This window comes from Hoplias malabaricus, chromosome X2 (assembly GCF_029633855.1).
Source record: "Hoplias malabaricus isolate fHopMal1 chromosome X2, fHopMal1.hap1, whole genome shotgun sequence".
Taxonomy (NCBI): domain Eukaryota; kingdom Metazoa; phylum Chordata; class Actinopteri; order Characiformes; family Erythrinidae; genus Hoplias; species Hoplias malabaricus.
In genome coordinates this window covers 46,286,688-46,358,776 of record NC_089819.1, presented here as the reverse complement: position 1 = coordinate 46,358,776, position 72,089 = coordinate 46,286,688, and the positions used below count along the sequence as shown (strand labels likewise).

At 37.8% G+C, this 72,089-nt stretch overlaps 1 protein-coding gene across 1 annotated transcript; it reads right to left on the bottom strand.

Annotated features, from left to right (window-relative positions):
- Positions 1-12,315: 12,315 nt before the first annotated feature.
- LOC136676748 (11-beta-hydroxysteroid dehydrogenase type 2-like) lies at positions 12,316-32,846 on the bottom strand. Its single transcript, XM_066653952.1, has 5 exons — positions 32,321-32,846; positions 22,943-23,155; positions 18,024-18,209; positions 15,633-15,770; positions 12,316-14,079 (listed from the first exon to the last, which is right to left on the bottom strand). The coding sequence occupies exons 1-5, from the start codon at positions 32,592-32,594 to the stop codon at positions 13,667-13,669; spliced, it is 1,224 nt and encodes a 407-aa protein (XP_066510049.1). The 5' UTR covers positions 32,595-32,846; the 3' UTR covers positions 12,316-13,666.
- Positions 32,847-72,089: the final 39,243 nt, after the last annotated feature.

The following is a 72,089-nucleotide window of genomic DNA, read 5'->3' as shown; positions in this document are numbered from 1 at the left end:
GAGCAATAATAATAAACCAGGACATAGGACACAGAGCAGAACATTGTTTCCCAGTGCTTCTCTATACCAACTGTAATCAGCTCACTGTGAGAGCTTTGATATCTTTAGGTAGAAGAACAATTTGTTCCAGTTCTGCACTCCGCTAGCTAATTTTGCTAATTGCTAAAGACTTGTTAAAGGGCTATGTAGTCAAAATGAAGACTTTAAACTTGTGGTGGTGATGAGACGAGACTTAGAGGTGAAAATATTGAAACATATACGTTAAGAAATTTGATCCCAATGTTAATCCATCCACATTTTTCCAAGCGCAATCATGGTACAGAGGTAAGCAAATGCAGCATTGGAAGTCTTCTCAAGCATGTAGAATTATGTGTTTGCTTAGTAGAGTACAGCCATGTATGTAATGTATATAATGGAGTACATCCATTATGCTATACAAGCTACAGTCCATTTTATACCATTAATATTTAATATACACTAATGTGTTTTATTTAGCAATGTATACCTAGGCAGCTGTGTAATTAGTCAACATTCCAACAGACACCATTGGACAGAAGATTACATAGGCCCTAAAATGCTGTCACTGCATGTTCACCTCACTTCATGAGACTGGAATTCGCTCCCCTCAGCTCTCAGATTCACCTTGGAATATAGCACCATAGATTCTGTATCTGCATTATTTATGGTGATTTTAATCATCTTTAGCTCTGGAGGAACAGAGAAATAGACAGGTGTTTCACCTAGCTGCTGTCAGCTGTTGAAATAAAAAAATAAAATAAAAAAAAGAGAGAGATGAACAATGCTTGCAGTTCCTATAACAGTATCTCTGAAGTAAACTTGTCATTAAATACTGAGGGGGAAAAACAACAGTAAACACACAGACATCTTCAGAAAAATTTAATGCACAGTATGGAGCCTGTATGGAAGCCTGTTTCTGCCACTTAAAAAAAGAGGCCATATGCTAAGTCATAACTAGATACTACGTCATAATTATGAGATGTTAAGTTATAATAATGAGATACTAAGTAATAATTATGAGGTTCTAAGTTATAATAATGAGATACTAAGTCGTAATTATGAGATGCTAAGTCATAATTATGAGATACTATGTGATATTATTAAGATACTATGTCATAATATTTAGATATTAAGTCATAATTATGAGATAGTAAGTCATCAGAAACTTTGAAATAAATTTCTATATTTAATTATTTTTAATCACAAAATCAGAAGAGATTGCCTGTTAAATGGATTATAAACACATTGAAGAATAAATGATAAAATCCTAGTTTTGTTGCTGGATTGCATGGGATTTTTTTAAGCAAACGCACCCTTGAAAGTCTTTTAAGCAAGAAGCAGCTTTGGCATGGGAAGAACAAAACTGATGTGGCTGAGATGGCAGCATTCATTCAACAGCAACTGCAAACCTTTGTTCAGTGCCATGGAGGGATGCACCAAAAATGTTGGCTCAGTGGTACTGTAACTGACAGGAAAAGAGTTCGACTTCTGCTGCGGCTACTAGATGGTGAAGGAGTTGATCTGAGATGATCTGTCAAGTATTTGGTTGTGGAGGCAAGTTTATCATAGCCATGGTCTTAAGTACCTTTGGCGTATTGATGGGAATGGGAATAAGTAGTATGTTTTTTATGACTTTTCCAGGAGCATTATATGGCTTGAAGCATACAAAACAAATGACCCAATGGTAATTGCTGGCTGTTTTATGAATGAAGTAATCAAAGCTGGGGGTTGCCCTGAATGACTGAAGTTGGATTTAGGAATAGAAAATGTTCATGTTGATGAAATGCAAAGATTTTTGCACTTTCAAGAGGATCAACCTGAAACAGATAGGATATCTCTTCACAGGGGTCATCAGGTAGGCACCTCCTCTCATTGGTGTTTCACTGAATTAAGGCCACAACACCTCCAGATGGCTCAACAGTGGAGTCTGACGTCCCAGACCCTCCCCCCTCCAAGCCAGCTTTACAGTCCTACCGTTTCCTTTACCATCAACAACCGTAAATCCGCACTGGCCTCCCTGGTGATTAAGGTTGTACCTAGCCACAGTTGCACCATTAATGCATGCTTAGTGCCACCAGTTCCATGTGAACTTTACCTGCTACATCTCCAACAACCACAATAGCATCTCTACAGTGCATGTTCCCAAATAATCTGTGCTCATCTTATTCATAACAAATGACTAGACCTTTCAACCCCTGATGCCGAACTGCACAAGCAGGGATTTGGCCAAATTGGCTTCAAATCCCCTAACACCTATCTCCACCGGTCTTACATGTGCCTGCCACCCACGTTCCTTCACCTTAGCGGCCAAGTCCGCGTACTTCAGCTTCTTCCTTTCAAATGCTTCATCCTCAAATGGAACGGTTAACTCTATGAAATTCCTTCCTTCCTTCCTGCTTTTGTGACTGGCTCTGTTGCTTTTACTACTTCATGTTTTGATCCAGACAAAATCTCACGACTCACCATTGCACATTTTAATTCCTCAACTAAACTTACCCCTCTCCCATACCTGAATCAGCTTCTGGTGCGCAAAATCCTCCAAGAGTTTTTCAATACTATCAGTTGTAGGAACTCTTCGACAGCTATGAAGATCCATTACTTCCAGCAATTCAACCTAGTCCACAGCTTCAAAATCTAAACGACATGATTCAAAGATATCACGATCTGACTCTGTACTTATCTTTCTGCCAGCCAAATGCAATTATTCCACCTATACTCTCCCACTGCTGTTGACCAAAATCATGGTGTAAGTAAGGCACCTTAAAATCATTCCTCAAAGTGGGAAAAAACACTACCTTCATCAGCTGTCCTTTGCAACCTTCTAAAAGTAAGTATCACTTGGATAGATATATCTGCCAGCATGATACTTTCATTACAAAAAAGTGATATTAGTTCTTTAAGGATCTGCCCACAATAAAGAATGAGAGTCTTTCACTCTTTCTATGTGAACAATGGATTCCTGTAAGATAACTATGAGAAGAAGAGACAAGATGACTGTTGAGACAGAGGTAAAGTATCAATCAATTGCAGTCATTCCTATTACAAGCTCACTAACTTATACTCCGATACATTCCAAGACCTTAAAAAATCACACAGCTCATCCATCCTGTGACAGTTCAACACAAATATGTGACTAATCCAATATAATAATAGATATTTAAAATATAATTTGCTAATAAACTACTAATAAGTTGCAATCAAAACTTCATTCTTCAGTATATCAAAAACATTTGAAAATCTATGTTAACATCTATTCTGACTTTGAATACTTTTGGTGTTTGTAAGTGAACAAAAGCTTGTGAAGAACATTCATTGTCTGCTTATCCAGTTCAGGGTTGTGGTGGGTCTGGAGCCTACCCAGAATCCCTGGACACAAGACAGGAACACATCCTGGAGGGGGTGCCAATCCTTCACAGGGTGACACACACATACCTTTGGGCACATTTTGAATCACCAATCCACCTAACGTGTGTTTTTGGACTGTGGGAGGTAATCCGGAGCACCTGGACGACACAGGGATAACACAGTAAGCTCCTCATAGGCAGTCACCTGGAGTGGGACTTGAACCCACAACCTCCAGGTCCCTGGAGCTGTGTGACTGCGACACGACCTGCTGCGCCACCGCGCTGCCCTTGTGAAGAACATATTAAATAACAGATTAAATGTTTTTTCACATTTACTGCCAATAAATACATTTACTGTTTCTGTGCATGCTATGCCAAGTAGTGTGATAACCATAATTCAGGGTGGTTAGACTAACATTTTGACCCACAAAACTCAATTCTTGTTCTGAATTCTTTATTCATTCATTATCTGTAACCGCTTATCCAATTCAGGGTCGCGGTGGGTCCAGAGCCTACCTGGAATCATTGGGCACAAGGCAGGAATACACCCTGGAGAGGGCGCCAGTCCTTCACAGGGCAACACAGACACACACACTCACACCTACGGACACTTTTGAGTCACCAAACCACCTACCAACGTGTGTTTTTGAACTGTGGGAGGAAACCAGAGCACCCAGAGGAAACCCACACAGACACAGGGAGAACACACCAACTCCTCACAGACAGTCACCCGGAGCAGGAATCGAACACACAACTTCCAGGTCCCTAGAGCTGTGTGACACTCCCTGCTGCGCCACTGTGCCGCCCCTGAATTCTTTATTACGCTTGAATATTTTGACTTTGTTGGTTTATGAAGAATAAACCATATTGATTATCTCAACCAAAATTCTTAATCAAAGAGATTTAGGTATAATTTAGCTCATTTTGAAATGGAATCACTAAACTGGAATAACATGTGAATTGTGGCGACATGCATTTTATTTAAAAATAAATGCTAGATGATCTACCACAAAAAAAAAAAAAGAAGACCAAGAACATTTTGTTGATTTTAAGAATTACAGTTGCCTATTTATTCAATGTAACAGGATAAAGCATGTGAAGTCAACGGAGGCTGTGCGCAGCTATATGGAGCTTTATAAACACACTAATGCCACAAAATGTCTCCCCTCCACTTCCCTTTACCATATTTCAGACAAAAACACACTCACATAAAATAAGACAAATTCAGCAGTCCTCTTCTGTCTGTGAGATATAATACGTGTGTAAATGTTGCCGATTTCTGAGCCGTCCTGCTGACCTTGTGAAATAACTAACGCCACGCCGAAGCTGTTTCTCAACTTGTCTGTACTTGTGTTCTTGAGTTCTTGGGAAATGTCATCAATCTCAGCCCAAGTATTGTTCTATTTTTTTCAAATTTAGTTCACAAACTGCAATGTGAAATATGGCTGAACTAACAACAGAATTATTATTATTATTAGCGCCACCTTAAGTTCTCTCTGTGAAATAAATATGATCTAAAAGTTCCTACTCGTGTGTTCTCCCTGTGTCCGTGTGGGTTTCTTCCAGGTGCTCCAGTTTCCTCCCACAGTCCAAAAACACACGTTGGTAGCTGGATTGGTGCCTCAAAAGTGTCCGTAGGTGTGAGAGTGTGAGTGTGTGTGTGTGTTGCCCTGTGAAGGACTGGCGCCCCCTCCAGGGTGTATTCCCGCCTTGTTCCCAATGATTCCAGGTAGGCTCTAGACCCACCGCGACCCTGAACTGGATAAGGGTTACAGATAATGAATGAATGAATGAATGAATGAGTTCCTACTCGTGCATTTCAACATTAGGAATCAGTCAGCGAAAATGCCTGTTCTAGGCCGGCCCGGTAGGCGGTCTGGCAAAAATACATGTTTAAGTTTAGTGATAGAGTTTACTGGATAAACTTTATTAATCAGAGAGTCAATAACAAAATTCATGATACAAGTACTTCACAACACTCAGTGACAATAAAAAAGAGCTTAACGTCTATAGCTAATGTTGCAGTAGTAAGACTGCATCTAGCCTCTACAAAAGGAACCGGTTTAAAATTACATATTTGAAACTAAAAACCACCCATTATTAATGCATATAATAACATAACATTTATTAAATGTTTAGTAAAATTAATTAGTACATTTGAAATATTTTGTGTAACTTAAATATACTGCTTTGAAACTGGATCCATCTTTTTGAAACATACTGGTATAATGTCATTGATGAAAATATCAAACATTAAAAACTTGTATTGGAGGCCATCTAGGGCAAAATACACTGTAACACTTGCACAACACACTGAAACACTTGCACACTCTTTGAAACATTAGCGCACATTAGACTGAAACACTTGCACAACACACTGAGTATTGTATGCTGACTCAGTAGCACAGAGGAAAATTATATTTGCTAATAACTAGATTTTAGATATGTGGGCTTTGAGATTTGTTTTTTAAGAAATGAATAAACGTTTACTCCCCTTGGTTTTACAGGAGACCGCAGTAAACTCACAGCAGCCTGCGGCGACAGCACTCACTTGGTCGCAGTTCACAGTCATGTGCACTGCTGTGTGTTTACTGTAGGGTGACCAGACGTCCTTTTTTCGCTGGACATGACCCCTTTTCTGGACCTAAAAAAAATGCGTCCGGCCGGGGATTCCAAAGCTGTCCGGGATTTTGAAGTCCACAGTCTTCCCCCTGTCCCAATTCTTACAAAAAGCCCTAATACCTTTCTTGACGTGTGCACTTCGATGACATATGATGACGTTGTTGTAGGTGAGTAAAAGGTGCGTATAGGGTGTCCCTATAACGACACAAATACATGGACACACCTGAACGCTACTGACTTTTTTTTACATCTGCGCAGTTTTTCTGTTTAATATTAACTTTAGAAGAAAACAGACCAACTCAATAAAGCTGAAACAGGAGAGAGACTGAATTAAAGCTATCACATAAAGCACGTTTTATCAGCCAGACCTTATGAAATATGAAATGTGTATTTTTACATAATGTCTGGATCCCAGCAATGTTCTGATCATTTATCAAGTCTGTATTACTTCTGGCTGATAAAATGTGGTGCTTGTTTTTAGTGACTTTTAAAAAACGCAATTAAAAATTAAAATCTGGTAAAAAATAAAAATTTCTGGTGTAAACACGTCACTTTAAAACAGGGCTTCAGTTTTGTAGATTGTTATGAACAAAATTTAACAGGTTTCAATGATAACAGACTGTCAAGAAATGACTAAAATATTATTTTATTATTTTAGCTTAGGGCCAAATGTTAAATGGAAAGGAGTCTGTCCGAAAAGGCATTTGTTTTTTATCTTGTTAACCAGTATCTGTTTATGTATTACATTTCAGCAGCAGAGTTGCATAGTTATGGAAGCATTTGTGCTGCCAACCTGCCCCATGTGTCCTCTTTTTTTAAAACAAAATGGTCACCCTAGTTTACTGGGTCTCCTGTATTCATAGATTCAGTCTCTAATTCACTTTAGATCAGTGTTTCAGCACCCGCTCTGTCACCTGCAAAGACCAATAAAACCTGAGAGGGGGAAATCTTTGTTCGTTTCTTAAAAAAGTCAAAGCTCAGGAATTTATCAAACATCATTTCCCTCTGTGCTACTGAGCATGCTCACTTCTTCAGAAACCACCTTCCTGTTACAGTGAGATATACAGGCGTAGTGTGCAAGTGTTTCAGTGTAGTGTGTGCAAGTGTTTCATTGTTGTGTACAAATGTTTCAGTGTAAAAGTATCCATTTACCTTGCTATTCCTTGAACAACATTTTAAAAACATTGAGAATGCTTGCTGCATGATCTGTCACTTAAATACATCAACAAAGACTACAGTATTAAAAGGTTTTAGTGATAGTGTTTTATTTACAGTATATTATTCAGTTGTGTATAATGCAATGTGGAACACTCACATACTGAATTTGCATTTTGGTGTGATAGGTTAGATTTTAAATGACCTGTTCTGGCAGGTAAGAGAAAGGTTGTGTGTTACAGTTATAACCTTCAACTTGACCCTGAATTTTTACTGTTTAAAAGACAAATGACATGCCAAGTTAGTTTGAAAGTAAGTTGTCAATTGAATCACTGAGGCTGAAAAAGAGATTGGTGTCCCATTTACAGCAGACTGGAACATATTTTTTCAGGTCATCTCACTCACGTGTACTTTTATCCAACCCACAGCAAAGTGATGCATGTTTGCAAGAAGAAGCAATAAAAAGCAAGAAACATCAAAGATAATGTAAATCACTAGGAACTGAGAATTTTAATTTCAGTCGCTCAAAGGTTTCTGCTACGTTTGCAAGATCAAAGAAATAAAGCACGTAAATCACTGGGACATGCTGTACTTGGTGATGTGCTGTTCCTGGAAAACCTTCCTTTTTGCGGTCTTGGATCAGTCCCACTGAAGTGAGTATGACAGATGCTTGGGTAACTATTTTTCCATCAACTCCAGGGCTCCTTGGTGTTTAGAAACGTCACAGGTTTAGATTACTCCTGAGTGTGTTGCTGTAGCAGAAGGCCCAGTGTTGGGTTCCCAAAATTTGCTACACTGTGACAATGTGCAGGACCTCATGCCTTAAATCGCTGTAGAAGCCCCAGGAGAGCCACACCTGCAAGTGTTTGGACACCCTTAGGCACCTCAGCAGACAACTGCACACACAGGCACGTACACAGATAGACCTCTACTAGTTCTCAAGCACCTGCCCTTTTGCCCTGAATGAGAAAAGTACCCTTTCTGCTGAGCCCAATTTTTTACTTAATTCATCAATATTTAAAAATAAAAAATTACCCTCTCTGTCATCAATTCCTCCCAAAAGAGTTTTGAGATCTGACAGTCATTTATTTGAGATATTCTGAGAATTCTGCCCCAATCTGATCCGCGGTGCTCACAAGTTCCCGTCTTGCCCCTCTTTCCTCCTCCTCCTCCTCTGGTTAGCACTCATGCAGTGCTGAGCACCAGGCCAAACCGCTGCCACACACTTCTCCTCTGACCTGCATCATCAGGCAGACAGGTACTGACAGTGTTTGTGCATTTCCTGACGTTGTTTGGTGCAAAATTAACCACAACATTTAACATTATAGCAGAGCTGAAAAATTAAAGCCCTGACGTTTGTAATGTTTAATGAAGGGGAGGGAAACAAACTGCATGAGACAGACTGCTATATAATTTAAAGGCAGTTTTACAAACTAGACATGTTCACTAGTTTTGTTTAATTTACAATCTTACTTATTACTTAAATGTACAATATGGCCTTGTTTTCACCTGTTTTTCTATTATTTATGTTATTTAATATTTTGAGATATTTGATTAGATTTGTATTGATTGTGTTAACAAAAATAAATATATACATTAAATATACTACTGTGTGTGGTTAAAAGAAAAAAAATAAAATAAAATTATATATATATATATATATATATATATATATATATATATATATATATATATATGAGAATAATTGTACCCTTTATTTGGCTTGAGCACTTGCCCTCAAAAATGAAATCACCCAGCTTGTCAGAATGCTGTTTTTGGCCTAGACCCTACACTTGGTGACTCATGCTGATTATACAGGGTGGGCCATTTATATGGATACAACTTAATAAAATGGGAATGGTTGGTGATATTAACTTCCTGTTTGTGGCACATTAGTATATGGGAGGGGGAAACTTTTCAAGATGGGTGGTGACCATGGTGGCCATTTTGAAGTTGGCCATATTGGATCCAACTTTTGTTCGTTCAAGGGGAAGAGGGTCATGTGACACATCAACTTCAACTTCAACACATCAACTACGGATACTGGACGCCTGTGCTAGCATTTCTCCTACGGTGTTGCTATCAGTGTGTGAAGAGAGGGAGAAGAGTGTTGCATTGACAATCCAAAACAATGGGCAGCACTTTGAACACATTTTATAAGTGGTCAGAAACTTGTAAATAGCTCATGAAAGAATAAAGATATGTTAAAACCAAGTGCACCATTGCTTTTCTTGTGAAATTCCCAAAAAGTTTGAAAAAACAAAAGTTGGATCCAAAATGTCTGACTTCAAAATGGCCGCCATGGTCACCACCCATCTTGAAAAGTTTCCCCCCTCCCATATACTAATGTGCCACAAACAGGAAGTTAATATCACAAACCATTCCCATTTTATGAAGGTGTATCCATATAAATTCCCCACCCTGTAGTTATGTTACAGTTATGTTAAGTATATTAATGAGGTATGCTAACTCATACATGAGTATGGATTTCTTCCAGGGATTGTGAATAATGCAATGACTTGGTCAAATTAAACCTGAGGTATAGAGTTGTTATCCACTATGCCATAAAACAGTCAAAGGTCCTTTTGCCATTTGTTCTAAAGTTATTACTGTTGAAACAAAGCCTCGATATTTTTTATTTTCATATAATATAGAAACATCAACTTACAGTCAATATTAAAAAAAAAAAACATTTAGACCTGCATTTGTATTAATATATCCTGCTAAAGTCTAGAACTTAAGGCTGCAATGTATGAGAACCTGTAATAACCCTGCCAGGTTTTGGACACAAAAATATTCCACCAGACAACTGCTCTCACTTCTGAAACCACCCACCTGGTCAGTTCATCACTCATCATTATTTTTCAGACTTTCCCACAGAGACTGAGCTTTCTGGAGCAGCTCTAAGGGGGCTAAGACCCCTGGTGATGGGCGTGACATTTGAATGAAGTGTTTTAGGCTAGAAATCAGAGCTAGCAGCTGGATTGTTTTCAGCTTGGTGACCCTTCCTATGAGGTGAAGTTGGACCACACTGTTCTGTTTACTTTTTTTTAAGCTGTATGTTACTGGTCTATTGCTAAATGGTGAAATAACTTGCCCTTTACTCCACATCTTTTTTTTGTTACGCCTCCTTGTGGTTTGGCTAAGATTGGCTAAATATTTACCTCAGTTGACCAAGTGCATCATTAATTTTGCCTCTTTCTCAGAATCAACCTCGCACTGCCCGTTTGTTCCTTGTTCCTCCTCCTGTGCAGCTGGGCCTAAATTACACATTTTTGGACCTCTATTGGAAACATTTGTACTCAGCAAGTGGGTTGGATTGGAATGCAGCTAAAGCAACATGTCCTCTAGTATCCCTGACCCTAAGCTAGGGCTAATTTTGGATTGTTAGTGACATTGTTGTTGAAACTGTTACTCAATGCTTGGGAACAGTTGGGTTATTTATTTATTTATTATTTTTATAGCTCCACCAGGCATAAGAGGGGAGAGAATCCTGATTGATATTTGCTTTGCGAAGGCCTGCAGGTCAATGGATCTCGCTGTTAAGGTGCCACAGTTAGAGGTCAGGTCATGTGGATGATTACATTCTCAGAGACACTCTCAAAGACTATGGGCCTTTGTAATTGTAAACAGTAAATTGCTTGTCCCCTTGGCTCATGCTAATGTTGGTGCACTGGTACAGCTTTGGCCAGCTATTGATTGACTTAAGGTAGAAGAAATCATATACAATAGAATATATCAACAAATGATTGCAGGCTTGACAATCAGACACATGCCCCTTGTCCAGAACAGTCAGGCTTAGACCAAAACTTTCCACAAGGCTAATCCAGTCAGTAGCGTGCCAAAGCCTTTCTTAATGTTAAAGCCATTAACCTGAAATATACCCTGGTTTAAATTAGCAGATTCTTAGAAATGTCACATTTTTCCAAGGCATGTCACAATATGAAAAAGAGTGATGGCGAAATGTTGATTGACTGATATGAAAGACGGCAACATATGGAAAAGTCTTAGTGAAATTTCAAATTCATAACTCTAACTTAAGTGTTTTTACTGGGTTTGTTGTATTATTAATGCTTACATAATATAATTAATAGATTTGTAATATAATATATATTATAAATACATCATTACATATATAATTGCCTTTATATTTGATATATATATTTTATATTTAGCTTTAGAAAAAATGTGTTTGCACAATTAAACATCATTAAACATCTTATCTACTTGCATAACTGTGCAGAAGTCAGAGAACACATGCTTATTGCTGCAGAAAACTGTGCCTTCTGACTGTTAATGAAAATATACTAATGTGTAAATATTTTAACTGCTTACAGCTTTCCAGTTGTTGTTATTTGTCTGCATGACACTGACATGGACAATGACATTGTGTTAGGAAATCAGAGAAGAGATGTGTATAGCTCTATGTTATTTTCACTCTGTTTACCAACCAGGACTTTTCATATTGTGTATTAAGTGCTCATCAGTGATTGACCTGAGGTTCTGATTCACTCAACGCAATGCAAAGGCTAGGGCAGTGTGACGTGTGACCGTTTCGGCCTTGGTGCGAACAAAAGTCCTGGCTATCTAAGAAGCTGCACACAGGCCTAAAGCATGATATGTAATTAATGGGCTAAACATGCTTCACAGTAAAATGCACTGGCAACGAAACCCCAAATCTGAGGCCAAATTCCCATCTGAGAAGGAAAGCCAGGTCCTCCATGTTTCCATTCTGGTCATTCATTCCAGGTAATCTAAGGCCATTTCTAAGAACCCTGGATACTGTTTGCTCCAGTCAGGACTTAAGAAATGGGATAGGGTGCTATTATCTGACCAGGCAAGGGGGTGTAAGGGATGTGTCCATGTAAATGTTTGTGGTTTCTGAATGTTCTAATTGCTGCATCTGAGCTGAGGGAAATATCATTGCACATTCTGGCTCGTTTGTACTCTGGATAGCTCCAACTCTGGGCTTTGTTAGAGCCATGGAACCATGGAACAAAGTGCATACAGACAATTTCTAATTGACTTTTCATGCTTGTCCTACAAATGTGTTCCTCCAAATGTATTCCTTTGGGGGTTAATCATTTTTTTACAGAACCTTAGCAAACTTTTTTTATCCTAATGAGATAACTGTAGCTCAAACTATGCAAGTACAAAACATTTAGATTGTTTACTTTTATTTGTGAAAAAGGTTAGTTTGCAGTTAATTATAATAATACAGACCTGTTTAGTGTCTGTCATTTTCAACTGGAAGCTAAACAAAGTATGCATCGGTTTCTCTTTAGGGTGAATCAGAATGAAAAAAGAAAGAAAATAATATTTACAAAATGAAAATGCCTTTGTGGATCATGCATTAATTAACAAGGTTTAGAACTTGCTTGTAACTCAGTCACTCAAACATTCATGCACTCACTCCACTATATGGACAAAAGAACAATGTTCATTTCATTCCCAAATTACAAAAATAAATAAATAAAAATAAAAATACATGACTGTAAATCATTTACTTAAAAATAAAATTTTATTGTCTAAGAATGAGCAAGTGAACAATTTACAAGATTTTTTTTCTGCGTCTTTTTATTAATACTTTTGTACAAAATTCACAGTTTAAGTGGTTCATATTTAAACTGGGAAAAATACTCCAATTTATAACAACAACAACAGCAATAATAATAATAATAATAATAACAATAATAATAATAATAATAATAATAATATGGAAAAACAACAACTAACCACAAAAAGAACAAACAAAAAATACTTCTAAGGTCCTAGATTCCTGTTAGGAATCTGAACATATTTATTGGTCTCTTCACAAAAATGTGGCCATTGTGAGTGTTGATGGGAGGGAGTGACATATTGCTTATTGGTTGATTTTCACATGACTGTCACATGACAGGACTCATGCAAATATATTTAATATAAAAAAAACTAATTACAGATGCATGAATGTAGTTAAGTTATTTGGAAGTGGTAAGGCAAGAAAATCCAAATTTGTCATTCTGTTGAAAGGAACTGGAACCTGACATCTAAATCAACTTGGGCCAGTCTCTAGGGCATTTTAGAATGGCTCTCACACTAGCAGCAAGCAGGGAATGGTGAGCTTTGTGAATGTAGCTCAGATCAGGGGAACATAAACCCTGGCCATGGTGTTTGAATTTGTGGCCAAAGTCCATAAAGTGTGATATAGGGAGTGTACTTATTACCAAGGCACATCAAGAAAATAATCTAGAAAAAAAAAGAAATCTGTACAAATTTAATTTTTTTGTTTGTTTGTTTGTTTTTTGTGAACCATAGCAAAATGTTTGTAGTGCACTGGCCCAGTTGAAAATGGGACTGCCAAACTAATGATTTCTCAAAAAATATACAAAGCATCACTGCAAAAACGATCCCTTCAAAAAAACATGTACAGTATATAAAACAAAAAATCAATACAAGAACAACTACACACATTGCCATCATGTCACTATGAGTGGATTACATCAGTGGTCCTATAGCATTTCTATGTACAGTGAGCTCTACTGAAGTTACTCTGGCTTGGTGATGTTGTTGTTGTTGCTGCTGATGTTGTTGTTGTTGTGGTTGAGTAGGCTCATGTTGCTCTGTTTCCTGAGTGCAAAAGGAATCACCTTCTTTTTCAAGAAGAGTTTCTGGAGGAACCTGTCGCTAATGCTCATGGGAAAGTAGCTGTGAATGAAGTACATGAGGCCCACCCCTGGTCCCGCATAGTAGCGGACACTAGGCTTTGGAGATAGCAGAGCCTCAACAATAGTGTTGATGACTGGGCTCAAGTCCTCGTTGGCCATCTTGGCATGGCACTGGAAGAGGTCCTTGGTCTCTTGTATGTATTCCTCACCATAATCTTCTAAAAGGGATGGGGACAAGTTCTGGAGCAGTTGCTGGTGCTGCTTCTCCCAGTACTCAGTGTTACTGCTCTGACCTGGGAACGGCAAAAGTTGTTTTTTCAGTACAGGCTTTTCATGCTGTGTTGCGGCAAAAGGTCAGAGTTTAATATCGTGAACTATTTTTAAGCTTTAAATACCTATTGGATATTAAATGTCTAAACGGATATTTTTAAAGTCATCAATTTTATGAAACATTGTGTACTGTTTTACAGGAAAAAGTAAAACATTTTAAACTAATAATGGTATTTCATTTAAAAATAAATCCAAATATTCTATAATCCTGTCATTGTGATAGTTTCACTGAATGTAAATATAAAAATTAAGTAAAATACAAAAACACACACAAAACTGGAGATATACGAATTTGATCTGGCAGTAACTATATGTTGTGACATTATTACAAACATAAACAGTTACTTAATTGCAAAATTTGACATGATTATTCCAATTAGTTATTGTATTCACTTTCAATTAGCATTTTCTATTCATACTAAACAGGCAGGAATGATAGGCATGCAGATAAGCATTACTATGTTTCAAGCTCAACTATAATTTAATATCTCTCCATCTACTCAAAATGAAAACACCTAGAACAGTTATTGTTTCAAACTGATGTGAGTGGCAGACAGTTAATGTATTTGAAGGTTACATGCACTTGGCCATGTCTGTTTCTCTCATAAGAATAAATTTTGCTTCCTCAACGTCAGGCAGAACATCTGCTATTGTGCCATGTTTTAGATGAACTGGCAAGGACTAGTGGACTGTGTGCCAGCCTAATGGTGGGAAGGTGATTGAGTGGAAGGATCTGAGATGCATCAGAGGAATGTAAACAGGTTGTGAATACACTTTATCCTGTCATTTCTCTAGTAAACCTCCAGAACTTCAATTGACAGCAAAGCCAACTAAATTAGTGCTTCAATAATGCCTAACATTTTTAGTAACAACCGTATGCAACAGCCATGAGACAATGGAATGCTTGTGAGCATCGCAATTAACAGAGCAGAACTGAAATGTCTGTTTTATTTTAAGACGTAATCCAAATGTAATGCATCATACTGGAACCACAAAAACAGTATTTGTACTTGGCAGTGAATGGGACTTTTTAAAGGAGTATCAGGCATTACTGAAATGAGCACAGAGGCAGTTCACTGAAGGCTTCCATAACTATATGTACTTTAACCTGTATATCATGAAACTACATGGGCATTTCTCAGTGTAAGTTCTACTTCTGATGCTATATAAACCCTGGCCTTTCTGATTAAATCTGCAGGTACAAGTTTTAAATTCTTGTTCCACCACAAGAATGATTTAATTAATTAATTTTCTACGTGGTATTGATACAGTTAAAGCTAAGCTTGATTGTTGATTAGGACTTTGGAGCTGAATTAAGGGTCTAAATTTTCAGATGAACCAATGTTATAAGACAAAATTAACCAATCATGACAGGACTTAAAGTGAATGAGACAAATTAGTTGGAAACATTTTATGTGAACAAATAAATTGACATACGGTGTTAAGGACAAAAGTTAATAATAAAAATCTTGTACTTTATACTGTAGAACTATTCAGATTTTCAGAGTTTTCTCACCGGTCTTAAATGCTGAGGGTAAGATGGTGGACACTTTGACTCCCCATGGCTCCAGTTCATGACGAAGTGTGTTAATGAAGAGATTTAGTGCTGCCTTCGATGCACCATAGGAAGCCAAACACGGGAAGGGCTGCTCGCCTACAGACAAAAAAAAAAAGTGCATGAATGATAGCAGTATATTAACATGTTGTAAAGTCTTTAAAACCTCCAACTACCATAACCTGTATGGACCCAAAAACAAATAAGACATGTATTAATTAAAAAATATAGTAAATAAAAGATAGAGAATAGTATAGAATATACAGTGTATTTCTTTCACACAGTGTTTCCTAAGTAGCTGCAGAATTATTCACTGTTACTGAGACATAATATTTACTGAACATACAGCATAACTCATCTTAATATAAACAGCTTAATGATATTCCTGAAGTTTCAAAGCTATTAACAAAGCCATTAAGAATTTTCATTCAAAGTTTATAATTAACAACACAGCAGATACATAACAAACTATTATGAAATAAAAATATATCAATTGGTCATTGATCATGTTCAAATACACACATGCATTGTGGGTAAATGCAGATAACTGAGTATGAAAGGTTGCTGAAAGATCACACACAAAACTTTCATTGCTTCATCTTTCCATTACTAATAGCACAATAAATATATATTAAATAATCAGCTATTATAAAGAGTAAAAATATTTGCTTCTATTATTTGCTCTTAGTAATACCTTCCTGATAAAACTGGCCATTGCATTACTTGGTGGAGTTCAGTTGAGTACAAAGTGTTACCAAATTGAAAACAAATGCTATTAACAGTTAGACAGTGACAAATTATATGGTTAACCATCATTAAATATAAAAATATTTGCTCTTTTGTACAGACGTCAAAGTAGATATTTGCTTTATGAGTACAGGCAAGTAAATTATGGCTATGCACCCTAAATAAATAAATAAATATTAAGTCTGTACACTAAGAGTATGAAGCTCCAAGTATTTGATGGTAAATCTTAGCAGAGTATTTGAGTTCCTGGCACACAATTACAGGGTTGATAACAGTTGATCCAGTGGCATAATGCTGCCATTGTTAAATTGAAAGGCGAGCATTTATAGGGCAATAAAGACAGTAGTGGGGCAGAGAGGGATCAGAGAGAAAGTGCAGGCAAAGCAGCGGCGTGCTGAAGGTTAATTGCAGGTTGTGGTGCTTTTATATAAACATGTGGTTTTCCCTGTGGCAGGAGAGAATAAAAAAGGGTTTGTGTCTGAATCACGCCAAATTAGGTTATGAAAAAATCTGTGTCACATTTGAAAATACACATTGAAAGATGTGGCCCACATGGATGTAGGATTATTGGACAGGGACTGGTTCTGACAGTAGGGTACATTGTTCTTGAAAAGTGCAGATGAAAAAAGAGCCTTCTGTCCCATCAACATCACTATGATAGAGGCATCTTTCTTGTTGAACAAGGCCCAGTGCCAGCACTTTAGCAGGCACTCCGAAAAAACATTACTAGGCCGTTACTCAACTTGGCACAAGATCAGTAACCAGACTGAGATAAAATCCACAGGGCAGAGGGAAGGTAGAACATGCTGTATACATCTCACTCAACCTATCTGTCAAAGTACCAATCTGTGAGCAAAAAGATATCTGTTCTCAGGGGAGGTAATCACAGAGCCCACATAAGTTCAAGCGATATCAAGCATGCATCTAAGCCTTAGATGAGGGTTTGCTGGAATGTCAGCCATTTCTATTTATTTCACTGTTTTGAGTTTCAGATGTTTATGTTCCTGATGTTTGTCAGGATTCCAGAATCTAAAATTAGATGTGATAACATTTTCATTAGCGTAAAACGTAGGCTGATTAAGTGATATGGTGCATGTGTTGGCTTGTGCGTGTGTGTTTTCCGAGCCTTTATTACTAACAGAAGAAAAGTTGGCCTTGTTGACACAGCATGTGGTTGCAGTACAAGTGTGTGTGTGTGTGTCACAGGCAATGCACTGATTAACCTAGGTAGATTTCACTACATTTTCAAAAAGTTAACTAGTCATTGATTTACAATTCACATTTTTCCCATGGTATCCCGGGTGGTTGATAGGTTGTTGCTATCATTGGGACATGGGGTACAGCGGCATTTGCAGAACCACTTGTGGGTATCATTCCTTTTAAAATTCAGACTTTGAATGGTAATTATACAGCAAATATATGTGTATACAATCATATCTTTCCCAGCCAACCCAAAATATTGGCTCAGTGTTGATGACTCTAAAATTATAATTGTTAGCAATAGTTCACTGGCTGGTCAGCAGTAGCCCAGAGGGGCATTAATCATTTTTTATTCAGCTACATTATGCAATGCATATTGTGCGCAACCAATGTATGTATATGTACCTGAGGGACTGGAGATTGTCACTATTCTGCCTTTGTTCTGTCTCAGGAGAGGGAGAAAGGCCTTAGTGATGGAGACTGTTCCAAAGAAGTTCACTTCCATGCAGCCTTTGTAGTTGGACATGAGGGACAGCTCAGCATCTCCAAAGTTGACACAAACTCCAGCATTGTTTACCAAAGCCCACAGACCTGAAAGAACAGTGAAGACATTTGAATATACTGTAAATAGTTTTTTCCTACTATAATTCTGATGTGATATATATCAATGGAAAAGTGTGTTATAAAACAAAAAGAAATTACGTGTACTGACTTAAGCCAATAATTAGTCAACATTATTTAAAAAAAAAACTTTTCCAAAAAAAACAAAACAAAACAAAACAAAAAAAACAACCCAATAAATAATCAAGAACATTATTTAACCCACAAAATAAAATACACTTTTGGGATTTTAGAGAGACATATGCTACTATGTCTTTTCCTGGTAAGTCCATGGTTATTTCAGCAAAAATCACCAGGCCTCATTTTAAAAATGCTACAACACTAACAATAGCTTAGTAGACAGGGTGTGTGTGTTTCACTGGCCTGTCTTCAGTCAGAATCTGCCCCCTATACTGCATCATGAAAAGAAAAGTGGGAAAGACAACTACGGACTGTTGATGAGCCGAACTCTTGAATCTCACAAGAATATGCAAACATTCCCCTAGTGAAACTGTAATTATTAGTGTCCCCAGTTCTCAGATGACTATGAAGTTAAATTAAAAAGGAACATTAATGTGACACGTGCCTCTGTTGCAACAAATTTGTGCTTGTGTTTCAGGCACAGAACACAGTTTCCCAACATAGAGACACAGCATTTCACAAAGACAACATAATGGCCTCTAGAGGACATGCAGAAATAGATTAACCCATTAATATCCAACCTTATTGTTTAGCAACTAATCTTGAGTTTTCCAGGTTCAACCAGACCTGATTTCTTAGAGTACCCACAATGGGTTACTGTTTCCTCTGGAGGAATCAAAGGCTATTGGATCATTTCAGGCTTCAGACTGAGTTTTGAACAGGCTCCAGGCGGACTCAAATAACATCATGTTTCAGTTTTAATGCTGAATAGGCAGTGGGAAGGAATAGGCTGCAAAAGTTCATGCAGGACATACAGAGCAGCTGTTTCATTTATTGCTTTGGGATGAGCTCCCTGTGCCTCAAACACACACACACACACACACACACACACACAGAGTGTAATTTATTGTACATGTTCGTCCTTTGACCACATCATTTAAGAACATCTGGAGAGTTGGAGAAATATGAGACAGGAAAGGAGAATTGAGAGCTACCAGGAAACCAATGTATGTTTGATTAGTGGTAGCTGTGACTGTGTCAGATGGCTGGTGAATGCTGGCTCTGTGATCTGTACTCTCTGTAATACCCCCTTCATTGCTGTTTCAGAGCCAGCTTTGCAAGACAATGGTTACATCATATATAATGATCTCTTTAACCAGTACATTTAGTATCAAACTAAAAAAAACAAATTATCCCCAGCATTTGTGCAGCTTCAGGATTATTACTATGATTTAGATTTACAGAAAGAGAGAGAGAGAGGGCAAGAATGTGAGAGAATTGGAAGGAAGAGTGTGAAAGGGAGAGAAAAGAGCAAGAACAAGACAGACAGAGAGAGAGAGAGAGAGAGAGAGAGAGAGAGAGAGAGAGAGAGAGAGAGATAGCAAGTTGTTGCAGTTCCTGTGGTATTTGTATTCAGAATTGTGCATTTTGCTATGACAGAGATTAAGTATTATTACTTACATTCATGAGAATTGGATATTTCTTATAAAGGCCCTGCCATTGTAAGAATTTGTGTGTGAAATTACATTTAAAAAATGCTGAGTATGGTAATTTTTCCAATAAGTCCTATATTAATAAGGTTTTATAATTGCATTCATGATATATATAATGTTTAAAATATATGGCATAATGGTTGGGAAGCAGTTACACTTACATGCATAACACACCATAAAGCATGTGGTCCAAAACAGATAATAAGATTATTAAGTATAGTTTAAACTAAATCTTATGACTGTCTGAAAAAAAATTGTTTAATAGCATGCCTTTAGTTTATGCTTACACCAAGCATTGTAAGATACAGCATATGCCATGCAACAGCTTATGAATGCACTTGTAAAGCATTATGAATGCCAGATTCATAGAAAGTGTTACCAAATGTGCTTTTTAACAGCGTGCGAAGCCACAGCATGTTTGTGTGAGTGATGCCTTGTTTGCTGTGAGCGTGAACTTCACCTACAAGAAAGCACATGTCCTTTGGACTGAATGTGCAAATGTCCTTAAATCACTGTAACAGATGAGTGATGAGAGAATGAAAGGAACAAGTCATGCTTTTTTAGTCTCTCACATTCTTTTCTGGAAATATGCAAAGAGACATGGGTACATTAAATTCTGAACCATTCTTTTCTTCTTTACTTTGACAACTGTAAATATGCTAAAATACCTTCTGATTGGGAAAGACAACTTTTATTTTTAAGTTAAAGAAAAATTAAGCATACAGTGTTTCATATAGTGTTTGTTTATATAATGCATGTATAGAAATTTCAAAAATAGACTCGAATGGCTTCTTTCTATTATATCACAAATACTGATTTATGATTTGAACCTAAATTGTTTGTCATCTTTAACTTTTATTCCTAATTAGAACTTTAGTTGCTGTAGATATTTTCTTGTTATATTAACTTCCATGAAAAATAAAATTAGCAGTTAGCAGACACCCCTTTGCTTTGATTATATTGTATTCAGCCTATAGTGCTTAAAACCCACATATGCACACTGGCGTTTATGGGAAATGTTTCAGCTCAGACTGTTTTTATTTATTTATTTATTATTTACATAATTAAGATAAAAAAAACAGATTAGTCTTAAAACTAGCATAACTAAACCAGTCACTTTATTCTCAGGCAAAAAATTTAATGGTTGTTAGTTATGATTTTAATTATAATTGTTTTGTCTTACATAAACCCTAATAAACAGCATTAGTGGATTTTGGGGGGACAAGGAAAACACAATGAAAATGCAAATAAACAAATAAATAAATAACAACAATAATAAAAATAATAATTATTATTAATATTAATATTATAAAATAACATAAATTAATAAATTAAATTCAATTAAAAAAAAAGAAAAACTCAAGAAGACTACAGAACATGGACACATTATTTCTAGACCCCAAAAAGGAGAAAACAGTTTTGTGATTGGTCTATTAAGCAACTTGCACTTTGCTTGTGTTTGAAAATAAAGCGAGCCCTTGATATGCTGCTAGTAGAAACACAGCTCTGCAAGAAAGAGCCGCGTTAGCATGTGTCGCTGACCTTTTGAAACTCTACGATTACAAACATGCACACGCATATGCTGTCCTCAACTGACTCCCACACTGTCAACAATGGTAGAGGAAACCACCCAAATAGAGTAAATATATCTTCGCATTACAAGGGACATTGCCGTTCTATGGCTTGTGTTTAATGTGTAATTTATAAGCTGATGACTCTCCCAAAGAAAAGAAAAGGAGAAAGTCAGAAAAGTGCAAATAGATATGTATATTGTTACCCAGCCGCGTGTACGTGCAGTACAGATGTGTACTGTGTACATTCACTAAATATCTACACTAAACATCCAGAATATAGAACATGACCCCTTTATAATATTTAAAACTGGCACTGGAGTAGCAAGACTTTAACTTTATTTCACCTTGCCTAAGTCCACTCTAGTTAGTATCTAATTAGAATTTACAATGATAACAATAACAATACATTTTAGCATCTCTTTTATTAGTATCATTTTAGTATTACACTAATTCATAAGTATCTCTTATGAATTAGTGTAAGATGTTTATTTAAGGGCGGCACGGTGGTGCAGAAGGTAGTGTCGCAGTCACACAGCTCCAGGGACCTGGAGGTTGTGGGTTCGATTCCCGCTCCGGGTGACTGTCTGTGAGGAGTTGGTGTGTTCTCCCTGTGTCCGCGTGGGTTTCCTCCCACAGTCCAAAAGCACACGTTGGTAGGTTGATTGGCAACCCAAAAGTGACCGTGACCGTGAGTGTGTGTGTGTTGCCCTGTGAAGGACTGGTGTCCCCTCCAGGTTGTATTCCCGCCTTGCGCCCAATGATTCCAGGTAGGCTGTGACCCTGAATTGGATAAGCGGTTACAGATAATGGATGGATGTTTATTTTAAGTGATTATTCATTTGTATGCTTGTGAAAGGCAATTCTGTTTGGGACGACAAGGTGTATATGTTCATCTCATGTATTAGTGTAGTACTCCTGCTCGTTAAGACTTATCAAATCAGAAAATCTAAGGAACTGGTATATAACAACCTTAATATAATGTGTACTGCTACACAGTCATATGAGAATATTATAATGACTTTCTTGTTTCTATATTCCCTGTCCTTTCTCTCAGGTCTACTCCCTACTAGTACACTCCAGTAGCACTGCTGTGCCTGATTCACTCATAATATAATAACAAACACTAACACACCACCACCATGTCAATGTCACTGAAGCACTGAGAATGATTCCCCACAAAATATACCTACCCTCTGGTGGTCCTGTGGGGGTACCGACCAATAAAGGACATGGTGAAAGGGGGCAAACAATTTATACAGAGCCACACATGGTACAGTCTGTAACTGTAGAACTACAAAGTGCTCCTCTATGGACTCTGGAGCTGTGAGAATGGACAATGAGTGCAGAAACTAGAAGGCGATCATAATATTCTGATATAACAGTGTATTTCTAGTGGTCTCTAAAACATCACTGTCCTAGCAACAGAAGAATGGATCTGAGCATGGTGCCTTAACAGGACAGTAAGGGTGTTTACAAAATGTTTTAAGAAATTATGCTTGTGTGTGAATGAATTTACCTTTCATGCCCAGTTTGGCTTTGGTGTCAAGGAGGGCCTGCTGGACCTGCTGGGGCTGGGTAATGTCCACATGCAGAAGAGTCAGTCGAGAAGAGCAGCTGCTCCTCAGTTGCTTGGCACCCTGACCATCCAGATCTAACACTGTCGCGAACACCTCAAAGCCCATAGCGTCCAGTCGCTTGGCTGTGGCATGGCCAAACCCTGTATCACACCCTGCAGAGAAATTGGCAAAGAGAAATGGAGAGAAATAAAGAAAAGAGAATAATTATGCTCACAACCCATAACAGTCCAACCTTTCAGAGCAGGCTTAACTTTCTCTTGTAGAAGTCTGAATCTCACTATCTTTTGCAATCAAAATTTAGTTTTCGAAAACACTTTAATTTTCTTGCAGTTTCTTAAAATCTCAAGCTCTATTAAATTTTTAAGCTTGATTTGTTTTCTATGTTTGGTTTACAGGGTTTACAGTGGTTAGAGTTCACCATTTTAAATATGAACTTTTGAAACATATTTATTTGCTTCTGATTTTCTTTTTATGCAAGCAAACACTTAAATATAAATGATCAGAAACATATCATCTTGAACATGTATACAATTTTACATGTTTAAATATTGGTCCCTACTGGAATTAAAATTTTCACATTTTAAAGTGAACTTTCATGCCAGTCTCCAAACAGAGCACATCCAGCCATAATACATTTATATATTAATCCTTCACTCACGTCAGCTCTCAGGCTGGAACGAGTTTCCTGCCAGCAACACTGTTCCCTTATCTCACAGAAGGCAGAGATACGGACACTGATAACATTGCAGTTTCTTTGGTAACAGAGGCAAAATGGTAACACAAACAAATACTGAAAGGAAAACAGGCAAACAGGCCCTCTCGTAAAATAAAACATTTCTCATTAAACAAGGCTTTGAAGAATTCCACACACATGCAAAGTGTGCGTGACAGGTCAGCTGTTCAGGACGCAAATGATAGTAAATATAACACTCAAGCTTTATAAGCATCATATCCCAGTGGATAAACAAGTAAGCTTCACAACCTTTAACCCCTGGCAAAAGGAGTTTTTTTCATTAAAGGGATTTCATTGAAGAGTAAATAAAACAAAGTAGGAAATAATTTCTTACTGTTCACAAATTTGGGTAAAATATTTATAGTTTAAATAATGAAAGCACAGCAATACATGTAACTTATTCTACTTAGTCTAAACTTTTATGCTCATGTATTTAATATGAAGAACTGCAGTTATGCTTCATTTTAAGGGGTTATGAAGTGTATGCATCACTGTGCTGAACTGCTAGCGAGCAATGAGCAGTGAAAAAAAAAGTTCCTTTCCCCTTACATTCCTCATTATACACAAGCATCATTTCACAGATAGCCAACTAACAAAAGAGCAATGGGGAACATTTGGTCACTAATGGTCACTAAGGAATCTTCAGAATGATGTTGTGTTATATATTGTATATATTGTGTTATATAATCTTACAATACTCCTATAAAAATATACAGTATATGATATACGTCTTACATACAGAACGTTTGTAGGTTCAAGGTTTTCAAAAATATTCTCAGTGTGAGATTGCAAAACAAGCAGTTGAAAGCTTCATGTTTTCTGACTAAGTTCCACACCAGAAGTCACCCTGAAAATATATGAGCCTATTTCTATCAAGTTTGCACTCCATTTGAATGAGCTCCAAAGCTTATAATGCCCAGCTGACAGGCAAACAAAAGTCAATTGAACTGAAGAGCTGTAATAAAAAGCTTCCTGTTGGATTTTACAGGTTTCCAGCAAGCACATTACAGAAAGGCCAATGCACTGGACCTTTTTCTGTGCTCTCTTGGTGTGTGAAGGAGTGAATAAGTGTGCATAAGCTCAGCATATTTTACATGGAGTCACTGCTGTTATCATAGGAGAACACACACCTCCCGTGAGTTCAAACTTTTATATCTGAAGGTATTCTAAGGACATGGTGCAATCAGACGCACCCTTCTCCCTCACATTCCACTTAGTACTGGAGTAGATGGGAACTTTGTGCACCTTTATGTGTATGGGTGGGATGGGGTGGGGTGGGGTGGTGGGGGGGGTAAGAACATATTATCTTTAAGCTTTATGCAGCATGACTCTGCAACAGTTCTCAGATGTATGATGACAATAAGACATTGCATGTGATCTTTAGTTATGAAATAGTTATGTACTCCTCCATTTTCTCACACAAAATTCTTACTCAAAAATTTTTCCCTACATTTTATCCTACAGGTCTGCCTCATTAACTCCTTACTTCTAAGGCCCTCATCAAAATCTGAGGCAATTTTTTGAAATGAGACCTTTAAGGACAAACCAATAATGTGCTGGTATAATAAAGAGCTAATGCACAGTACATGTAGAAGATATATATAAGCGTTTGTAAATGGCAGGTAATGGTTTTAAATGAGGTCAAAAATTTGAAAAAGAACAAAACATTAAAGTGCCAAAATGTTGGTTGAAACTTTGTCCATGTCTTGCTCTTGCTGTTGTATGATTTTTTGTTTGAATTCTCCTTTAGATTCCTTCAGGCCAGTGACATGGTGGTGACCCACAGCTGTGGCCTGTGTTGAAGACCAAGGGGCAGGGTTACATAAGGGGTGGCACAGATATTTTGGGTGACTGGTTGAGTGTATCACTTCATTCTGGGATGAACTGAGATCTGGACTCACTCCAGGGACATTGAGTAAAGAAAAAGGCCTGCCAGAAGTCTAACAGGGCAGAGGAGTAGCACGCTCACACACATACACACACTTCTGCAGCATGCACTCTTTTTCATACTGCCTATCACGTTGTTGGAGTTTATTATTATTATTATTATTATTATTATTATGATTATTATTATTTTATTTATTTATTTTTTTTTTTATTATATTGTTCTATTGCTCACTTGCTGTTTCTCAGCACACACACTGGAACATTACTGCAGCAGCACTTGAAGACAAGCTTCATCAAGGAGAATGACTGTGAATGGCTGGCTCTTATGCAACCAGTAATAGGGCTTGGAAAAATAAACAAATAGACCCTCACACAACAACTACACACACACACACACACACACAGAGAGAGAGAGAGAGAGAGAGAGAGAGAGATAGCAAGTTGTTGCAGTTCCTGTGGTATTTGTATTCAGAATTGTTGAGCATTTTGCTATGACAGAGATTAGAGATTATGACAGAGAAATCCCCATAGATGTAAACACAATTACAGACACTTATTTTTAGGGCTCAGTTTTCCTGTCACATATGCACAGTGTAAAAATCAGAGTTTCAGTCAAAATTTTAAATTTAAAAAGTTTTGAAAAGATCTGTCCTTAGGTGGTCTACCTCCATAAAAAGGGCAAAATCAAGGGAACATAAAATATAAAAACCAAAGTTATTGAAAGATATACAGAATTTGAGAGTCTTAACCACCAAGTAAACCACCATCAGCTAAACAGTACAAAAAGCTTTCATCTCTGAAAAACTGTAGAAAGGATGGGAGGATGTGGAGTTGCCAGAACAATGGACTGGCCAGGTCCAATACCGCAAAATCAATGACTGTTCATGAGAAGCAGGAAATGCATCCAACAAAGAACAGATGTAATTAAAGTGAAGACTGGACAAATAAAACACTGTGTAATATATATTCGACAACTGAAACATCACATTTTCTGATTTATTTTCCTGACTCTGCAAAATGTAAATACTTAGATGTAAGACTTTCTGCAAGAGGTTCTGACTTTATCTCTGCTCTTGCACCAGTAGATGCTCAACTTATGAAACTGTATCTCTTGAACAACTCAGCAATAGTGCAATGCTTTAAAGGGTGAATATATGTGAGGTGGCATGGAACGGATGTAATGTTTTGCGATGAACCAACAGATGAGTGTGTGAGAAACAAAGCTCTGTGTTTATGTGAGTGTGTTTGTGTGAGTTTGGCATTGGGAATTCACACCTCTGTGGCACAAGAACCTTGTGTTCATCATGGCTTAGGTCGCCATGGAGTTTTGCCAGAGTGAATGAGTGATAGAGAGAGAAAGAGAGAGAGAGAGAGAGAGAGAGAGAGAGAGAGAGAGAGAGAGAGAGAGAAGTGATGGATAGCCTCAAGAGGTGCTGCCAAACAGAACTTAGCAAGTACTTCTGAGAGATGAAGGATGATATCTGGAGCAGGATTAGACATTAATCCATATTCAGATGATATAATTGTTTCCCGGCATGGACTGGACCCTAATAGGTAACTGACTGGATGATATTTATTTAGGCTTCAGTGTTGCTTTTGGCCATGCAGTGTGCAGTGGACAGGGAGGACTTCAATCACACCAATGTGTGTGTGTGTGTGTGTGTGTGTGTGTGTGTGTGTGCGTGAGAGAGATAGAGACAGCAAGAGAGAGAGAGAGAGAGTTGGGAAGATTTGCTGCAGTTTGTGCAGAACACTGGCTAGACTGTGGTCAGTCTGTGTCCAAGCAAAATGTGTGGCAAGTTGGGACTAAATCTGTCCAGATGTTTCAGCAGCCTCCTAGCCTCAGTGGAATGGCCATTCACTTGCATTTATAAGAGGTTAAACTTTTATTTTTTCATTTTCACTGACGAAGGGTAATGTCCCCAAACAATTAACAGGAACGGATGTCTAATTAAAACACAGCACATTCTTTAAACCACTTCAGTGTACAGCATAACAGCATTAAACCCTGTCTGAGCCTGTAGAGACAAATCCATTCCTTGCGTATTGCAAGAACAAAATCTATCCATTTTGTGACATATTTTAAAAAATACAAGTTATCATTTGCACTGTAAAAAAATCTGAATGAACCAATCAGTATTCAGCAGTGAAGATGTATTATGTTCTATAGAGTCCTGAGAAGACAAATGAAGGGATGAAGGCCACATCTGCAGAGCCATCTAATAAGTCATAAACACTAAATAAACAAGGACGTGCCAAATGAACTATCCAAATCCAGCAAAGTCTTAGGCTTTCCAGGACAGGGTTCTGGGCACCAGCTCCTGGCAGCTTGTGTGTGTGTGTATGTGTGTGTGTGTGTGTGTGTGTGTGTGTGTGTGTGTGTGTGTTCTCAATCCATGCCAAATAAACACATGAGTGTACAATGAGTAGGAGCATGTCTACATGGCTTGGGACACACTACAACAAATTCCTCAAATAAGAAGGGATGGGGGGGGGGCAAATATCCTGAGGTGTGTGACTGGGGATTCTGTGCTGGTTGCCATGCCAGTAGACAGCTTTTTATGGATTTAAGGAACCCAAATGAGATCTTTCTCAGAACCCCACCCCCTTACCCCCTTTCCCTAAGTCATGGCCATAATCTCCATTTGGAACATCTGACCAGGACCAAACTGGTTTTGGTAATAGAACGACTCCAGTGCTGGAGCTTAACAGCTACCTGCCAATTTCCTCAGCACAGGAACTTTGATACTTTTCCTCCTGGAACAGCAATAATCCAATAATAATGCTGCAGTTTGAGTAAACAAAATTGTTTGTTTATGTGTGTGAACTCTTTGAACTTCTCTCTAAGCCTTACCTAGTAATAATGTAACTCATTAACACTCCGAACTATTGTTGGGATATTGTGGTACTCACATACACTGATCATCCATAACATTACTATCACCTCGTTTTATACTCACTGACCACTGACTGTATACATGAACATTGTAGTGTTGTTCTGCCCCTTTTTCCTATTTATAATTATTTTAATATTATTAAATAATATTATTGACATTGCGTTTCCATCTTTAATTTTCAATTTGTAGATTATTTGTGCATATCTTTAGATATAATTTACTAGTGTCTTTGACAGAAAAATAGCTTTAAATTTGAAAATGAACAGTTCCGAAGAAACAGTAAATAAAGGGAAATAACTAAAGTGTTCAGTTCAGAACCATTAGTTCCTGTAATGATCTACAGCCTGAGAAGCTGCCTTGGGCTTCAGTCAGGTTCAAGTCATTGTATATGAAAAATGTATATTTTAGGAATGTAGCTGGCTTGCATGAATGTTGACCTACACAAAGTAGAGGCTAGTGTGCAGGATAAGGTTTATGTGCTGTTTGGTAACAATCCAGACCCATTTCTTTGGGGGTGGAGTCAAAGAAATTAATATAAACAAACAAATCATGATTTACCACGACCCTGAACTGGATAAGCGGTTACAGATAATGAATGAATGAAAATTCTGATTTATTGTTGCTTATTTAAAGGTATCTAATAAATTGCACTTGCAGAATTACTGTTAACACACAAACAAAAAGTCATAGTCAAAGTCATGGCGTGACTCAATATTAGCATGTCTGGAATTATTTTAAGGACTCACTTAGCAGCTGCTATTCAGTTTAACAGCATGGCAGTGTGATATTACTTAATTTATGTTTACTTCAATTACTAGTAAGGTTTAGTAAGGTACTGAAAAGACTACTATGCTCTCCAGGTAGTATAGATGTGTATGGATTTTAGAATGTAACACTTGAATATAAAGTACATTAATTTGTAAGAAAGGATTAAGTAAATCAATTTCATTACAATTAGAGAGAAGTAATTAATAACCCATAATCACTATTTTGAGTAGCACCCTCATCAGTGCTCATAAAAATAGTGCCAGAAAGTGTTTTTTTTTTTTTATCAAACTCCACTCTTAAAGAACATTTCTGTGAAACTGAACTGAAACCACTTTGTTTGAAAGTTCCTTTAAGAAACCAAAGAGTTCCTCTGTGAAAACACTATTTGGCAAAGTTTGCTCATTTTCAGAGTTTATAGAAGGAAGTGAACAAAGTTCATAAGGTACTTCATTGAGAGTAAGTTTCAGGCAGTAAGGAGGAGATAAGGAACTTTTACTTCTGTGAGACTGCATCAAAAGGGGAAAAACAAACAAGGTTCTATGCAGGCACAGATAGTGTAACCTACATTTACCCTCAGGTCATATTTCCTCTTTGCTCTGCTGATTAGAAGGCGAAGGGTTGTAGATTTGATACCTGGGTGTGTACCGTGGGATATGGACCTTACACCCCAGCACTGCAGGTGACTCTGCCCTTCAGCCAGGCATCTGAAACCAAGTGTTCTCTGTCAGGTGTCTTTTATAATGAATGTTTCTTCTCCTGCTTGACAATGTTAATGTAGGGTAATATGAGAGATTAAAGGGCACTCACAGCTAGAACATATCATTTGTAGCTTTAGGTAAAGCACACAGTACAGCCAACGTGTGTATGTGTGTGTGTGTGTGTGTGTGTGTGAGAGAGAGAGAGAGAGAGAGAGAGAGAGAGAGAGAGAGAGAGAGAGAGAGAGAGAGAGAGAGAGAGAGGAATAATATGTATTAATCTATGTATTTTCATTAGGGAGCACAGTTTTCACTTCAGTCACCTGCATAATGATATCTTGCCACAGAGCAGAGAATTAAACACCTTTCAGTTCTGCTTTATCTCTGCAAGCAGCCTGGCAGCTGATTCTTGTCCAAGCAATTAGCTGGAAGTGGGCTCTTTTTTTTCCTTTTCTAAACTGAGCAATAAATATTAAAAGTTATGCTAATTTGACTTGCTCTTGTTCCAGTTTAAAAACAAACACTTGGTCTTTACTGACATTTAAGTCAGCACTTTATTGTAGATTTTTTTTCACTGCACTGACATCAGATTGGTTTGGAAGAAATTACCCACTCACACACACGCGCATGCACAAACAAACGCACACACACACACACACACACACACACATACACACACACACACATAAAACATAGAGGTGGGGAATAGAGGGAAGCCATCCTAGCCAAAACCTTTACAAGGATAGCAAGCTTTCTGAAGCTCCAAGGGGAACTTGGAGACTGGACAGAATATTTAAGGCTCTCCAAAATCTGGGAGCTCCAGGACTTCCCCAGTGTTTCCAAGAGGCATGCCTTACCAAGAAAAGGTATATGTAACACTGCACCCCACCCCCATCCATTTTAAATATCCACGTTGCAGTTAACACTTTCTGGGAACATCTGAGAAATACTTAATTAACAATATATAACAATACATGTGAGAGCTACAGTGGAAGCGTGTGGATTTGAGGAACATGCAGAAGTTGTGTACTTTTAAGAATATTTAACATCAGATGTGTTCATCCAGAATTAAAGGCAGGTTTTAGTGCCACTGCTGTTTTGTTTACATTCCAGACATGACTTGCCTTTAACTGTAAACACAGTGATACTGTCACTTCCCTTGATTGCTTGAGTCAGATAATGAGGATCAGAGTGTGTCGCACACTCTGTACTAAATCATTTCAGCAGGGCAGAGAGAGAGAGAGAGGGAGAGAGGGAGGGAGGGAAGGAGAGTGAAAGAGGGAGGGAGGGAGGGAGGGAGGAAGTGTCAGTAAGGCACAATCTGTTCTGTGTCAGGAGTCTGTGCGCTTTCAAAGAAGTGTTTGTGGGCGACCAAATCTAACCTGGTTCTGTGTGCCCCCTGATGTTCCCGATGTGGCACACTCAACTCAGGAATGTCTTACAGTATTTTTTATTTATTTTTTTTTAAGAAGAAAACAATAACAAGCAGAACAATGTGTTCAGCCCAGGTTGGAGTGTCTTAAGTTTATCAACTGCTGGCAATGAGAAAAGCTTTTTTCAGATGTTTTTAATTGTTATTATTATTATTTTTATTTATTTATTTAAAACATTTTTGGTCATATTTTACCTGTTACATGCCATGCATTCACTTCATGTCTATTAGGCTTTCTGGGTTTCAATATATAGGATTTATGTCAACATAATTTAAAAGTCAAATGGAGCCACAGTTCTGTTAGATTACATAGTTCACTCATTGAGGATACCTGAAGGCATTTTTCCAAATTGCTGTCCATATCCAATAGATATAGGTTTTCAAAAGAAGAAAGGATGATGAATATCGGTAAAAACCAAAAAATTGATTTCTTTAATAAAGGTGATATTACACATAATATAGCACTATTTTTCTTGTAATACTGTTTTTTTAAGCCCAATTTTTAAGCAATATGTGTTATAAAAGAAACCGGTCTATAATGGAGATAATTGTGAATGCAAATGCAGTGTATCCAAGTGCTTTTTTATTGAAGATTGCACTTGTTATCTCTCTCTTGATTCTTATTTATTTTACTCTTCAGCTCAACTCAAAACATGAAAAAGTGTTACCAATGCATCTTTCTCTCTGTATGCCTCTCTCTGTTACTTATTTTATGTATTATGACATTTGGCTAATTCAATATCATATTGCACAAATGTATAGAGAAAGCAGAATGTTATCATATATAAGGTTATCAAGTTTTAATTTCTTTCATATTCATGCATATAGTTGAGATAAAAGTGAAGTTTGTGAAATCCTTTCACTCATTGTCTGTAAGCTGTGTGTGTTTCTGTAATCCTACTCACCTGTGATGAAGACTGCTTTGCCCTCCACAGGCAGAGTGGGTGCCGGGGCAGTAAGGGTGGTGTAGAGCCAGCAGGCAGCACAGAGGGTGGCTAGTGCCAGCACAGCAGGCATGCAGAGGGCACACAGCCTCTCCACCAGCAGCATGGCACCCAGCCATGCCACAACAGAGGGCATGGCACTCACATGGGACGCCAGGAACTTCTTGACTGTCCCACCGACGAACACTGACATCACACCCATGTATATCCAGAAGGAGAGGGCATAGTCATCCATTGTGCTGAGGATGAAGTTTGGGGCAACTCTGTCTCTATGTCTGTCTATCTCTGTTTTCCCTCTCTTTCTCTCTCCAGCGCTCTTTCTGTTACTGACAGGTCTGTGTAGTTTGTTCACCCTGTCTTTGTCTGTCTCTCTTTTGCTTTGTCAGATAGATCAAAACACAAGCATGTGCTCTTTCCTTTGTTTCCTCCTGAGTAGACACACACACCCTCAGACTGCGAGTACACACCGGAGCTCACTTTGTACACCGAGTGGGGCCAGTGAATTGGCTGTGCAGAGCGTGCATGCACATATATAGATCTGCATGAGGGAGGGGAGGGGCTACACTCTCTCTCTCTCACACACACACACACACATCTAATCACAGCACAACTGCCAAAGTTTCATTACACTTTAAGCCCCCCTTAACACACACCCCTTCTCTGTCTATCTTTTTTCTTTCTTTCACCCTTTCACTCAGTCTCACTCACTTACTTGATTTTTCTATTCTCATTCACTGTTCCTTTTTTCTTCCTCTCTCTCCCTTACCTTAAATCCACTTGACTCTCTCTCTCTCTCCTTGATACCTTGATATCTTTTTCTATCCTTAATCCCACCTGGTTTCTCTCACACACACTCCCCCACCAATAATAATAATAATAATAATAATGATAATAAAACATTTGGTTTAATGCTGAAAATAAATAAACAGAGGTAATAATAGGTGTAGTGTAGGTGATACTTAATCCGTGAACCCCCACCCCACCACCACTTCTGATTCTATTTCTCGCTGTCTCATTCAGACTAACTATATCTCAAACTAACTTACTCTATCTCCCTTTTTCTTTCTCTGCTGGTCTCTAATTGTCTATTATGTCTCTCCAAGAGTACATGTCTTTTTCTGGCCTTGTTTGAAACCCTTTTATCTCTGAAGGCTGTATAATTGTGCTGAGCTTTTGTTTTGTAAAGCAAGGGTGCTTTTACTTTTCCAAACAGTGTGCTGAATTCATGAAGGACTTCAGCATAAAGCTCAGAATAAAAGCTACCATTGTTCCGTTGGCGTGTGCAACAGGTGGCAGGTGTCATTAAGGCATCTACAGCGAGCCTCTGCCTGTCACACTCCCTATCTGTCTGTTTGTATAAGATGACACTGAGCAGTTGTCAGGGGAGAAGAAATGTACTTTCGCCTTCGATCTTTATTTCACTATTAGATTCATCATTAATCATCCCATGTGTGTTTTAATGTGTAACTTGGATGTGGTTTGGCATTGGCAGTCAGATAGAAAACATACACAGTGACCTAGACTCACCTCAGTGATTCGTAGAGTAAAGCTGGTGAGTAGGAGTAAATGAGTAGGAGTGAGTAGGAGTAAGTGAGCTAGTACATTGTGAAAGAAAAAAAACACATCTTCAGTTAAAGGGGCAATCCACCTTAAAGGAAAAACTTAACAACTGCTAAATCTGATTAAATACTTCACAAAGCAATGCCACACAACTCTAGACAATGAGAATTTCCAGTTTAAATATAACTCAAACTACCTTCTGATGATGTATATTGAATGTACAATTTTTTGGAGATATATAGCAATCTAATGCAGAAGGAAGGCAAACAGCTGGCATTACTACTAGACAACCCAAATATTGTGGGTTTTTTAATTATTAGCCTCTACATCCATGTTTTATCCCTGGGGGTGGGAGACAGGTTTGGGCTAGTCATGCGGGCCACTCCAGCACCCACACTCTCTTCTTCCCCAGCCATGCCTTTGTAATGTTTGGAGAATGTGCTTTTGCATGGTCTTGTTTAAGTAAGCACGGATGTCCCTGGATAAAGTGTCTTAATGAAGGCAGCATACAGTGTTCCAATATCCCAATATAATTTTCAGCATTTATGCTTTTACACTACAGAAGTGTAAGTTATCTTTACTAAGGACATTGACACAACCCAATACAATGACAGACCCAGGCTTTTGAAATTGTTGCTCGTGTTGTCCACTTTTTCAAAGAAAGACTTTAAATGTTGATTTACCTCACCACAAAACATGTTTCAGCTCTATGATGGTACATTTGTAACTAGTATTTGTGGACATAACTATGTTTAGAAGTGCTTTACAACATATTAATGAAACTAATATGGTAATATGGATTAGAGATTAAAGGCATAGTTCACTATTGTTATCAAAAAACTTGTTATAACATTCAGAAGATGTTTCCTCATCATTTGCTAGCTCTCCAGTCCCTGTATGCTCAAAAAAAAGTCTAAAGTGTATATGAAGCCCCAGTCTCTGTAAATGAGTAAAAAAACAAACAGTCTCAGTCCAGTATGCTAGGCTTCCTCTCTATCTCTGCTTATGGCAGAGGCATCTGGAGTTTTTTTAGACAATGGAGAGAACTGCAATGTTCAAATACACAAACAGAAGTGAGGATACTGCTCTGTTCCTGCTCCACGGGTGGGTAATATTGACTTCTTTTTGCTGTTTTGGATCACTTAAGGTATAAATCTTTCCAAACTCTGAAGACAACTGCATTATCAAAAGTGCTACAAAACTAAACAACAAAATGTACAAATATTGTAATTCAACGGGTGGATAAAAATGCACAGACAAGTTAAACTTAAGCCATGTACAAACAATCGTTGTTTTCTGATTCCACCTTAAATGATTTGGAGGTGAACTGCGTTTCACCATGGTAGTAGTTCATTTTAATGAAGCACCAACTGAGGGAACAGGGATCTTGGAGGCTGCTGTGATTTACTTTAGACTTACATCCTTTAAATCTATGCACTCCTGATTCCTCTTGATTCCTTTATTTTTTTAATTATATTATGCACTGTGTATTGTGAAATATCAAATATCACTTTTTTTCTTTGAGGAATATGATGTTTAAACCTTTCAATAGTTTATAGTCATGCACTTGTTGGCAAAGTGGTGAACCTCAGCTAATGCCACTCCTACACTATAAAAATGTCTTTGAATTTTACTGAGAGAATAATTAATTATAATCATACACAAGATAAGATGTAAAATATCCTATGCCAATCCATTAGAACTTCATACAGGGCCCACCACACAATCGTCTTACCTGCAGCCACAAAATTCCTGTTGAGTCCTACACCTCAGCACTAAGGATGCTGAGGCCATCAGCAACCAGCTGTTCAGCAACTATCCTTAACAACTACAGTTACTCAATGAGCCCAGCCCTTGAGTACCCAAACCACCCACTGTATCAAAAACTGTAAAACAATGACAGTAAATGACTGTAAATTCTAAAAAGGTTGAAAACATTCCAAGTGTGGCACCCAGATACTGCATATTTCTTCATTCCTTTCCTGTAATGTCATATACAATTTGACCATATATTTTACGGTGAAATTATGGCAACCACACTTCTGGATAGTGTTTTTGTACCAAACCAAGATTATAATAATCTGTTGAATTACAAACTAAAGCATGACACATTCACCTTCATACTAGTCTAGATGTTCTGCTGCATTCTCCAAACCAGCATATAATTTTCCTATGATCTTCCAGATCTGATATTGACATCCACTTATTTTAATTATTAAGATGTTTAGACAGTTGATTATATAGCCGGCTGGTTGTTGAGTGTTGAGCTTTGAAAAGTCAGACAATGTATGAAGCTTGGAAACTGGGTTCAGCCGACATGCCTCTGAATTGATTTGGTAATCCAAGAAAAAATCTGAGCGCCCAAAATGTACACGGACCAGACTGATTATTTAGACTTTTTAATGTTTTTATTGCCTTGCACCCAATGATTCTGGGTAGTGTCTGGAGCCAATCCAACCATGAACATGATGAAAGGTTACAGAAAATGAATGAATTAACGTTTGGATACAGACTAACTGCATTACAATTTGTTGAAAATACGGTGAGATAATCTACAGAGGATGCATTTACTACTTCTCAGTATGAAAACTAAATGTGTCATTTGACCAAGAGTAGCCAAACTCTTACACAAGACGTTAAATACTTCAGGAGGTAAAGTCAAATAGCTCAAGATCTGTTAAAAAAAAAAAAAGAAAAAAAAGAAAGAAAAGTGTTCAGAGTAATTGTGTGGCCATATAGGGTGTGTGATGACCCTGTTGACCTTGAACCCAATTATTCACCAGGTGTTTTATTTCAATACTGACTTATGACCCTTCCTGTCTGTCTGTCTGTCTGTCTGTCTGTCTCACTCTCTCTCACGTGAACTTATACAAGCAGGTGGACTAAGCTGGTGTAAGTGTCTTTGCATGTCTCTCCCATTTCTCTGGCACATACTGTTCCCTGACACTAAGTGAACTTTTGCCTTCTAGTCTCTCTCTCTCTCTCTCTCTCACACACACACACACACACACACACACACACACACACACACACACACATACATACATAACTGCCCTCATCATACTCAGCATACATCAGGGAAGATTTGGTATGCACTCTCTGTACTAATCTTTACTGAAAGAAAGAATGAGGACATAGTTTGTTACTGTGGAATGTCTGGATGTCTGAATGCTATCAGTAGATGTTCTGTGTTAGGATTACTTAGGAATTCTAGTAATGAGGTTGAAGATTTCAGAAAAATGAATAAAGAAATACTGAAAACTGGCCATAGGATGTAATCACCTAAAAATAAATGCAGTTACATTATACACCGTTATGTCAAAAAGTGTCCATTTATTAGTAGCATTTATCAGCATCTACTAAATTTAAAAAAATTGTCACATCACATTTGGAAACATATTCTGAACTCATAGTCATGTTATATATTTATCATGGAACTTCCAAAGTCAGAAGCAACTTAGATTTTGGTCTTTGTGTGGGAGAATGTAAGAAACCTTCTGTAACATTATGTATTGAACAGAGGGCACATGTGCCCTCTGTTGTAAATTGTAGTGTTTTCACAGCATGGCTCTTCATATTCTTTGTAGCTCCTCGTTGCTCATTTTCAATGTACCAGGGTTGTGATAATATTATTAATTTATTTCTTCATTTTCTGTAATGGCTTTATCCTGTTCAATGTCATGGTGGTTCCTACCTGGATTCACTGGGTGAAAAGCATGAACACACCCTGGACAGAGCCCGGTCCATCACAAGAAAAAAAAGAAAGACATTAGAAATATTAGACAAAGTACTGAACATATATGAGTGAAGAGTATGCACGGTTATGTATATTTTATTCCCAAAAAATGTAATAAAATATAATTATTTTATTATATAATATAATTTATCATTATATAATGTTATTCCACTTTACTGCCAGCCAAATGGACAGGTTAATGTCCACACCACAGGGTACAATCCCTTTTGCCATCTGTAGAGGGCTACAGAGAGATACCCTGAGATGTACTATGTTACAATTACCTTCATAGGGCCCAATTTAGGGCCCACTGACCCAATTCTTTGCATTTTAGCCTTGAACCAGAGAGATTTTAAAAATTCCCTCATTAAAGGGATGTTCTTGTAAAATGCTCAGAGTCAAAGGCCAAATAAGCCACTGTTTACAGTGTGTTCATAGTAAAAAGTGGTATACTTTGGGAGGGCGCAGCAAGAGGGCGTTAGAAAATTGAGGCTGAGTTGACTCTGACGCTATGAGACTCGCTGAGTCGATACCTACTTCCTCAACGAACCGATTTGTTTTGTAGCAGACACCTGTTCACTAGCTATATTGTTTTGTATTCCGCCTACTGTCACTGGACAGTGAAGCTGTGGGTCAACCCTGGAACCATAATTTTTAAATAAATTTTGAATATATAGTAGTCTTCTATTTTCCCCATTTCAAAATGAAACTAGAATAAAACTAGACATATGAATACTAGAACACAGTAACACACATCTATACACAAGACCAGACAAGGAAGTGCTGAAACCACATATATATATATATATATATATATATATATATATATATATATATATATATATATACAGAAAAGGAACACCTGGGCAAGATAACAACAAGATAACAAGAGGGAATACTAATGACAAGGTGGGGCTAAGGCAGCGTTAAGGCGGAGCTAAGGGAGGACACTACAACAAAACAAATACAGAGCCATGTGCTACTTAGGAACTCAACAAGGGAACTCAGACACATACAGAGCAGGAAAACAAGGCAAAAGCATGACAGCAGGCAAGGTAAACTTTAAAACTGAGAGGGTAAAAATCATTCAAGAATAATTACAGACCATTTAAGAGTGAGATAATAATCAGTGTGTGCACAATTCTTCTCTGTGCTTGTGAGAGAGCTATTTACAAACACAAAATGTTAAAATTTGCAGGTTTATATTTTCCACCTGGTGTTTTTTCACCTTATACTGCTAACATGTATGTGACGCCTTAATTCAATCTCTCTGTTATTTAATAGAGTTGGCTTAAAGGGAATATCTATGATTGTGGGGAAATGCCATTCTCTCTGGTTGTTTACATTCAGAAGCTATGCATCTTATAAGGTGGAATGATGTGTTTGAGGCGAAAAAACAATATGGCTGAAGTTTAACTTGACAAAAAGTTTTTATTCACTGTTTGAATTATCACAACTCCTTTGTAGCTCACATTGTTTAGTTTTGTATAAGTGATCTGAAACAACAAAAATAAGTTAATATTACCCACTAAGGAGAAGGAATAGAGCAATATCCTGATTTTCTATGTTTGGAGTCCTCTCTGTTGTCTAAAACAACTCCAGATGCCAGAGTTATTAGACTCATTAAATAAAAAATGTGTTACACATTAAGCTGCATTGGAAAGATTTTCAACATTTGCTATAGCAACTTGGAGTGTGTCTTTAACATTTAGCCCTGAATATTGTTGAATACTTGGTGCATTCAAAGCATTTTTTATAATAATAAACATAATATCATTTTAATGACATCATGTTTGATTTAATGGTGAAAAGGGTGTAGATTTGCTTTGGATATTGGTGGGGACCTATGCATTATTGATAGTTATTGGTAGGGACACATCACTTCCATCCATGTTGATACTATGCCCTTGAATAGTGATCCAATTAACTATATTTGAGAAAAGTAAAATAGTGTTACTCCTAAAAATCAGATCTTGGTACTGTCCCCACCCCCCTCCATTCTATGAATATTTCCACCATAAACAGATTTTTAAAATATGTTTATGGCCAAACATTTTTCACAAATCTACAGCATTTCTGTAACCTGTATTTCATGCAATAGTTTGCTGTGAGGGAACTTTCAGAGATACTGGTCTTTGGCTGTCTGTTTCGTATCAACACTAGTCTCTTTTATAACATTAAAAACTACTTCACCCACCAAAACCGTACACCCCATCTATCCAGCTCTTAATATATTCTCACTAGCCCACCTTTCATCTAGATAGCATAGCAGTCATCAGTCATATCTTTCATTGTGTTTGTATCCCACAGCTGTTAAGTGTTTCTGACATGCTAATGACAATGTTAGATTGGAGCATGACATGGGTCATCTGTCACAAAGGGGGCAGAATTTTTTTCTCCTGGACTGGTATCTAGTTTCACTGTCACCCTCCAGTGACTCTGAGGAGGTGTAACCTGATACACCAGGGGGCCATTTCTTATACACCTTGAACAACATCAAGTTCATTACTGGCCCAGGCCTTTCCAGATCTCACCCGAGAGGTCAGCCACACCTCAGAGACCTGTTTTGATGCATGTAAGTGCAAGGACCAGGGTTAATTATTTGATTCATTTGATTTAGTGATTTTCACTTAACCTCACTTTTCACCTTATGTTCGCTTCAAGTTTCAAAACAACTGCCCTTTCACAGCAGACAAGTTAAAGGGAATTCAAGAAAAAATAGTTAATATATTTATTACTTTATTTGTTTAAGCTGTTTTACACAACAGAGAGGGGGCCAGTGGATAATGGGAACATTATGCAACATGTTAAAGAGATTAGAAATGAAGATGAATCAAACACACCTAAAGTAGTTCTCAGGAACACATCAGTGAGCAATTAAGATTGTTTTATGTCTTCATTTGCACACATAAAACTTTTTCAAAAAAATTATGTTGCAAAAGATGACATGTAATCTCCATGTCTTTTTGCCTAAAGAGGTATCCAACATATATATTCTTCGTCTTGGACTAAGAAAGGACTGACCATGTCTTATTGAAATAAGCAAGGTCTTCACAGGAAGATGTTGCTCAAAAACTAATATATATAATTCAGCATTAATGGTGCCTTTACAGATGCTCAAGTAACCAATTTAATGTGCACAAATGCACCCCATACCATCACAAATGCCGTCTTGTCAAATGTGTGCTTATAGCAAGTTGGATAGTCTCTCTTCTCTGGCCCTGAGGATGTGGCATTCATGATTTCCAAATTCCAATTTTTTGGTTTGTCAGACCACAGGACTTTTCCAATTTGCCTCAGCATATCTTAAATGAGTTTGAACCCAGAGAAGATGGCAGCATTTCTTCATGGAGTGGTGAACCCCTCCCATCTTTATTCCTGAAAGACGAAGCCTCTCTATGATGCTCTTTTAAAACCCAGTAATGTCACTGACCTGTTGCCAATTAACCTAATAAATTATTTTATAGCATAATAAAAGTCCTAACATTTCTGGAATGTGTTGCTGGCATCAAATTCAAAATGAGAAGTATTTGTCCAATAAATAAATAAATAGCTCTGTTTCAGCAATTGGAATATTGTTTTTGTATTATTTTCAGTTACATATATAATTAAATGATTTGCACATTTGTTGCATTTGGTTTTTATTTACATTTGGCATAGAGTCACAACATTTATGGAATTATATTGGTCTGTGTACACATACAGGTGCTGGTCATAAAATTAGAATATCATGAAAAGGTTAATTAATTTCAGTAGTTCCATTCAAAAAGTGAAACTTGTATACTGTACTCATTCGTTAAACACAGACTGAAATATTTTAAGTGTTTATTTCTTTTAATTTGATGATTATAACTGACAACTAATGAACATCTGCAAATGGAATGTGACAAAGCTGCCAGAAGCATCATAAATATTTTGCTGAACACTAGCTTGTTACTTTGTGTAAGTCTATGCAGGCAAGCTTCTTTGTAACATACAAAAAATGTATGTAAATATATTTAGTTCTCAAGAACTGAACCGAAAATGGATTGAATGCCTCTGAATTTGAAACAGAAGAAGCCATTGTGCTGGCTGAGTCATTCAATAGAGCTTTTTAGAGAGAAAAACATATCACTGGTGCTTGGTTGAGGGGACACAGAAAGTTAAAACAAAGATTTTTCCATCATCACTGAATAATTTTCCTTTAATTAGTGCTTAAACCCAAGGCCAAACTACATTTCTGTGTTGTCACCCTGAACGATAAATTCTGATCTAAACCTTTTGATGTCCACCATGCACTGGATCGTAACATTATACCCAGGACCTTTCTATGTAACCTTGACTCATTCTAAACCATATGTTTTATTTCCATTGTCTTTGTCATTGTCTCATCTGGCCATAATGTGTTTCCAATCAAATCTGTCTTGTTGACTGAACTCCAGACACTTGTTGTGCTTTGAGAACAGCTGAGTTTTTTTTTTTTTTTTCTGACAAGTATTGCCAGTGAGTTGCCTGGCTTGATATTTCATTATCTTTAATGATAATAAATTGTGCACACTGTGATACAGCTACACAGTATGTCCACAAGTTGTTGACACCTGCTCGTCTTGGTTAGATTTCTGTGCAAGCAGGAAGGCTACACTTCAGATTCTGAAATATTGCTGTATGAATTGAATAACATTCAACCATGAAAGATGGTGAATATTAATGTTGGAAAATTAGTTTGGGATCACAAAAACCAATATACCTCATTCCAATGGTACTGGAGAGTATTTTTTTATAGACCCTGGAGGACTTTAAGTCCTTCTAGAAACTAGCACCTAACTAGGTGAACTTATACGTATGTGCACCTGCTCTAGAATGTTCCTTTTTAATGGTTAGTGCATTTCTATGGAGACAGGACCTGTGTTTTTGGTTCGAGGTTTAGAATGAATGCTTAGTTTACTCTGCATGAGGCTCAAAATGACTGCAGCCTCAAGAGAAGGAAGAGAAGAAACAGCCATGCTAGCCTTGTGATCAGTCAGGTAAAGCTTACGTAATTTTTGCCCATTTTATGACTGCCCATTCTACATTGAGAGGAGAGCAATACTTGTGAGATTTAGGTTTCCAGGGAAGTCAAAGTCAAATGAAAGTATGACTTTGTAATTCTATACATTTAAGAGGCATTTTCACCATTCTTTATCTTCAAAATATCAACTTTCTCAAGAGTCTGTTTGCTGCTTGTATTTCCATCCCTTCAAAAAACTAGCGACATAAATGTAGTAGAGTTGGAAAAGTAATAGAGCCTTCTATTGGTGATTAGATGTGTAAAACACCAGGAATAAATACACATTTGTGTATTTATATGGCACGTAGTCTTAAGTTATGGACCATGTGTAGAGTAAGCTTCATCATGCCTTTGTTTTCCATGAAAAACCAGCTGTGACCATTAACCTTCCATGACTCAGTACAGTGAATTATGCTGTTGACTGAATGCACTGATTAGCTTGCATTGAAAAGTTTTGTCTGTCCACTGTAGTAAAAGTGTAGCAGCATGATAAATAGAACTGTGTATTACTGGTTCACAGTCAGGTGGGGGAGTGTTTAGAATGTGTACATTAAGGATGAGATAATTTAAGACAGTACAATGTGTATACTTTCCTGACCTGTCACAGGGCAAATGTAGTTCAACCCACAAATGTATGTACAGCCTACAGTCAACAACTTGCAAAAAAAAAAAAACATTAAGTGGATCTCTGACAATTGTTTATGCCATTCCAGAGTCACCCATATGGTATGTACTACACTTAAACCCAGGGTTATCTTATTTAATAGTGTTTTCAGTAAATATTTAGTGACAACTGTACATATATTCATTTATTCCCAACTGACAAGTTTCATATAAACGTTCTATAGATAAATATAATATCAACATGTTCAGTATTTACTGTGTCCAACTTTTCCTACACCAAGTCTATCTTAGATGTTTTCCAAGTTATCTCAGTGTCAAAAGCCCATCTATCCATAAAAGTCTCAAATGTCCAGTAGTGATCCTGTAGTAGTGCAAATTTTCTGTATCTTTCTTTTTTGTCAACAGCTACCTAACAGGAAAACACCCCAGTTTCAGAATCATACCATAAAAGGCTATGGTCATGACTTTTTATGGAATTTTGACCATTACACATTTAATAAAATTTAGAGAAAATTTCCTTATTATTTAATAGCTGTCCTCGTCAATGACCGAGAGATGTAACCTGGAGGTGTTTGGACATTTAAGATGAGGATGTGGCACTGTTCCTTCTGCATAAGTGAGTAATACCAACTTAATATCGACTTATTTTTATGCTACAGTTACTTGAAGGAACTGACTCAGAATTTGAGAAACTGCTACCTTCTTAATGGTAAAGATTGACTGAACGCCGGGGGTTTCAACTGCTGTGAAAACAGTAGTTTTCTAGAATCATCTACTTTGCCGTAGTCTTTTCACATTTGACGAATGGATTGTAGATCTGAAGGAGTGGAGCTTTTTTATCTGATGGTGACCATTATCATGCATGACCAGGTTTTGTGTAGTTGTTGGGAGACTAGGAACATTTTTCACTTTATTACACTTTATTATATATAATCTAATGCACACATGACATGTCTTGTTTATGTGTATTTCTACATATATGTGTGTGTGTATACTAAGATTTGGAGGGTTAGGGCTGTTGTTATGGTAAAAAAAATGATATGATCTGAGTGAGAACTCCTTCGCATTTCAAGAATTACCACTTCTTACATAAACACATCAAGATTTAGCATCTCATTCAGCTGATTACAGTAATGTATTGAGGCTGGTCTTGACGTTTGGTATGTGAAAAAGTGCAGTTATGATTCAAGACTGGAGTGACTGGAGTAGGTCAGTAATGTGATCTAATATGGAAACTAGTTCTTCATGCCTACATTACTGAATTAGCCAGAAAATTCTGAATAAGATTGTTAAGTGTTAAGATATACATACTCACAAAATGTAATTTTTTATTCAATAATGTAATAATTGACAATGATTATCTGAATACACCAGCAAACACAGAAAGAGCAAAAACAAAAAACAAAAAAACACTGTGAAACCAACAAAGAAAGTACCATCATTTCTGCAAAGGAATCCCCCTACAATGAACTGCAACTGCAGCAACATGGAAACCAATTAAAAATGGCGGGACCCATGGTTTCTGGACTGGCCTGGAGCCAGCCTGGAGATGAGAAACATGTGAGCTTTGGCTGTATTTTGAAACATGTAATAAAATTTAAACCCAGAGACAATGGATCAACTGCTGGAGTTCTGAATGACAGAGTGAGTGTGTGTGGTGGGGAGGTAGAACCTGAGGCTGTATGAGGCCACCTCTAAAATGGCTTAGGATCTGTATGTGTTTATGAAATTACTCTGGCATCTGTCTCTCAATGTTTCAGAGCAGAGCATTTAACAACTGTATATTTTCTGGTCTTTGTTAAACAACATCACTAACACTCGGGAAAGATATATATATATCCCAGGGACCTGCACATCATACCAATAAATCATATATAATCAAAGGCGTTCATAAAATTATGCGACATCCGCAGTGTATCATTCAAAAGTTTGTGCACATATCTAATTACTTTAGACACTTTGCACTACACCCTTTGCTGACACATGCATTTAGGAGAAAACAAAGTTTAATGTCCATAAAAAACATGAAATAAAATATGGAATAATGTGTAGTAGCTTACTTTACCATGCCCAAACAAAGTTTCAGGGGAGTGGGACTGTGCAGCAATGGAACCCTTTTCTATACCTTTGCACTCGGTGCTGAATGCAATCAGATTTTCACACCAGTGTTCCAAGAGCTAGCGTAAAGGCTTCCCACACAACACTAAGCAGTTACTGCTGGAAAGAGGGACAAAATACCTATTGACAGATTTGATTTTCCATGACGTACTTTATGACCACACATAATTAAAGCCATATAGTCATATAGGACATAATTCTTGCTTTCCTACTAAACAGAACAATGCAGCAGAATTCATGATCTTAGTGAAACATGGCATTTTTAGATGCTTGAATTTTCCATTTAAATGTAATTGATTTGATAAAACTGGCCATTTGGTGTTTTCTGTATTCTTAAACGATTTTCTATCATCTGTATGTTGTATAATTGAGAGAGAGAGAGAGAGAGAGAGAGAGAGAGAGAGAGAGAGAGAGAGAGAGAGAGAGAGAACAGAGAGAGAGGGAAACAGAGAGAGATCGAGAGACAGAGAGAGAGAGGAGGGGGAGGAGAGTACAGTGTGTTCTTAGAAACTGTGTCAGAATATACACAGCAGAGTAAATACTGGAGACCTGCCAAATCTCTGCATACCCTTACTACCAGCCTCCCCAGCACATTTATTCAAACACAAGCACACATGCACTCTTTCACTTTCTTTTAGACACACACACACAGAATTCACAGTAGGCTGCAAATGTGGCTTCATCTGCCAAGGAACAGACTGGATGTTCCAAAGTGTGTTAATCCATATTTGCCCGATGCAGTGGAATTCAAAATTTTTCGTCTTTATGAAGTGTTCAGTAATACTTTATTGTAGGTCTTCATTCAGAAGGCAACATGACATCTGCATAAGAGTTACAGACAAAAACCTAGATTAGCTTATGAAAAAGACTTATTCCAACAAGTCTCAGTTGTAATAGAAGCTGAATATGTCAAGTGGACTATATAAATTTCCTCTTAAACGAAAATTTCCAAGGCATTCTTTCTGTTCAACATTTATTCTTTAGTTTTTGCATTGCATTACGAGGCTCATAAAGCGAACAAATAAACAAACATAAATCAACACACATTTGCCTCAGCTGGTTCTCATAGGGGCATTCCAGCCAAGAAGATCCACAAGCCAAGACCGTGTTTCACATCTGACCGTTGGATAAAACACAAACTGACTGATATTTTTTCCTCTAGTTTGTTTCTTTAATTTTGGTATCATTTTACAGAAGGTGAACTATTCTGAATGTATTAACATATTGTAATGTAAAATATATTCTTTGCGACAACAAATCAAAAGTAGTAGGTTTACTGAATTAACAAATGTTGCTGACAACTACATAAGCCTTTCATAAAAACAGACAAGAATGTACATTAACACATTTTAAGGTATACTCAAGCGTGAGAAATGTCAGTTGTCAGAACTGACAGAGTCATGTCAAAAGCTGATGTTTTTCTTGGAATAAGCCTGTATGGATGTTTATATAGGTGAATGTTGTCATGGTTTCAGCAAAATGTTACCACTTTTATTGAATAAATAAATTACATGTTTTTCTTATTATGAGGACTGCTGATTGCAGATTTTCTATCAAATATCAGAACATCAATTCAAGAAATGATTGAAATGGGCTATAGTTACCCAGTATCTTTAATTAGTTGGTGTTTGTATGATACATGACCTACAAGATGCCCAAGGGTGTAAATCTGGACTGTATAATAAATTGGAAGAAAGCAAGTCATCCGTTGATGTGCATTTTTCTTTATACCCTAACACAGTTTTGAATAGCTTTGGAAAAGCTTTAAAGAAACTGGGGTTCACATTCACCTCTTCTCTTGTGGTTTCTGAACTGTTTGAAGTACTTACATACCCCGCTGAGTCAATATTAAAGGTAGCAGAGTTCCAGACGTGTAGGTACAGAAAATAACCACAACCACAGGGCTGAGCAGCAAAAATCAACTTCTCCTTTAACCTTATTCATAAACACTTTTAAAATATCTGCAAAATGATGTCATTAAAAAGCAGAGACATTAATTAGAATTGGTTTGATGTGTAATGTTAAACGATATAAATAAATAAAACGTTGGTGATAGGAACCAGATGTCCAGACCAATGTGAAATAAATCAAAGTGAGTAGGATTCTCTGCAGGGTACCAAACAGGAGTTTTTAACCTGGAGTTCTTGGAGGATTTCAGTGTCATCACGAGGGGGCCTTGAAAGGTCAGAACCACCAGCCAAGCTTCATTCTTCACGTATTGTTTACACATTTGTATAGCAGCAAGAAACTATAATTTATAAAAGTGCATGCACTTTTTATGCTTTTGTGTATCGGTCTGTACTGGTTACATATTAGGGATACTTGTATAGATTAATCTGGTGACTGAAAGAGTTTGGTGTGTTCTCCATGTGTCCACTCGGGTTTCCTCTGGGTGCTCCATTTTCCCCACATGTTTTAAAAACACACGTTGGTAGGTGGATTGGCAACTTAAAAGTGTCCATAGTTGTGAGTGTGTCACCCTGTGAAGGACTGGCGCCCTCACCTTGCACCCAGTGATTCAGGGTAGGCTCCACTCCCACCACGATGCAGAACTGGATAAGTGCTTACAGACAATGAAGGAATGAATGTATGGATTTCTGTAGAATTAACCTGCAGATTCCCTAAATTGTTCGATATTGGACATCCATCAATCCATTATCCATCACTTATCCGGGTCTGGATCACAGGGGAAGCAGTCAGAGTAAAGAAACCCAGACCTCCCCCTCCCTAGCCACTTCTTCCAGCTTTTCCAGGGGGATATCAAGGCATTCCCAGCTCAGTCGAGACATATAGTCTCTCCAGCGTGTCCTGGGTCTTCCCCGGGATCTCCTCACTGTTGGATATGACCGGAACACCTCACGAGGAAAGCGTCCAGGAGGCATCCGGACCAGATGCCCAAACCAAATCAACTGGCTCCTCTCGATGTGGAGGAGCAGCGGCCACACTCTGAGTATCTCCTGGATGTCCAAGCTCCTAACCCTATCTCTAAGGGAGAGTCCAGGCACCCTGTGGAGAAAACTGATTTCAGCTGCTTGTACCCACGATCTCATTCTTTTGGTCACTACGCAAAGCTCATGACCATAGGTAAGGGTTGGGAGGTAGATTGAATGGTAAATCAGGAGCTTTGCTTTTCTGCTTAGCTCTCTCTTCACCATAACAGACCAGTACCCGTCAGTCCCTTGAGCAAGCCAGGGATTGCCAACCTTTTGCCCACATCTCTGTTCAGCCGCCTTGACAATGGAAGTCCAGAACATGGCCCATTTGGACTCAATGTCACCAGCCTCCTAAGGGATGCAGTCGAATCTCTGCTGGATGTGGGAGTTGAAGACCTTTTTGACAGGTTCAACTGCCAAGCGTTCCCAGCAAACACTGAGCAGACCGTTGGGCCTTCCAGGTCTGTCCGTCATCCTCCCCTACCATCTGATCCAACTCACCACTAGGTGGTGATCGTTTGACAGCTCAGCACCTCTCTTCACCCGAGTATCCAGCACATATAGCCACAGGTCCAATGATACGACTATAAAGTCAATCATTGAAATGTAGCCTAGGGTATCCTGATGCCAGGTGTACCTATGGACACCTTTATGCTTGAACATGGTGTTTGTTATGGATAAACTGTGACTGGCAAAAAAAATCCAGGGTGGGGCTCAGTAACCCGACTCCGGGCAAGGGAAGCTGCTTCTCTGCTGTTCTTTTCATCTTGGTTTTTATGGATCACTCTTTGTCTGGCCCATCATCTAGGACAAATTTGCCTTGGAAGGCCCTACCAGAGGCTATTGCCCCAGACAACATAGCTACTATGCTCAAGCAGGCACGCAAACCCCTCTACCATGTTAAGGTGGTGATCCAGGGAGGGGGATATTGGATTGGATATTGGACAAATTGCTCTAAATGTTTCTCCTCTGCTGATATATTTTTCAACCAAAAAAAGGCCTCACGCTGTGGAAAAAAGAAACCCCTAATCCACCCAATCTGAAATTGCACTTGAACTAAAATTACTTCATGCGTCCAGTTAGATTAGGTTTTTTGCATGTTTACAAACAATCAGATGTACTTCAACATGTTTAAATCTTTATTGATACACAAACAAACAGGCAGTCATTTGGTAATTTGACCACTGACCGGTGTATTATAGCACCATTTGCTTGTCCCTGGGAACAATGTGTAATCTACTCTACATCTATTCCACTTGCTTTTCTTTCCTTGAATGATTTAACATTTGTACAAACACAAGCATCTGCATAAATGGCACTTTGTTGATGCTTGGACATTTTCCAAACAAACAGGTTCTCCCTGTCAATGCCAGTCATCCCCTTCCCGGATGAGGCCCAGAAACCTGGAAATCTCTGTGTTTTGTTTTTTCTACAGCTCAGGTTAACTCTAGAGTAATCTGTTCTGTTCTGGCATTTATCCTTCTCAGGGGGTGGTAAAAACATGCGAGTAATTATAAGTTGTGTGACCTCGGAACAGAAATGCTCACAAGACCTCCTTTTTCTAGCTTGATGAACCTTTGTGAGTAATCAGGTAATCAGGATTTTTGCTGCAACTGTACTTTGAGATTATGTGCAGGCAGCCTAATGATCCTGAATCAGCTCATTTAACCCAGATTTAGCACAAAGTATCAGTGTTTTCAAAGAATATTTACACGCCAGGCATTTTACACACTGTCCCAGCAATCTTACCACTGCCAACATTCTGCTTCTTGGTTTGGCTAAAAGCTGGAACAAAACAATATTAAACCATGCTGTTCCGCATTAATGCAGACAAGAACAGCGTGTTTATATCATATTCAACCACAATCACACTGTGCCTGCATAACAAGGGCTTCAGCAAAATGAATTATGCAATTATTCACTCATATTATCTGAAGGCTTAGGTCCTCTGCAAATAAACAGAGTTTTTACATGATTTTGCCTCAAGTAAAAGACAACAAACATAAAAAACTGAAGCCAAAATTTAATAAGTTAAAAACAATAAGAAACCAAAATTAAACAAAGTAGCTTTGATACTGGTGTCATCAATTGTCTTGTTGCATTTTGTCATGAATTATTAGGGCTTACGTTTTATTTTTAAAATTTCCAGGAATAATTTCCAGGAATTATTTATTCAGTATATTTAATTCAAGATCTGATTTTGACAATTATTTATGCGGAATCTTCATAATCATTTGATTTGCTGCTGTGAATCTTAACAATTTGACTACAAACTGAGTAAGCACACCAATGTAAAATGATACTTTTTTGAGCATCTATAGCCTACATTAGCTATATATAAGTGTCTGCTTGTAAATTATGCTTCCTTGTTGTACAAACTTCAGAGTATCAAATGTGCATGTGTACAATGAGTAGTTCTAAAGTCATGGGCAAATAATTTACATATGAAAAAGTAATGTTTTCCAATATTATAGTGAATCACACTGAAAGTCCCTCTGATGGAAGGCTTTGTGAAACCATGATTATTAATGGTGCAATATACGACATTCTGATAGCAGATTCCACACTTGTTCACAAGAATCTCAAACCAAATAAAAGGATTCAATGCCTCCCCCTCCTGTTGAGCTGAGAAACCCATTGGTACCCCAAAATAAAACAGTAGGCATGAAAGCTTCAACAAACCACAATCCATACTAAGGACCAATATTCGGTCCAACTCAAAAAGGTGGTCTCAGTCTGGATAAAACTGAACTATGGTTTGGTTATGGGAAAACACCTGTTTGTATGGCTCAGCCCTTCAAACAAATTCCAGATAGTTGAAGCAGTATAAAAAACAAATGACCAGACATGACATGGCCATATGTGAAAAAATGTGTCATGAGTGAATAGTGAACTTCAATTGATGTAAAATTTTAGAATTTTTCTTGTATTGGGTCTGGGTGTATTGATATTTAGAGCTTATATAGTGGAACCGAAAATCAGACTAAGTAGACTAAATAAACAAATGTTAAAAAAAAACAAAGCTAAAAATTTCTTTAGGGCATTCTCTAAACTGTAGCACTAAACCAAACATTGACAGATCAAATGTAAACACAGTAACAAAAACAAAACTCTGGGTTTTTTTTTTTATTTTAAAAAATGGAAATGTAGTACACTAATATAGACTCCTTCCTTGTGTTGTTCTCTGTCAGAGACATATTTAGCTTAAGAACTTTTTTTTTTGGTGGAAGAATATTAGGATAGTCGCTTTCTCCTGAACCCTTCATACTTCACTGTTATTTTGCACAGTGCTGTCTTGGGAAAGGCAAACCAAAAGTGAAATGAGTTGTTTACTGCTATTTGTTATTTGTTTTTATTCATTCATTCATTCATTCATTCATTCATTATCTGTAACCGCTTATCCAGTTCAGGGTCGCGGTGGGTCCAGAGCCTACCTGGAATCATTGGGCGCAAGGCAGGAATACACCCTGGAGGGGGCGCCAGTCCTTCACAGGGCAACACAGACACACACACACACACATTCACACACTCACACCTACGGACACTTTTGAGTCGCCAATCCACCTACCAACGTGTGTTTTTGGACTGTGGGAGGAAACCGGAGCACCCGGAGGAATATTTGTTATTAGTTTACTGCTATTTGCTTGTTGTTTACTTTACAGGTTAATGTTTAAAATATTATTATTCACTGAAAATGTCACAGGGCTAAACATTGTCTGCAGTCCATCGCATGGCATCACACACTCACGGACACTTTTTGAGTAGCCAATTCATTTACCAAATTGTGTTTTTGGACAATGTGAGGAAACCAGAGCACCCAGAGGAAACCCATGTGGACACAGGGAGAACACACCAAAGCCCTCACAGTCAGTCACCCGGAACGGGGCTCGAACCCTCAACCCCAAGACCCTGGAGCAGTGTGACAGTGACACTATCCCACTATAAACTATACAGAAACCTTAAGAAATGTTCTCTGATGGTATGTGTCTCTAGCACACCTCCTGTATATATTTAGATGGAAAGCACCTCATGGAACTAGGTTATAACAAACACATTCACATACTTGTCTAAGCCACAGAGGCTTCACCCACAAGTAGACAGAGAGTTTTGATTGGCTATCTGCCTCCTTCTACATGTCATTCCAAAATAGCAAATTAGTGATTGGTCCTTTTTTCAGTCAAGTTTATTTTCCTGCTGTAGTATGTGGTTCTTGGTCACGTTAAGTGGTGAAAGGTAACATACCCTGCCTAGAGAATCTGGCAATGCAAGACTATTCACATACTGACATACAATTGTAAAATATGCCACAAGGGGTGCTGTTTCTCAAATATTTACTCGCATTCAGGGACTGCTCCATGGTGGGATGCTATTGTGTTTTGCATCAGTAAATATATGCCCTCCTTATTAAAACATACATGCATGCCAATCTAAAATTATTTTGTTAATAAATACTAATTAATTAGTGAATAGAATGAATTAAGAATTAAGAATTAGTTAAATATTTAATAAGCAATCTGTGTAGGACTGTAATATCTGTAAAAGCTCCTGTGACACATTGAATGATTCTGTAGTTCTGACTATATAAAATACTAGAAGGTACTGAAAAGTGGTTTTGCATCTATTATTAAAGCTCATGAAATTTTTGTGAAAACTGATTCCTTGGTACAGGTTTACTCTCAGATGACGCACCTCCAAATCCAGAGTGGTTTGCCTTTTAACTTGTGTAATTTGATTTGTGTGTGTAAGAGAGATGTGTGTTAGTCTACACAGTGAGATTAAAAATTTGTTCTCTGTTGGTCAAGTCCAATATATCAGAGTTTCAGTGAAAACATCATGATTAAAAAAATCTCTATTCTCATAAATTAAGATAACTAAATACTTGGATTTATGGTTCCAGGAAAAAACGTTAGTAAACAATATTAAAAGGTGTAATCCAGATTTTTTACTTGTTTTGACAATAACTTTTGATAATCCTCTTTCTAATCTCCTAAACAATGTCTCCTGACAATGACCAACTTGTATTTAATTAATGTTTGGACTTAAAAGTATGTAAATAAACATTATCTGAATTACAGTTTTGAACTTCTGTGAAATTATTCATTAAAGAATAATTTATTGAAATGTTCCTAAGAGAACCCAAATAGTTTTTTCTAAGGCACTGCAACATAGAAACATTCATGCCTGAGTCACACAATAGAAAGAAATGTCCCAATTTTCGCTGTTGGTTTGTTATTGTTTAAGAGAGGATCATTATTCTTTTCTTTTCCGTTTTGTAGAACATTAATATGCTAGTGTTTGCCAGATCAGTTTGTACTCTCAGACCAGTGAGGTAAGACACGTGAAGCTTGCTGTTCCCACGTCCCTGGCAGAGCTGCGGGGCCAGGGGGATTAAAAATGTGCTTATAAGGCCTTAAAGCGTAACTTTTCACACTGTGTGCCGTGTGCTGGTTTTCTTGGCCAGAGTAAGGAACACAGGGCACTTTCCTGTGAAAGAGCTCGAGAGATTCCGTGAGCCCTCAGCTCCCTGCGGCTGATAGGGATTTCTGCAATCTGTGCAGCTTTTGTGCAGAGCTGAGGATGGGAACACTCAAAACACATGCGCCCACTCTCGCAGTGAGGGTCCCAGTGATGACATGTGGGTTATTTAGTGTGAGAACGAGCATCGGAAACACAACCTGCCGACAGCATCCAGTTTACAGCATGAGAAATTAGCCATGATGAAAATTTGTTTTGTATATGCTTTTGTGGCCGGCAGGAGGTTTCAGACTTGTGCTTGTTTATAGCAGAGATACTGAGGAGCTCATTACCTGGGAAGGAGACATATTTGTTTGTGTACACCTGTAAAAATATCAACCCAATATTGGCCAAACTATCATAACAAATTATTTAGAAAAGTAGCTTCAAGTCTTTTTTTTCTTTTGCATTGTACATGCATAAATGATTCTATTGAATTGGAATGGGACGGCACGGTGGCACAGCAGGTAGTGTCGCAGTCACACAGCTCCAGGGACCTGGAGGTTGTGGGTTTGATTCCTGCTCCGGGTGACAACCTACGTTGGTAGGTGGATTGGTGACTCCAAAGTGTCCGTAGGTGTGAGTGACTGTGTGTGTGTGTCTGTGTTGCCCTGTGAAGGACTGGCGCCCCCTCCAGGGTGTATTCCCCGCCTTGCGGCCAATGATCCCAGGTAGGCCCTGAACCCACTGCGACCCTGAATTGGATAAGCGGTTACAGATAATGAATGAATTGGAATGTTTGCATTCAGGTGATGATTTATCAAAACATTCAGGAAATATTTCATTAAAAGCTCTTTGATGCCACTGAATAAAATTTGCTAATGGCTCAATTTTCCACTTGACTTGTGACCCTGAATTTTACGTCCTATAATATGCTGGAAACAGACTCATGAAAAGCCTTGTTTACTGGCCTAAAAACAATAAACAATAGCATCATACATGACTCTCTTCAGCAGTTGGAACTTTGAACTATAGAGATTCAAACGGGAAGAACTTGTATTCCAGTCATACCTAAATGAACAAATTGATCTAATTTGTAGCTTCCCCATAAAAAAAAAACACTTAACACTTTCTTTGATTTTACTTAATATGAAATAAAACTTTGTTGAAGAGTTTGGAGTCCAAAGGCAAATGGGCTGTTGTACTGATATTGTTCTCAAAAGTAAGTAACTCGTAACATTTGTTGAGGAATGTTTACTTAAAAGTGAACTATCCAACATTTACAAATGACTGATTTCAATGTAAAGGTTTAGCTGAGTTAATATGTCCTGAGCAGAAAAAGAAGCCACATTATACTCTGTTTTGCTGTCCTCAGGGCCGTTTTCATTCTCATAATAGCCTGCACTGTGAAAACTTGGACCCTCTCCACATTGGTTTTGTCTTCCCCAGTGATACTGACACATTGCTTTCTCTATGCAAGGTGGCAGATTCCATTACTAAACATTCAAGAAAACACAACCTTCCACATGTTCCTCCATGATAGCATTAGGTGCAGCTGAAAGGCTCCAACAGGACTCAAGGTTATACTACTAGAAGCACCCTCCAAGTTCAGTGACTCCTCTCCCCACTGTATAATGGCGCAGTAGGAAAAAATGCTTTTACTTCTCTAACTCCCTTAATTTAAGTCGCTCTCTGCTGTGTGGCATCTGGCTGATTCTCTCTTAAAAGGAAAATTCTAAATTAAAGTTCTTCATTAGTTATGTGTTGTTAATGTACCCTTTAGTACGAATTTGTTGACGTAAAAAGGCTGAAAATATAGTTTTATTCATATTTACCATTTTACCCTAAAAGCTGATCTAAATTAAACTTGTAACTTTACTGTTCGACTGTTTTTCCTTTTACATTCAGGACCTTTACACATCATTTTATTTACTTTTCTCAGGGTTATTTATCATTATCTGTGGTAAAATACGATGGTCAATAGCACCATTTATGGTGGAATGGGAAATTCAAATGAGCTAACTACTACAAAGAGGGAAACAATGACTTTACTGTAGCTTGGCTTGCTATGGCTCATTCAGTCGCAGTTTTTACTATGCTCTGGACTTGTAGGAGCCTGATTTTTCTACTCTCCTGGCTGAGGGATAACGTCTTTTATCACCTACGTGGAGGTGACAAATACTCACATGCGCCAGTGAGGAGAGCTCTCTTGTGGCAGCTCTTGTGCAGTTGTGGAGCTCTCACTCATGCGGTCAATGAATTTGTTTCACACTGGCAGAGTATGACAAAACATCCAAGCTGTGAGTGCCCTTAAACACAGCTTCACAACCCAGTTCTAACAGATTAGTTTTACTTATTACTTGTTCGTCTTTCACTGGAAATTTTCGTAGGCCATCATCTCAAGGAGCATATTAAGCGCATCAAATCACCTCGAGGTAAAGTTACTAGCAGCAATTGTCTGATTAAAAATAAATGTGAAATGTGCTGTAATTTAAGAGATTTTACAAACAGCGAATTTGTGTTGGATTTGAATGAGCTGCATCTGGCCAGTCAGCACTCTGCAGAGTTTACATGTCACCATTTTGTACCTACTATGCACGGTTGAAACCTGGTGAGCTGGGACTGAAAAAATTACCCAGTTCTAGGCATCAGGTAGGTACCAGATTTGGCTAGTGGAAAAGCAAAAGAGTCGTGCTAAGTATAGTTGAGTCCTGTAGGTTCCATGCCACTATATAAAAGTGCCACTATACTCCCTGGACTTTAATATTCTTTGTTGGTCTATACACTTTGTGTTGGTGTTTGTGGACCTCTGTAAGCACTTTGGGTGATGGAAAAGATTAAAAAAAATAGGATGTTTTTTTTTTTTTTTGTAATGCTCAGCGTTTGTTTTCATGTGTGACAGGCTTGGTAATGTTAGCTTTTATGTATATTATGTGAATAATTGTTGTCAATGTTAAGAATAAACTCACCTGAAGTGAGTCAGTGTAACATTTTCAGCTTTTATTGTATTTTTAAGCTGTGAAAATGTAACCTGATAGGGGGTGGGGTTGAGGCGGTGAGGGTGAGGCTGAAGGGAAGGGCATTGCTGAATAACTGTTTGTGTTTGTCAATGAGACAATATTTTGACCTCTGCTGGCAAAATCTTGAATAGTTCACTTTTAAAATAGTGATGGGTCACTGATTCCTAGCCACTGGAATGCATCGTGTTATAGTGCCAGTCCCAAAGCCTGGATAAATAGGGAGGGTTGCATCAGGAAGGGCATCTGGTGTAAAAAGTGTGCCAGATTAACCAGTTGATGGGACCCCAGATGGGAACAGCCAAAAGAAAAAGAAGAAGTGATGTGTCACTGGGTATTTTTAAAATGTAATAGATATACTTCTACTTTAGTATTATCAAGAATAAATTAATCCTTACTTAGTATATGTAAAGTCTTTGTTTTCTTGCTATTAACTTCTGTACATCTTTCAGAATGGTCAGATATTTCACTTTGGAGCATGACAAACATTTTGTACAAGCAGGATTCACAAAGCAAATACTAGTCTGTAACAAACTTCATTATGACTGCTGATAAATGCTGGAGATTCTCAGAAGCAGTTACATTGTGAATGTTCTATTTTAATCACCACTCTGTAGTCACTATGTCAAATTATAAGGCTTATATATATATATATATATATATATATATATATATATATATATATATATATATATATATATATATATATGTGATATGTGACAGCCAAATGCCCGCAGCACACTCTCATCCAGGAATGACCAATGACCTGTAGGACTGCACTAAACGGTTCACCCAGGAAAGAATGCAATCCATATCTGGGCATGCACACATACAGACATTCACCCAGATGGGTGATGGAAGGCAAATGTACTAACCACTAAGCCACCCTGCTGCCTGTAGGATAGTTTTGCAGCTGTTGGCCACCTCTGCAATATGAATATATCTGAAATACTATAGCTATTATTCATTCAGTGTTGTTTATACATACATGGAGTAGAACCAAACATAAACTACAGGCATTTTTTGTAAGGTTTCTGCTGATCACAAAGTGACCCGGGATGTGACTTTGTATTGTGAGGAAGCCTGGTCACATTATTTTAATGGTGGCGGTTACTCCAAAATTGACATGCAACAAACATGAAATGGGGTACAGTTTATTCTGCCATGCAAAAGTGCAGCTGTCAAATGAGCTGCAAACATGGGGCAACTCAACCATGGATTGGGGCTTATTTTGTGCCCCCCATTTGGCAACTCCATCCTTGTGTTGTTCATTGTTTCTTGCCCATTAATTGTTAAATTGGGCATTAAAGGCTGATGTATGTGAATGAAAAGATCCCCTGCTTTCCAAGGTTTTTAATCCAAACCTAGCAAACAAAGCAGCTTCCTTTGTGGAATGTGCCAGACTTTTTTTCCGGGTAAGATCATGAGAATTTGACATTCAACCTGTGACAAAGGCCTATTATCCCCAATAATATTCCATGTCTCTCACTTTTTCCAAGTATGTATCAGCCTGCCCTAGTAATTAATAACACCCAGGCCTCCAAACAAGACGATTAACTCATTTCATATGGTCATTTTCCTCTTTGTTTTTTAGGTCAATAGGACATGTTTATGGAAAGACCTAGTTATTTCCTGGGCCTCATTCTTTCTGACCTCCTCAGGTTTGATTCAAACCTCAGATCAAATTCTCAAGCATTCATATGTTAGATTTAGGGTTGCTAGACAGTCCAGTTTATCAGCTCCCAATTTTCCATCTGTTCCAAATCCTGGGCAGATGCATAATAATCATTTTTGTGGCAAGCTATTGGTTTCACCTTTTTTCACAAGAGTACGCACATTTCAAACGAAAAATGTGTTTAATAGGTTTTACAGCACTATGTATAATCATAGCTTGCCTATCAGCTGATTGCAGAAGGTCCATTCTCATCCTTGTCATTAAAAAGATGGGCATAGCATGGAGAAATGAGAGATAGATAGTCTTAAAGCTGAGCTGCAGATATATGTGGAACTTCCAGAAGGATGTGCAGATATGGACCACAGATTCTCTGCCAATAGCAAACATTTGGAGGTAGTGAGGAAGGGACTTATATATTTCAAGGAGGTGTTTGGTGAAAAGACAATTTATTACAGATTGCTTGCTCAAATACGTGAACTGTAATATAGATTATGGTTTCCATTTTAGGTTGTAGTGTCATACCTCCCTGTTTCTGGTATGATGTCCTGCTTTTTTTGGATTAATTAATGTGGCCACCAAAATTAAACTACAGCAGGCACAGCATGTCAGCATGTGCCATCTCTCTTCACATTACTAACTCAGTACAATAATGACAGCATCTCTGCATGAAGAAATAACTGAAAGTGGACTGCTTAGAAATGGATGCCATAGAACTTTCCTGGAACTCCCTTTGTTGTCTGGGTTGGACGCTTGGTTCCGGCTACAGTGGGGCATAAACTGTGCCAGTTCAACTGTAAAGTAACAATCCCCTACTTATCCCCTTTCTCCACACATACACACCCACCATTATCCACCAACACACCCACACACACACACACACACACACACACACACACACACACTCAAACAGTGAGCATAGGTATGTGCTTTCATTAGCATTCCTATCTTGATGTTACATTTTACATCCAAAAGTTTCCTTTTAAAACTCATGCTATGTCAGATGGGTAGAAAATTACAAATTAAGAAGGATTGCCCTAGAATAAAAACATTAATTAGAAGACATTAGCTGCAATTGCTGTCACTGTGCTAGCTCTATAAGAATTATCATCAGTACCAACATTAGCAGTGTTCATTTATAACCAGGCTATTCTTAGTTAGCAGGAATAGCTTACCTCATGTTTTTTGAAGGCCACTTAAGCCGATGATTGAAGCACTTACCACACAGTTTGTGTGCTGCTGTTGCATTCAGAGACAATAATCACACTTAGAGTTGACCAGGGTAGATGTGATGTGTGTGGAATATCGCATCCTAAAACAAGGTCACAGTTAAAATTATTTCTGATGCATTCTACTGCTAGTGTTTATTTAAGGATTTTGCATTGCTGTGTGCATTTCTTTAATTTCTGACTTTGTAGCAATGTGTAAGGCTAAAACAATCAAACTCAGTCATTAAGGAATGTTTTCAAATAGTTTGGTCATTTAGTGAAGCAAAGCAGCATTCTGTTTAGAGTGTAAATATCATATTGTTCTTTATTTCTATATTTAGTTCTATATTTAGTATCTTTAGTTAGGGAACATAATTACATCATATTGTATATTAATTGTAGATTTTTTAGTTGTGTTGAGTTCATATTCCCCATTTCATCTCCAGAGTTTATATAGTGTGGTTTTATGTTACACAGTTCTATAATTAAAGCTTACAAAGGTTCCCCACTCCTTCTGGAGAAAAGAATGTATTATACCTTTAGGGAACAAAACTTTTGTTTAAAATTACCGTTGTACATATACACTGTTTGTATATTTTGTATATATAAGCCCCAAGAGTCCAACATTCATTGCAATATTTTCCTAATTGCATCTAAATGAACATATATTTATTCATTCATTCACTCATTGTCTGAAACCGCTTATCCAATTCAGGGTGGTTCACTGCGCTCAAGGCAGGAACACATCCCACACACCCACACACCCACACATACATACATATATATATATATATATATATATAGAGAGAGAGAGAGAGAGAGAGAGAGAGAGAGAGAGCTATTAAAATTTGAATGCAAAAAGCCAAGATAAAATAATTTTAATAGACTTTTTCATTTGTTATTTTAAACTCCTGTGCTGTGCATCTAGTAAGCTAGCTATGGTATATCAGTGTAAAACAAACATGAGTCATGAGTAGACAGGATGTTGAAATCACATTTGTCTAGATTTTATGACATCTGTAATAAGTACTGGCACAGGGCCACAAATAAAATCTCTAAAGTTCGTGCCTGAATGCCCCTGCTGCAAAATAAAGGATCGTGCTTATGTAATGTTTCAGGCACTAAAAATGAATAATTCTTCTTTGATATTCTATGGGGCAACATTAATAACTGCTGTGCTGAGCATTATTAACCCCTCAGGTCTGCATATAATCACAAAATCAATGCAAAATGGTATGCTAGATGGAGCTCAAGCCAATTTGAATGCATTTGTCTTCTAAATGCTAAATCCTAGGCCTGCAGAAATAATTAAAAGACACACAAACCTCAGCTAGAGGTCAAAACAAATACAGCAATGCACAGTCAACAAAAATGGGACTCACTCATCCTCTTCCAAGGAAAAAAGGATTGGTTTACAAGGCACTGGCCGACTCTGCAATGTACATTCAGCTGGCTTGCTGTCATTTTAATAATTGTGTTGATTTGGGGAGTCAGTCCGTTTGGGTCGTCAAACTGGCACAAACATGAAATGACAATTGGAAGATAACTAAAGAGCCAAATCCAAGGAAGCATTATGCAAATGATTTCATGTCTAATTTAAAACTAATGTTGACAATTAGAGAAAAGAATGGAAAAATGACTGCTAGCAATACATCCAGTTTTTCCAGGTTTTATAGCAAAAAAAAAAAAAATTAGGTCCAGTTAGAAAACTTATGTAAGACTTGAATACTCAACCTCTGCACCGAGAAATTTTGCATCCTGAATAAATGTGAGCACAAATATTTCCATTTCAATATGGACATTTTTTAAGACAGTAAAACATACAACTTTAAATCAATGATGAATTATTGTGATTGAAATTTGTAAAATAAGATTACAGTATGACCAAAAATTTTAGATCTCCACAAACAAGCATTTACCAATATAATTAGAACTTCTGAAGCAGCTGAACATGAGGCTTAGGTTACAATGCTCAATGGCATAATCAACATATCTACACAGAAGAGTGTTCATCATTTCACTAAAAAATATACCTATGCAGGAAAAAGACAAAAAAGTGCAAGAGCAGCCACCATTTCCCTGCATTTACAAGCCTTTATTGTCTCTGCCTTGAAAAGACAAGGCTGGTGTTACTTCTCGATTTTCCCTTCCACCGTAAATGTCATTTAGGAGGCAGAAATATGCTTCTTATTCACAATTTTCATAGTCAAACATTTCGTTCCACCTTACATGTGCCCATGTATGAGTTTTATTGGCATTATTTGCCAGCTTTTTGAATTCTCTGTTCCACCTTAAGAGCTGAAGCTAGTGCTAGAGCTTTTGAAACGTTTTGAAGCAACTGTTATTCCACTTGATCCGTTTAAATCACACAAACTAATTGTATGGGACGTCACTAAACATTTACGTACTTAAGTGAAAGAACAAGTGGAAAGAGCCCCTGCCATTTTCCCTGCATTTACAAGAATTTACTGTCTAATCCACATTAAAATTTTAGACTAGACAAGGCTGATTCCTTCCAAAATTGTTGCTTCTTATTCACAATTTTTGTATTCAAGCTTTTAGTTCCACCTCAAACACCTATGCGAAGCTAAAGCTAGCGCTAGGTTTAATAAACAAAAATAAAACTCATTTTGAAACACTTCTTATTTCCGATTGTATCCATTTAAAACAAATGTATATCATGTGACTTAAACATATTCTTATTGGTGAAGTGTTCATACTTGCTGTGTACTACCAAGCTTGATTTTTCTGTTCTACCTTAAATAGGTGAATATGTGAGGCTTTTCAAACACAGTTCTTACTCAATTTGTTTAAATCACACACACCATGGAGAAACAAACATGAATCTGCCTCAATTTCTTAAAAACAAACAAACAATGTTATTTACACTTATCAATCAATCCACCTTCTTCATATACAAGACACAAAACACTTTCAAACGTCTTTATGCCTCACTTTCTTTATACAAAATATACAACTTATGTTGTTTACTCCTTTTAATCTATACATAGGCATTACTTCTATTTTTTTCAGAAATTATTTGCTGTTACCTATTACCACCTGTGGCTCTGTTCTGTAGCTTGTGTTTCTGCTTCTAATCCACCTCCAATTTTCAAACACAAGGCAAATATTTCTTCCCATCTTACTCTGTCTCTTGTCATGGAGATTTTTAGAAGGTCAATGGGGCCTTTTTCTGGGTCCAGTATTATTATAATCATACACAAGGTAAGGAAATATCTTATGTCAATCCATTAGAGCTTCACATAGGGCACACACCACTTGCATCCTATTGGCAGTCACACAATGTTTATTGTTCCAATCCTACAACTACACCCTAAGGTTGATGTGGCTGTTTATGATCCGATCTGCAACCATCTACCCTTAACATTTATGGTTACTCATTGAGCGCATCACATGAGTACCCAAACCACCCACTGTATCACTAGCTCTTCACAGGTGTCATCAGGTAGGCACATCCCCTCATTAGTGTTGCACTAAATTAAGCCCATAACACCTCCAGAAGGCTCAACAGTGAAGTCTGGCGTCCCAGACCCTCCCCCCTCCAAGCTAGTTAAGCATCAACAACCATAATTCCACACTGGCCTGGTAACTAAGTAGGCCGAGCCCTACTTGCACTGTTAATGCATGCTCAGTGCCATCAGGTCATTGTGATCTTCACATGCTACATCACTAACCATCACAACAGCACCTCTATAGTGCATTTCCCCAACTAGTCTATGTTCTCCTTATCCACAACCACTGACTAGACCTTTCAGCTGTTTCTGATAACTCCTTCACATCTGCCCTTAGTTTCTGGCCCCTGATGCTGATCTGCACAAGCAGGTATGTGGCAGACCTGGCAAGAAATCCCCTAATACCTATCTCCACCGGTCTAACCTGTGCCTGCCACACATGTCCCCTCACCTCAGCCACCAATTCCGCATACTTCAGCTTCTTCCATTCAAATGCTTCATCTACTGCATCATCAAATGGAACTGTTAACTCTATGAAATAAACTATCCATTTACTCTGAGTACAGCACCATATTTGGCTTCAGTGTGCAATGCACTCTGGGAACTGTAGATTTTTACCTACATTCACTAGCAAGTTGCAATATCATGCTTCACCCCATCTACCAATATTTATAGCATGTGCACCTTCTCGAATAAGTTTCCCCTCATGCACAAACCTAATAATTTTTTTTACTATAACCACTCATAAATGCATTTACTTCTAGTCATTTGCTAAACATGCTAAATCCCTTAGCACCTGATTATGTCTCCATGTATATCTCCCCTGCAACAAACTGACCTTACAAGCTGATAGAATATGTTTCAGCATGCCAACCCCTGTACAACTAGGGTCTTCACCAACCCACTGTCCATGATTTTGTAACCTACCCCTTGTCCAAGACTTATTACAACTTACCTCCATTGCCAGCAATCCTTGCCAAGTGGTCTTCTGTTTCTCTAGCTTCTACCAGGCCTTGTTTTGCCTGTGACACTGCTGTTGCGCACCTTGCCTCATCTGCCTGATCATGAATAAATCTAGCCATCATTTGCGTTCTCTCTGATGATGTGGCCTTACTGAATGCTTTCCATTAATAACCTGGCCCAAGGCCCTCTCTTCTTGCACTTGGCCAATCACATCCCTTAGCTCTAATGAGCTCCTGGCTACCTGCACTGCCACTTGTGGGTTCCACTTCCTAAACTTGTGAGTGGTAGCTCCAGTACACCTCTCCCATACCATGCCACACTAGTTAAACACTATGGTACCCCTAGCCACTTCCTTATAGCCTTGTTCACAACCCTTTCCATCCTCTCTGCTTCTGTGATTGAAACATCATAAACTCTCAATGGCCATCTAATATGAGGCAATAAGCCAAACTGCAGACACCACAATTTCAACTTCCCTAGCAGACATGATCTATAAATGCTATTAATAGCCTTCACCAATTCAGCCTTTATTCCCACAACTTGGTCGGTATTATTTAGTGCTTCACTATACCAACTACATAAACTCTTCACTGGTCTCTCCAGTATTCTCCTTCCATCTAAATATTGTCCTGTACTAGCTTTCCTTTGAAAACCACAGACTTCTAGACTTGCTCAGTTTAACTTTCAGCCTAAACAACCTTAGATTATCATTTAACTTCACCAACAACCGCTGTGTGCAAGGCACAGTAGTCATCATGTTGTCCATGTAAGCCCTGATTGGGGGGAAGCCGAGAACCATCATGCAACCTCTCCCTACCTACGACCCACATAGAGGCCCTGATTACTACCTCCATCGCCATCGTAAATGCTAATGGTGAAATTGTGCATCAAGCCATTATAGCTTTTTCTAATCGCTGCCATGATGTAACTAATTCCCCTGTACAAAAGTAAAACAGAATATCCTTTCCACATAAGTTTATGTAGCACTGAGCCAAATGCATTCGCTAAATCTAGGAAAACAACATGTAAATCTCTACCCTCTTTCTTTGCTGTCTGAATCTGATGCCAGATCATGCTGCTATGTTCCAAACATCCTGCAAAGCCAGAAACCCCTGCCTTTTGTACTGATGTGTCAATTAATTTGTTTGCTTTCAAATAAGCAGCAAGTCTCACACTAAATTAAGAATACTTATAGGCCAAAACAGTTCAATACCCACAGCATTTGTCTCCTTAGGAATAAGGATATTGCCTGCTCTTCTCTACTCTTGGAGAATGATCCCTTTCTGTTCTATTCTGGTGGAATATCATGTGGCAACTCTAGCTTCTTTGCTTTATCCTTATCAGCGTGCATGTCATGATAATGCTCCTCTAATTACCTCTTTCTTTCTCCTTATTTTCCTTCTTCTAAACAGATTTCTCTTTACCAAATAAGGTCTTCATAAAATTAAAAGGGATATTGATTGAATCGATAGGTTTAATTTTATATGTAAAATAACATAAAGTAACATTAACTCTGTTCAATTGGCCATTTCATGGCTGCATGACACTGTTTGTAGACCTGGCAACTGTGGGTTTGGACTGTAAAATGATTGGACAGAGGGTGGGACCTTGGAGGGCAGGATCACAGGAGGTCCTTTCTGGACTGGGCACTTCTCAAAGAGAATATACTGCTTCAGTAATTCTGTGAAAGGCAGCAGTTCTTTAGCTTTGACTGTTTCCTTAACCTTTGATCACACACCCTGGATATTTTAGGACAGCAAGTATCTTACAGATTGTTCCTTTAACTAGATACTCTAGCTGACAATTGGTACTGAGTGTGATGAAATAGGGCTCAGGTGCTGCTATTTCAGAGTGTCCAGTTTCATTTTTAGACGTTTGGACACATAGCGTATGCAGTATAATAATAAATTATACTTGCAAATTATATAATAGGCAAAATATTAGAAGCATTGCATTTGCACGAATATAAATCTCAATTGGGGATTCAGGGCCAAGCATTAGGCTTGAAAAAATATCCCCACAATAATCCTATAATGCTTAAGCTTATAGTTTGACAACAATGATTTCTGTAAAATGTATTTAAAAGTATTTATTGTTTTTTCATGAACCACTGCTGTGTGACTAATCGACAGTTCATATATATTCACTGGCAACACCAAAGTTAAGCAGCTAAAGCAGCACAAAGTTCAGTCTGCCTTTAATGTCTTTACATCAGCATCATTAACCTTCATACGTGAGTAATAGAGTAAATGAGTTGAGCCTATAGGATTTTCACATTATACATAACAATTATTTGGATGTTTTTGGATGCCTTTGCATGTCCACCCATGCCAGAAATGTTTAACCCACAGAGCATTAATGAACAATGGGATTTGAGAGGTTAAGCTTTCATCTGATTTTAGTCACACACAGTATGCAATATAATAAGCAGGAAATGTAGGCGTTAATCAAATCCCTTGCATTCCAAAAGGCTTGCATATTACTCCTGAAAAGTCTTCTAATTCCCAGTCAACATGGTCATTATGTTCAAGAAATGAATTTCTCAGTGTTGGGAAATGTCCACAATATGACCAAAACTTTTTGGAAATGATCCTTATTGACTGTTTGCTGCAGTAACTGTGAAGGCTTTAAACTACACATTGAAACATTGGGATGAGAATTTACATTGACTACATTCTAAAAAAAGGGTAACCTTTAATGCATCCTGAGTTAAAATATAGGTTGATTGATTGACTGATTTATTTAATGGCACTCAGCACTGAGAACATTAGTAAGGGCAGGCTCTAATTTTACATGAAAGCAAGGTTGAACATGACAAATACTGTAAAAATGGATATTATACAAACAAGTTTTTTTTTGTTTTTTTTTAACTGAACACAAAAGTGTTATTTTAATTCTCTTGAATTGTAACTGAAAACATAAAAAAAGAAAACGGTTCCTGTGATTTTACTGGCCAACAAAATTGTATTTTGTACATATAAATATATTTTTTTGCTTCAGACTATACACTGAAAAGTGAAATGTTTATATGAAGTGTTTAAATAATACATTTTTTAAAGAAGCATCCACAAACAAATCATTACTTTGGATCACTTTGGACCAAAATTTGGTCTTTACCATCTAAGGTAAATGCATGACACTGTGTGAAGTTTCAGGAAACAGGAATCTCAGTCTATGTAGAGAAAGGGTGGATACCAAAGTTAAATGTGCAACACCACACACAGCATTGCATAAGAAACTTTAATACTACTGTGATGTACACAGCCACATGGGCTCATGAGTATCTTGTTAAACTACTGTCACTTAACACAGCCCCCCTCCACTGTATCAAGAAATATTACATCAACCTCTATCAATTCTGTGAAGAGAGAAGTATACTGACCCAAAGCAAATGTCAGATAGTGCCAAAGACAGTGGAAATATGTTTTTAGGAATATTCTAGTTTTTATTGAATTTTCTGTTATCCTAAAATATATATCATCTATCAGTTTAAAAATCTCTGATATACACCTGCACATAATGAAACCATCTGCCAGTTGATATAATGCAAAAAAAAAAAAAAACTTGCAGTGACATGCTGCTTCTTGGGAAGTTGTGAAATTGTTTGAAGTAGGACCAGAACAAAATGTGAAATGAGAACTAGGTGGTGTCAAGTAGAGGTTTAATTTAACTGTCTTACTCAAGCAGCTGACTAAGTGCAGAAAAGGGAAATGTTGATTCATTTTCCATGTGTGATCTGAATCATCCTCTCCCATTTACATGGAATGTCATTATGTGACAATGTGATGATGTGATGTGATGTGCAAGGATATAATAGAGTCAAAGTCCAAATGCTGCAGTTTGCACATTGTTAAGCACTGGATATAAAATGTAGTAAAAAGGAGTAAAAAGTACTTTTGGCCATAAATAGTACAAATGTATTTTTACATGAGATGAGCAGTCACATTTCTTTGTAGTCACTGAATGTAAAAGTTTATACTGTTTGTGGCAATGGGTGGAATGGGTCTTACACATAGAAGCAGACATGTATAAAATAGGATTAGGGCCTAATCTCCAACACATTCAGGCCACTGGGTGTCACTCTAGGTGTCACTATACTAGATGTTTCAATGCTGGATAACAAAGAAGAATCATTCAAGAAGACTGATCTGTCTTTTATGATTTGAATGATATAATGGCTGTTGTATGGTTAAGTGTGTTTACATGCAGCCAACCCAAGGTCTATTAGCATCCTCGTTTAGCCTCCTTACACTAGCTTTTTATGGTTCTGGCTGCCTTTCCTGGGCCTCTGGAAAACACTTAAGTGGATGGCTCTAGACATCTCAAATCTCCCTGATTTACGACCTGCAGATCCCTCAGCCAGTATCTTTCTCAGGCAATTTCAGGCTCCAAAGAAGCTACAGAAAATCCTTGCATTAAGTATTTTTGTGTTAACTGTGTTCTACCTGGAGTAAAAAGTCATATCAAACTGACTTATATCAAGGCATGAACACACTCTGTCAGACTGCCACAGGGCGTCACACACTCACACATTCACTCACATCTATGAGCAATTTAGAACAGAACATCAACCTACCAACATGTCAGTCCTCAATTTGTTACCATGGGGAAGCACAAATCAGTTACTGCTCTGGAAACTCAGGGCATAACCCAGGGTTCTGTTCTGGGCCCCCTGATATTTAACATTTATTTACTTCCTCTTGGAAATATTACATGCTCTCACAGTTTCAGTTTTCATTGTTATGCCAACAATATTTAGATTTACCTTTGTCTTGAGCCCACAAAATCATTCCCAACACTTTCAAATAGAATGATTGTTGGTACCAAGTCAACCATTTCTGCTTAGTCAGATATTTCCCTCATTATTGCTGATACCCCTGTCTGCCTATCATCCTGTTTATGAAATCTCAGATTTGTCCCACATATAAGTCTCTAAATAAGTCTGCATTCTTCCATCTGTGTGATATAGCCAGACAGCGACCTCTGCGTTCCTGTAAAGATGATGAAATGCTCATATGCTCATTATATCACTGTTAGATTCACTCCGCCCACTGTCATTCAAAATTCAAAACTCTCCGGCCAGAGTCTTATCACACACTAAGACATCCTCCCATTTCACCCCCACTACTACACAAGCTTCACTGGCTCCCAGTTAGTAAGCACATTAAACTCCAAACTGTTGGCATTAAGGCCTTACATGACCTGACACCCACCTATTTGTCCTCTCTTCTTCACACCTATGCCCCTCTGCATAAACTCAGATTTGCTTGAGACCATTCCTAGGTTTATGCTTTCTTCTATGGGTAGTGTTGCTGCCCCCACACTTTGGAATTCCTTACCCTCTTTGATTAGTTTCCACTAAAAATTTTTATCTGCACTCAGGATTTAGTACACAGTATTCAGTCCGTTATAACATTTTTATCCACAATACTGGTGGCCCACAGCTGTAGCCAGTTTACATTATATGGCCAAAATTATGTCTACAACTTGTAATCCAATATTTCATTTTCAGAAATCAAGGGCTTAATAGAATGCTTTATTTCCCTTTTCTGCAGCTTATACTCTATAGCTTATATTCTTTTGAGAAGGCTTTAGAAAATGGTGGAACATTTTTATGAGGATTTAATAAATTAAAGAGGTTAAACATACATGAGGTCAGAGTATAACTTTGGATCATTTGTTCTGATCACAAAGTTCACTCACAATAATTCAAATAGTGTTTTGGTTGCTGTGTGATCATTTTAGTTCCATAACTCATATATACATTATATATATATATATATACTAAATTTATTAATATACCAAAATAATTGTACAGAGTTAAGTTACAGCTTACCTATCATGAAACTGAATTCATGGGATTGCTAAATTTGGGCTATACCTGGGTGACCTGGCCTTACTGTGAACTGAGATGCCAACATACAGCTTACCTCAAGTTGAACTTCACATTATTTCCCTACAAGATGATCCTGGCTTTCTAGTGCACAATTTGTACTTAAAGCGGCAAACACACCAAAGATTTAAAGATAGACCTTCTGGGAAATATTTTTTCATCTCATTGCCCCCACTTGTCAGGTCGGAACCAGCCTTTAGTGTGAGCGAAAGAACAAGATAAGAGCTATTTTCTGTCCTATTTGCCCATATCCTCTCCACAACACATGTGAAGCATGAAACCTGGAAGCCAAAACAACCTTATCTATGACAATCTGGAGCATTCAGTTTGAGCTCTCCAGTGTCAGAATTTGCCATTCTTGGCCCAGACAAGTTAGTATCCTCTTATAGCCTCTTCAGGCCCTGCCAAGATGCACAGCTCAATGAGAAAGGCAGGGGCGGGTGTACGATACATGTGAAAACACCCATGAACATTTGGATGAGTGATTTGCATTTTGTTCTTTCCGAGCTGAAAACCACAGTGCTTTCATCCAGAAACAACAAAGCTCATTGAGGGATGGTATTAAGCATGGATAGTGCACACTTTGAAAAGTGCTGGGTGGAAAAACCACATGAAGGTTAGAGAGGGTAGGCCTACATGCCTGGACCCTTGGCTTCAAACAGTTAGAACTATTTATAGGACATTTTAGAACTAATGCACTTCAGTGTGCCAAGCCAAATGATTAGTTTATATTGGCTCACAATGGGAATCTTTTATGGGAACTCAGTGTTTGTGCTTGATATATTTTGTGACAACACTGATTATTTCACATTACGCTCGCTGTTACTCTATATGCACCCAGCCTATAATTATAGTACTCCTCATTGCCAAACTTGGCACTGAGTACCATGGTTTTAGGCAAATGTGCAGTTGTTCCAAACTGCCCCATTTCCATTTATGCTTTTCTACTGAGATCACAAAAGATGTGTGTGCACAGCTGAATGTCTGTGTCCACACTGGGTGCACCTGAAAACTAGCCGAATCACTAATTTTGACAAATATCAACAAATATATGGACATCACTGACATTTTAAGAGAACAGTTTACTTAAAGGTGACCTTCATGATTTTATTCAAAAAATACATTTGAGTGCTAGTAAACACAGAGTGTAGCACAGAAAGTGCTACAAAAATAAATAATAATAATTTTTTTTTTACTGATAGCCAGTCAACCAACTGGTTGTTCAGATTTTGCTTCTATAAATTTGTGTTGGAACTATGAGGCCTAAATTTCTAACAAACACAAGTAGTCATGGAAGTTTACTTGAAAAATTATTCAAATATTATCATGACTACCCAGTTAGCAATATATGTTCATCCCACATTAGGCCTTGAATGAAAGTGCTGTCTCAGGGAGAGTCTCACTGCCTCAACTTAGCCACAGGTCCTTCTGATATGGACCACCAGTTGTGTTGTTAACCAAATCAACTTTTAGTCCACCTCTGGCACACACAAAACATGCTGTAGACACAACATTTATTTCTAACTGAGCCATAAGTATCAAAAGTGGCACATATTAGACCTAAATGTGTCTACTATCTGGGTAGGATAATGTCAGTATAAGGTAGACATTCATCAGTTCTGGGCAGCATGATAGATAGTTGCATAACCTGCATGTATTTTTCTTAACATATCTGGAAGTATTCGAAAGAGTTTCTCAGAAAGGTAGCCGTCTGTAGCCATTTGCTGGATTCATTTGTTTGTCTTATGAATTAGACATTCAAGCATTCACATCTTCCATCCATCCATTATCTGTAACCGCTTATCCAATTTAGGGTCGCGGGGGGTCCAGAGCCTACCTGGAATCATCGGGCGCAAGGCGGGAATACACCCTGGAGGGGACGCCAGTCCTTCACAGGGCAACACAGACACACACACATTCACTCACACACTCACACCTACGGACACTTTCGAGTCGCCAATCCACCTGCAACGTGTGTTTTTGGACTGTGGGAGGAAACCGGAGCACCCGGAGGAAACCCACGCGGACACGGGGAGAACACACCAACTCCTCA

Coding starts and splice junctions, on each gene's coding strand:
- LOC136676748 (XM_066653952.1), bottom strand. CDS start 32,594: ATGGATGACTATGCCCTCTCCTTCTGGATATACATGGGTGTGATGTCA. Junction 23,156..32,320: donor CAAAGCAGTCTTCATCACAG/GTGAGTAGGATT, acceptor ATTTCTCTGCAG/GGTGTGATACAGGGTTTGGC. Junction 18,210..22,942: donor AGCCAAACTGGGCATGAAAG/GTAAATTCATTC, acceptor CTGTTCTTTCAG/GTCTGTGGGCTTTGGTAAAC.